This window comes from Hippoglossus stenolepis, chromosome 12 (genome assembly GCF_022539355.2).
Source record: "Hippoglossus stenolepis isolate QCI-W04-F060 chromosome 12, HSTE1.2, whole genome shotgun sequence".
Taxonomy (NCBI): Eukaryota; Metazoa; Chordata; class Actinopteri; order Pleuronectiformes; family Pleuronectidae; genus Hippoglossus; species Hippoglossus stenolepis.
The window spans coordinates 21,998,301-22,067,579 of NC_061494.1; the positions used below are offsets into that span (position 1 = coordinate 21,998,301).

Consider the following 69,279-nt stretch of genomic DNA (forward strand, 5'->3'; position numbering starts at 1 on the left):
CTGTTAATGTGAATTTGAGATCAATGACCTCTATTTGCCTAAAACTCATGAAATGTAATGAATGATACAATACATTCAAAACCAGACTTTTTAACAGGATGAACTAAACCACTCAGCGTGTCGTGTCACTCCAGAAGTGACTGGTGCCGGTGCAGTGAAGTGACACCAGCGAGTCACTGCTGGATGTCAGAGGGGTTAAGTATTTTGACAGAATTGTGCTCAGGGCTTCTTTATTCAGCGTGAAAAATTAGTCGAGGCTGTGTGATTTTTCCAGAGACCTTGTGATAGTGTCAAATGCACTCTGGTTTCCCTCCGGGCCGTTATCCGCCTGTGTGTGAGTTCCCCTCTATTAATCTGCTGCAGTGGTTACACCATGTGACACGTAAAAAAACATGGTGGCGAGCAGAGCTGCACGACCACGAGCGGCTTCACCTTCCACCGAATGGAAGAGAACCTGAGCTGAGCAGTTCTCGTCCGAGCTGGAACAGTGACGGTGAGTGAAACGAGGCGACGAGACGCCGTTCAGCTCCACTTCAGCAGGAAGTTGGTGGAGTAGAAGAAGTGTGCCGCACGCTGACGTCCTCTCAGATGTGAGCATAATGACTCGTCTGTGGATTCAACAGGGATAATAAAACTCTGGAGATGTTTCTCGGAGCGATAACTTATGATTTTGGTTGAAGGTTTTTTTTTGATTTTTGCAAACACATGACCTTCTCATCAAAGCTGAACTTTCACTCAGCGACTTGGGCTCCGCACAGAGTCTGCGTGACACCACAGAAGAAGTGGAACAAGGCTTCGGCTTGTTCCAAACTGCTCCAGGTGATGGGGGCTTGTGCCAAATCCTCCAACGCCATCACAACGGAAACCTTGTGTGGAGCTGTTTGGTGAATTTTTGGCGAATTTGAAAAAGATTTGATCCGTGAAAACTTTCTGACTTTAATTTTTGTATGTTTGCCGTTTGTGAACGTGCGGATTTAACAACATTTGTCGCATTTAGAATTGAAACCTTAGAACATCCAAAAACGATCAAAAGTGGGAGTCTGGTCCATTTGTGGAAGAGTTGCTTATCATTTAAATCAGTTTAGTGTCGTTCAGATCTTATCTCTCCAAAAGGAGGTTATATTTTCACCCCGTTGCCTCTTTGTATATTTGTTTGTCAGCAGTATTACACAAAACTAATGAACAGATTTCCACGAAACCTTAAGGAATATGAAGTTTAGGTCAGATTTGAACCTGTAAATAAATAGAGTGACGTTCTAATTAATTTACTGCACATTTCCACTATTTTTCTCATATTTCTCACATCACTAGGCCATTTGTATATATAATCTTTATACTTTTTATATATCCTTGACTTTAAAAGTTGCATGTTCACTTTACTGAAGTCTCTATTTGTCTTTGCTGCCGTAACACTGGAACTTTCCCAGTTGTGGGACCGATAAACGATTATCTTATCCGATCTTGATTCTGTTTCCCATTCGTGGTCGTAATTCGATTCTGATCCGTGACAAATCCTTTGGTTTGATTCTTGACATTCATTGATCCGTTATGACATTAGAACTAGTTAGAGAACCAACACACATCTGTTCAGCATCAGATTCTCTCTGTTTGGTTTTAATTCATTAGGAGGTTATGTCTCAATCGCTGTTTGTTCATCTGTCAGCAGATTTTCTCTAAAGTTACTGAACTGAGGATGAGGATGAGGATGTTTTTAGAGAAAAGGATTTGTCATATTGTGAGAATGATCTATTAAAAGTATTTTTTGTCACTATAAACTTTAGCGAATAAGAACTAAAATATTTATGTCTCTTACTGACTTGTATGTAATAGATGGATTTTGGTAAGATGAAATTCAAACAATAAACAATACATATATATATATATATATGTTCTATTAATGATTATAAGGTTGGCAAATGCCAGTAATGGTGTTATTGTTATTATCTAATAATGCAGTGATGAGTTTCTGTTCAACGCAGCTGAAAAAAGCCTCGTTGACAATGTTTGACGATTTCATGTGTTACATATCTGGAATAACTCATCATGGAGCTATGGGAGTTTCTTCATATACTATTAAAGTGTCATGGTTTTCAGACTCTGCCTCAGGGAGTCATTTTCATTAAAGTCTAATTTTACACTTAATTGTAAGTTTCACTTTCACATGTTGTTTATATATTTATATTTGTTTATATTTTATCATGATACTTTGTGCTGTGGGTTTTATCAGATTTTAAAACAACCAAATTATAAAGGAAACCATTTTATTCTCAATGATAATGCGCAAAACATAATGTAAACAATATTTCGAAGTATAATAAACTAGAAACTTGCCATCAGTGTGTACAGTGAGTCAGAGCACTGCTGTGTGGCAATGATAGTGGATCTTACAGGAATCACTCTGTGCCAGTACACAAACACACACACACACACACACACACACACACACACACTCCTATACTATGTGTGTGTGCAAAGAAAACAGCAAAGACAGATGTGCGATGCAGTAAATTCTGCAAATTACGACTGAATTCAAATCCAAAACACAACATTTTCATTCTCAGTCTGTGACCCTTGTTTTCAATCACTCAGTTTAAGAACTGAGGCATAAAGAGATCTCACGCTGTCATCACGTTGTCGTGTCATCACGTTGTCGTGTCATCACGTTGTCGTGTCATCACGTTGTCGTGTCATCACGTTGTCGTGTCATCTTGTGCTGTCAGTCGTGTGTCTTGTGATTGGCTGAGAGATGTAGAAACCTGTGACCTCCTGTGAAGCCACTTTCAGGTCAGATGTCTTTTGAGCCCGACAGTGAAGGTTGAATATTTGTGAACTTATTTATAAATCACATGAGCTGGTAAATTCCCACAGGACACATTATATATCAGCTGTAAAGCATCTTTACAGGAATTGAGAATAAACCAGTGTGTTGAAGTCACATGACATCAGATCCACAGCCCAACGCAAATTCCTCAAACACAAACAGAGACTCTTGGAACATTGTGTGGTAGATTCTAGTTTTCAGACTTTTTGCAAACTTTTGTTGTATGTTCAAATTTAAATGTCTAAAATAAGTCTACATGCAGTAAAACTAAATGACAATGTGAAAGAGATTTAATATGATGGTCAAGTGCATTGACTTTGCTTTAAATATCCTTGAAATGTGAAAAGAACTTGACTGGATGTGTGTGTGTGTGTGTGTGTGTGTGTGTGTGTGTGTGTGTGTGTGTGTGTGTGTGTGTGTGTGCGCTCGTGGAAATTGGCACATCAACACACACGCTCATGTGTTTTTACTTGTGACATGTTTATTTCAGGAGAGCGTGAGGTAGAGGAAGGAGTTGAGGAAGGAGCAGGAGAAGAAGGGACGACAGGGAAAAGTAATCGAATTACTCATTACTGTTCTTAAACCTTAATCACCTTGATTTTCTCATTACTTTAACAGAAAAGTAACTTTTAATTAGATTGTTTGTTTATTGTTTAATAAGATTTATATACAACAACAATAAATAAATAAATATATGGTTCAGTACAGGAGAACTTCATAATCACTGCAGTTCGCAGAAGTTACAAACAAGTCAGAAAACAATTTAATTTATCAGTTGGGTGATGACGACAAAGTAAAACTTCCCAAAACTTGATTGATTATTGATTGATTGGTCAAAATGACACGTCCAATCATCAATAAGGTCTCCACACAGGCTCATCGCCTCTAATTGAAAGACACGCCCCTTCGATGTAATTGGTCAGTGCTGCGACCACGTTCCTGTCCTCCCCCGCGCTTGGCAGCGGATGGTTGGGCCCGTAGCAGAACCCTCCAGGCTGGAACGCACCACTGTGGCTGAGCTGAGGGGGAGGAGGAGGAGGAGGAGGAGGAAGAGGAGCAGAGGACAGGTAGGAGCTGTACGGAGGAGGCTGGCTGGAGAAGTGGAGGCCAGGGAGGTGGTGCATTCTGGGAGTTGGGTTGAAGGAGGAGGTCAGAGAGGTCACATGGCCCAAGAACGACGGCTCATTGGTCCACAGAGCGGAGGAGAAGGATCTGCAGTCAGCTGGGAGAAGGAAACTTTATATTAATTCTCTGTTTATTTTAAATTCTTTTATTTGTTTAAACCTTTTCTGCACTCTGGTCAGTGGTGGTTGTTTTTAACTTGTTATATAAATAAACCTGACAGAGGATAATAAATCCTAATACAGAAAAATGAGTGTGTATTTTTGTTTTCAATTATATATTTTGTTGTGTTATTTTACATTGTATGCTCTTATCTTACCAAATATTTTATTTTAAAATGTTTTATTCTATTTAGTCTTCACTCTTTTCTCATCTGTAACATTTTTATCGTTACATTTGTCCTTAATGGTGTGTGATCTTCAAAATGTATTTTTTGGTTTTCTTTCAATTCTTTATTTTTAACTTGTAAAGCACCTTATAACTGTGTTTTGAAAGGTGCTTTATAAATACTTTACCAGAAGAAATACATCTTCTATTCAGCATAAAGTTTGAAAGCACTGTGGACATTTATACACAGTTTTGAATCCTGTAAGTGAAAGTTAATACTGATGTGGTTTGTTAAATAAATCCAGTGTTTAACATCTATCTTCACTTATGGATCATATCTTCCTCTCGTACCTGATGGAGCTGTGCTGCTGTGAGAAGACCTGAACGCCCCGGACCTCACCTCCTTCTGTCTCTGTCCTGAGAGAGAAGAAGAGCATGAGTCCGGCTGAAAGCTTGGAAAGAAAACAACACGACCTCTGGTGTGAACTCACGTCTCGGCAGTCGAGGCCCATCCACAGTGACCTTGATGGCTTTGTGCAGGGTGGCGATCTGAGGGGGCCACGTCAGCACGTTGATAGAGAGGTTGAAACTCTTACCTGGAAAGAAAAACACAAAAAATATAAAGGCTTTGACGTCGATTTAAAGTAAACAACAAATATTAGTTACAGTTTAATCGTCAAACAACTGATGTACAGCATCTGTCTCGTCTACCTCTCCCACTGCGGCCTATGAAGCGGAGGTCGTTGAATTGGGCACAGCCTTGCTTCATGGTCGCCGTGGCGTTGCGTAGCTCAGCGCTGGTGTTGTCGTTGTTGCCGGCCATCACCGTGACAACCACACCATCTGGCACGTCGTTGCCCAGGGCAACCACCTGGAGGATGGAGAAGCTTTTGGGTTAGTCCTTTAAGCGAAAGAGATTTGTTGGCCAGATGGATGGATGGACACGAGTGATTGATTACAGTGAAGGTTCTCGGCAGAGTCTTGTTACACCGCCAGTGCTGTGGCACGCCGCTGCAGAGGAAGTTAGGGCTGTCAGTCTGTACCAGGCCCCTAGGGGGCGCTGTGCTGTGCTGCTGGAGGAACCGCACCTCCTGGTCGTCCAGGTGGAGGCTGGTGGGCGATGGTGACGGCCGACGCTTCACCACTGGATCTGATGGAGGTCAAAAACACAAGGGAATATTTTTATACCTTTATTTCTTTGTTTCCTCTGAACAACATCAGTCTGTGATAGTGAGTGAAATCTTCTATATAAAGAGAATTAATTTAAGGATTCATCTACATTCACTACATTTATTTAAACTTTATCTTAAACATATAGACAAAGACGTATACAGACAAAATCCCAGAAATATCCATTATATTAAATAAGAATTGAATCTGAATAATAAGGTCCAGTGTAAAAAGACTGGGCCGAGCATTAATGTCATCTGCGAAATATGTTAAATTTGAAAACTGAAAACTGAAAACATGGTTATTGGTCTTTAAAGTTACTAAACTGGTTAAACTGTGATTCAAACATGAATATTTAAACAAATGGTGGAGAAGCTCCAGGAGAAAATAATCAACCGTCATTTCTCTTCTGTTTTAGATTTTACATCCAAATAAAACCTGAAGAATTTAGTTAAAAACGGCAGAAAAGCTGGTTCGAGCAGAAAAGTAAAGAAAACTACAAACCCCACAAGGCCGCGGGTCTGGGTTTAAACTACGTCATCAAATCGCGCGGGAAATCGAACAAAACGTGAAAAGTAGCGACGGTTGTTTTTCAGTGACGAGGGTGAGTTCGATTTATTTAAACTATTTCTCTGCGTCTGTCTCCTCTTCATCTTCCTCCTCTTCATCTTCCTCATCCTCCTCCTCCTCCTCCTCTTCCTCCTCTCTTCTTCTTTGTGTGTTATTCACCGCAGTGTTTGAATATTTTCATTCACATGTCACTACCGGAGCGGAAGTTACTGCGGTCACACCACCTGTGTGTGTGTGTGTGTGTGTGTGTGTGTTGTGTTTATGTTTATGTGTGGGGGTGTGTGTGTTGTGTTTATGTATGTATGTGTGTGTGTCGGTGTGTACTTGTGTGTTTGTTTGTGTATGTATGTGTGTGTATGTATGTGTGGGTGTGTCTGTGTGTGCATGTCTGTATATGTCTGTGTGTGTGTGTCTGTCTTTGTTTCTGTGTGTGTTGTATTTATGTGTGGGTGTGTATGTGTTTGTTTGTGTAGTATGTGTGTATGTATGTATGTATGTATGTATTGTTTTTATGTCAAAATGCACCAACCACACCAAGGCAATTTCCTGTATGTGTAAATATACTTGGCAATAATAGAATTCTGATTCTGATTCTGGTATGTGTGTGTGTGTCTGTTTCTGTTGGCGCAGCGTGTGTCTGTGTGCATGTCTGTATATGTCTGTGTGTGTGTGTTTGTCATTCTTTGTTTCTGTGTCTGTGTGTGTGTGTATGTCTGTATATGTCTGTCTGTGTGTGTGTATGTGTGTGTGTGTCTGTCTTTGTTTCTGTGTGTGTTTGTATGTCTGTATATGAGTGTGTGTGTGTCTGTCTTTGTTTCTGTGTGTGTGTTTGTATGTCTGTATATGTGTGTGTGTGTTGTGTGTCCTGCTCTCTTGTTATTTCAGCCTCTGATCTCAGCTCTAATGATCTTGTGTCACCATCTGTACACAGAAACAATTAACTCCATTTTATTGATTAATATCTATTGATTCTGTCTGGAAATGAAGATTATTACTTATTAACATGTGATGTTGAAGTGAAACAGTAAACGCAGCTTAATTAGTTTAATTTAGTTTTGTTCCCATCATCAGGTGCGAGTGGTTATGAGCAGTCCCATGGCCTCCAGCTCCAAAGACCGTCCATCTTCCAGGACCAGCTTCATCCCAGAACTACAGAGCATGATGTGAGACACACACAGACACACACGCAGACACACACACACGCAGACACACACGCAGACACACACACACAGACAGGGAAACTCACCCCAGTAGAGAATGGGGCTGCTGCTGCTGAACAGACTGTTTGAAGCCATAGAAACCTGTTGAACAAACGACAGAAGAGCCACAATAAAGAGACCGGGTGACGTGTTTTGACTAAAACCACAATAAGGATAATGGTAAAAGCCTCTTTACTCTGCAAAATATTAGCTTAAGTACGAATCATGTCTTCTGTGTTTAAAACATAAGAAAATAAAAAGAACAAAAGTGAAAACATTGCACCACGGGGGGGGGGGGTTTAACGGCAAATTGCAAACATCAATCAACATTTTGAGATTGACGCCTAATTAATAAAACATATGTTCAATAAAATCAGCATTAAAGTTTGTACAAATGCTTTAACAACAGATAAAAGGACTCTGTCGCAAAAAGGCAATTAACATTAAATTAATTACCACATTTTTAAAATTTCATTTGAGTCGTTCAACAGAGAATTACTCTGCATCTATTTGATGATAATCTATTAATCAGTCATGATCTTTTCACGCAGAGATGAACTCGTATTATATTATTCCAGTTCCTCAGTTAAGTGGATTTTGGGCGTTTCTTTGTCTCCCAGTATCTGTTTGGTCTGTTTGATCTGGACTGATGGTTGGAGGCAGTGGTCAACGTTTTCCACCTCTCGAAGACATTTTTCCAAATCCAATAGTGGATCGATTTATTCAGAAAGTAATAATAATAATCAGTCATGAAACTAAAACGTCAGCTCCTCTTTGCAATAGGAGAAATTAAAAATACTGAACGGTAATAACAGGAAATCAGTTTGCACGGAGTCGTCTTCAAACATTTTCATCAGAGGGGGGGAGGATTAGTCACGAATCCTCTTCAAAGGCAGCTGCAGAACATTTTGAAATATTAATGAAATGTGTATTTGTAACAGATTTGTTCATTTTTATCTGCACAGGCAAACAACTGTTTACTCGAGGAAATTAGTTACATTTAGATAGAGGCTGCGTGAATGCTGTGACGTATCGACAAATCTGTGTGTGTGTGTGTCTGTGCGTGCTTTGGGGTACTCACCTTGTGTTGTGTGTGGGCTGCAGAGAGGTGATGTCGGTGGTCAGAGAGGCTGAAACCAAACTAAACCCCAAAACCTAAAACCGACACTCAGCCTAAAGCCGACCTTCCCACAACCCCAAACCGAAGCCAGTCTCACCTGTGGGACCGACAGCCAATCCGCTGCTTCCGATGAGGGGGTTGTCAGGTGTGTGTATGGGACCGACAGAGAATGGGGGAGACGGAGAGAAAGAGACGGAATGAGAGAAGGAAAGAGCTTCAGGATGTGGCTTTAGGTTAGGTCGTCATCATGGAAGTGGCTTCTCTGGATGCAAATTGGGGTTTGACCAAATTGTGGTTTAAGTGTGTGTGGCCGGTCGACCTCAGTGTGTGTCCGTGTGTGTTTCTGTGTGTGTGTGTTTGTGTGCTTTTGTGTCTTGCCTGAGATATAACGCATTAGAGTTTTCAACATTGGCTTTAATTAAGTTCCATTAATCAGTTTAAAAGTAGATGTTCTCCTGTTTTGAGATGCTATGTTAATTTATTACAAACTGATCATATACTGGTGTGTATCAGGAATAAAGTAAAGCTGAAACAATACAAATATAAGAAATAAACTGTTGTATTTTAACCAAACACAATAGATTTCTTGTTCTTAATATTTGGACATTGTGTGTGTGTTGTGCAGGTTCGCTCTGGGAGACGCTCGCAGGCCTCTGCACGACACCGCCGCGCTGGTGGAGGACATCGTTCACACACAGCTCGTTACCATGGTAACGTACGCAGACACGATGGTGGTCATAATTATAATAATAATTTGAAAAATGCTTATAATATTTACTTGACACATTTTTTAAGTCAAGTCAAAGTTTATGTAAAAAGCAAGTTTAAAACAACCACAGTTGATCAAAGTGCTGAACTCCTAACTCCTAAATAATTGAAACTTTAAATATTATAGTATATGAATCTGCACGATCTAAACATGTGATGTTGTATCAACTGAAAGATCAAAATCTAGACCGTCATTGGGGTTGTTATAAGTTTTTAATATATTTATTTAGTCAATGAAATGATGTGATTGGTTCTTTCACCAGCTGCATCAGGCCAGCGAGGGGGCGTCTCATCGAGGGTCGAGGGTCATTTCTGCGGAGGACATCCTGTTCCTGATGAGGAGAGACAAGGTACACAAACAACTAACAACACAAAGTCAAATACATTCACAAAACTTCATGTTGTGATGGAATTTAAAATATCTGGAACCTCTTTGGTTTATAACTCAAATGTATTCCCCTTCTGTTCCTGCTCGTCCTTTCTGTCTCTCTCACAGAAGAAGGTGGCGAGGTTACTGAAATACCTTCAGTTCAGAGATTATAAATCCAAACTGCTCAAAGCTCTAGAGGACGACGACCCGCAGCAGGAAACAGGTTCATACTCTCTCACTCATACTCTACATTTACCTGCAGAGACACTAAAAAGATGATTTAACAACAGTTTTCATTCTGTTTGTTGGGACAATCGTTTTCCAACAACTCATTTTCTTAGCTTTTCATCTCTTAAACATTGTTCCTGTTACATTTTCTGACTTTATTTACACAAGAACCAAGATTGTGTGACACTCAAACATTTACACAATCGAAGGCTGTGGTGACAGTGGTTTTATTCATCTGCTGTGTTTGGAGATAAGGGAGGAGCCGCAGGCGGCGTTGCTGGTGGCAACCAGCGGAGGCAGCGATTGGCCCAGGACTTTCTGGTGTGGATGGATCAGACCGGTGAACTGCTGTCATTGGCCGAGAGACAAGAAGTGGACCCTGTCAAACAGGAGAGGATGGAGGTCAGAGGCTCTCTTCATGTTTTCAGTTCACTTTGTTCTTCATGGTTTTTTATGTCCAGGACAAATTGATTTTTAACTTGTGAAATCAGTGAATTAAAGAGTTTTCATGACGGCAACTGCAAAACGTTCAGTTGGACTCAAACATGAACTGATCAGCTGTTGGCCTTCGTTTAGATTGGGGAGGTCAAAGGTCAAGGTGACCTCACAAAGTAGGTTCATGTTTTTTTCTTGAACGTAATATTTAAGATCAGCTTGAGGGATTTTTTACACATTCACTTGAACTCATGGATGACTTGATAAGAATTTGAATCAAAGGTCAAAGGAATCATCCATGTCCACACAAAATACATTTAATATCTTCTTAATAAATGATGCTGGTCACAACAGATTATTATTAACAGTGTGTGTGTTGTGTCTTTGTATCTTCAGCGTTTGGAGCGTCAGACTCGATTGATGGACCAGACTCAGTACTCAGACTTCTGTGAGAGTCGACAGCTCAGCTTCGGTGAGATTTAAACGAATGTCCACTGACTCCTAGTTGCAGCACCGAGCTTCTTGCATTTTGAAATGTCCGATTCATAGATCAGTACGAGGAACATCGTACTTTATGGTTCTTATAACGTCTGACGCACTAACAGAGTTTAAACCACCCTGAGCTAATCCTGATGTCCTGCTCGTGTCTGTGTGTAAACCTGATCACAGCCAAGAAGGCCTCAAAGTTTCGGGACTGGCTCGACTGCAGCAGTTTGGAGCTGAAGCCGAACAACATCGCCATGGAGATCGTGTCATACCTGGCCTATGAGACGGTTGCCCAGGTAACATGTTCATTCATGTCGTCTTTCATGTCTGCGTTAAACCAGCTGCTTAAAAACTTCTCTTGTTTGGTTTCCTTCAGATCGTGGATTTGTCTCTGCTGGTAAAACAGGAAATGGCAACGAAGACGAATCCCATCAGTCATGTGATCTCTTCCAGTTACATTCACTACACCACACACACTGAGGTACACACACACAGACACACACTCTGCTGCACCATGTAACGTCTGTTTCGAACCAACAGTGACGTTTTAATTGACGTCTGTTTCTCCAGCAGGTCAAAAAGGATCCAGACTCACCTGAGGCCACTCCACCCTCCACTCCCGGCTCCTCCCACTCATCAAAACCCCTCCCACAGGGGAACGGCAGTGTGGACGGCCGAGCGAGACAAAGGAAACGCAAAAAGGTGCGTGAGCTGGCTCCCGTGGTTTTGTCTGTGTAGTGCTGGTTGTGTTCAGGTTTGACTTGAGGACTTTCTTTCCCTGTCATGTGTTTTTCAGGCTGTCGGATGATGATCATCACTTAAATACTTGATGTACTTTCCCTTGTGTTATTTAATGAATCCAGGATTGTGTGTTTCAGAGCTGTCCAGTTACAGTGGAGCCTCCTTGTGGAGCCATCCAGCCCTGTCACATCCGAGAGGCTATAAGAAGATACAACTACAGACACATAGTATGTACACACAGATCCTCAAAATGATTGTACATACACAACTTTCTATATTAATACTCGTGTGCATGTTAAGTGTTATTGGCAGCTGTCATTCTTATCTGTACTGACTTTGATGGGATCAAACCAACTGTCCTCATTCTGTCCAAAGTTTAGCTGAATATGAAAATGATATGAAGTTGGAATATTCCAAAGCTAACTTTCACTCTAACAGTCTCAAGCGGTGGAACGTTAATACCAATGAGCACCACCTGCTCCCGGCTAGAAACCTTCAGGACTTAAATTAGAAAAGTCTTTGTTCTGTCGAGTGACCTCCAAGCAACTATTTGTACCCAAAATAGTTCCTCTTTCAAACGTTACCCACATTAGTCTTCCCATTTACTTCAACTGAATGTTGAGCTGAATTATTCCAACAACCAGTAACTAAATGAGAAAGAACAGAACATCAGATCTGTGTATGAAACTATTTTAACACGAATCCATCTTTCCTTCAGAGTTCCTACAGGAGGAATGGGATGGCGTTCCTCGCCTGCTGAGGATCATCATCACACACGTTCCTGCTTCTACTTGTACAGATTGTTTTTGTTCCATTGCTTTAATAAAGAGTTTCCAGTCAACCCGTTTAGAAATGTATCAGCTCTTTGTTAAAATTCCCCAGATTGAAAAACATACTGCAGGCTCGTCATTGTTGAAAAGAAACTTTATTGGTCACTAATACAGAAACACAACAGACCACTGAGCATGCTCAGAACTCAGCTTGTGACATCATAGCAACATGGGCACATGTAGGCGGGGCTAATATGTGGAACTGCCATTATCTTTGAATCATTTGAAAATGACATGAGTTAATTACGATGACGACTCGTTGAGTGACAACTTGTTTGTGTTTCTCACAGCTGCTGTCACTTTGACATCAGTATTTGAATGTGTGTAGTTTGTATGAATGTATGTGTGTGTGTGTTTGTGTGATGCTCAGTACTTTTGAGCACTGTTGACCAGCGACTCTCTGTCCATCAGCAACTCTCCATATCTCTGCTGCAGCTCCCTCTCTCTCTCCATCTGCCGCTCCACGTCCTCCCGCAGAGCCTGAAACACAGTGAGATATAGATCAGTCCCTGGTCACGCTACAAAACACAATATTGCACCAAAAGACAATCTGACAGCATCATCCTGACATGTGTGTTAATTAGATTTTGTGTGAGTTCACACACATTTTAATCTTCTGATGTGTCTAATGATCATCAATGGTTTGAATGAAATCAGCCAAGACCAAGCTACAGATCTTTTGTCCGTTATGAGCCGAGAGGAAAACGTTTTTACGCGACGTGGTGCAGATCAAGATGCTCGAGGTCGTTTAGATATGAGAGAAGTTTTTCACCGCAGGAATTTGCTCCAGGAACTGGGAACCTTCATGCGTTTCCACCGCAGGGATCAGGGTCTAATTTAAGTGTCAGGGGATTTTTTTTTCCATCAGCACAAAAAGTCCCTGCTCGGGGGGGTGGGGGCAGAAGGCTGTGGGGTGGGGCCTACAGCGCCGATGATTGGTTTAACACTCCTGCATTTTATTTCAGCATTTTTAAACATCTGTAGCTGTGTAAACTAACATACTGTAAATCTGTGCATAATGCAGAAATACAGGAGCTCATAGGTGTAAAATGGTCACTGAACGGAGGAATTCCAGATTTTTCAGCCGCTGTCATGTATTTGTTTAAAAGGTCTTAAATGATTCATCGATAACTAATTGATTAGAATTCTGCAACTTTTTAGGCCAAACTATTCATTTGATTGGAGTAAACGATGTTGGAGATGAGAGCGGCTGTGACTGAGGGGGTAGAGTGTTCGTCCTCCAACGAGAAGGTCGGCGGTTCAATCCTCAGTCTTCCCCATCTGCATGCCGAAGTGTCCTTGGGCAAGATACTGAACCCCTAAATGGCTTCAGTATCTCATAGATGTTGAATACACGCTTTGGATAAAAGCGTCCGCCAAATGACATGTAAAAGTAAAGAGCGACTGAGTACTACACTCGTTCTGTGGTGTGTTACCTCTTTTCTCCTGGGGATGGCAGTGTCCTCTTGTTTCTTCAGCTGAGTGAAGGTCTGGAGCTCTGTAGCTGCTTGCTCCACCTAGTGGACACCACATGGGTAATTTTAATCACAGTATAAAAGTCACCACAATATCTTAAAAGTCTGCAAAGGGAACTGATCATTTTAAATAATTATTGACTCTTTTTGCTGAAAGAAGCATAATTGAAAAATGAAATTATTTATTTGTGTTTGTATGAGAGTCTCCTACTGCTGCGTCGTTCAGTACCTGTTCCCAGAGTTCATTGTGCTGCTTCAGGAGCCCCAGCGCTCGGGACTGAAACCCTCCCAGCAGGATCTTGAGTTTCTTCTCCAGCTTCGCCGCTCTCCTGGCCTCTGCTGTCATGTGACCACGGTTCATCTGGAAGGAGACGGACACACAGACTTTAGTGTTTCTAGCTCCTCTGTAGGATCTGATACAGGTTTTGGGCTGTGTTCTGCTCCTGGAGTGACACTGGTTGGAGTTTTAACAGATGAACAATGAACTCTGTGTGGTTCCTCACCTCTAGTTTCTTCTCAAAGCTTTCAATTCGGTCTTTCTTTGATGCCAGGTTAGCTCTGGTGTATCTGTTCTGACCAGGGAGATATAACACCTGCAGGAAGAGGGAGACACATGAATAAAAGGCTGATGACACGAGGAGGAAGGTAATTTATCTTTAGTCCACGTGTCTACGAGGTTGCAGTGAAAGAGCAACGGTTTGGATTCAGTCTCACCTGTCCGTAGCACTCCTCCCACACCTGGCTGTAGGCCTCCATGCTGAGGTCACCGTGGCCCATTCCCATCTTCACCACCTCCATTTCTGCAGCCAGTATCACTTTAGCCTGTTTGTTAACAGACCACACAGATTCACAGTGTCATTAACAAGCACCTCTAAAGTACAGACATCTACAGACACGCAGATTCATACAGATGCAGGGACATGATTGCATGTGCGTTACCTGGTCCATATCCTCGGTGCTGATTGGCTTGTAGGAGTGTGTTTCCAGGTAAGCGATGTGCGACGCGTTGTTGGACGTGGACGTGGGGCCTCTGGGTTTGCCGCGCTGCAGCTGGTTGGCTGCGTTGGTCGACGGGTGGTGCAGGCAGTCGTGGTGCAGCATGGTGATCATTTCCTGTTTGATCATCTCCTCAGCCAACTGGAGGTCGGAGAGCGGCTCAATGGAGGCGGGACGGAGGACGGACTCGTTCACCTGCGGAGACGAGTGGTGACATCTTAATTCTGAAGCTAATCAAAGGTCTCACAGTTTAAATACAACCACCCAGAATTATTAAACCATGAAAACAATCACAACAAAGGTGGCTTTTACATAAGAGCAGTCATGACACTCACTATATTTAGTCTCTTGTTATATTCAATCACATAAAAATACACTGAAACACAAAGTGTCCTTATTTTGTCAAAAGGTCACGGGTGTTAAATTGTCAGCTTGATGAAACCTTCAGGAAGTGTGTGTGTGTGTGTGTGTGTGTGTGTGTGTGTGTGTGTGTGTGTGTGTGTGTGTGTGTGTGTGTGTGTGTGTGTGTGTGTGTGTGTGTGTGTGTGTGTGTGTGTGTGTGTTACCTCAGTGGGTCTGGGGAGACTCCTCTGAACAGAAGTGTGTCGCAGCTTCAGCTCCTTCTCTCTCTCTGCATCCCGCACAGCCTGACACACACAAGAACACCAACGGTAAACTGTCGCGTTGCAAACTTTATTTAAACTACAGGAGCATAAATTTGATGTCATAGCGATACACTTCATATTATCCCCCCCAAAACCACTCCTGTGCTTGTTTACCTGTTTGCGGTACTCGATGTCCGCCGAGTCCTCTATGTAGCCGCTCTCCGTCTCCGTCTCTTCAAGTTCTTTCTCTGCGTTTTCTGGAAGAACGATCTCAAAGTCGTTCTTGGGAAGAGGAAGTGAGATCAGGCCCTGCCTCAGCTGCTGCAGGCTTTCCCTTAGCTGTGTGTGGAGGAGAACGACAACAGTTAGTTTGTAGTTCATATCAAACAAACTGTCTGGCATCAGAAAACAAACCATATATATTAACGAGTAAATGTGTGTTGTGTATTTACAGTATTACATGTGTGTAATGAGTTTACCATGTGTTTAGCGAATGCAGGGTCAGCCAGATTCTCCTCGCTGTTAATATTCAGGTTGTCTCTCAGAGGCGTACGAGCAGGGGTCGAACCCGGGGTCACGATCCCACGTGGAGTCATCACTCCTCCGGCTTGAGGGGTCATGCTCTCTGAGCCCTGACCTGGTGCGGGAGATCTGTTCGAGAGGACAAGTCCATGAACGTCAACATGTACTGAATCGGCTGGTTGATCATCTTCATGCGCGGTGCTGTATAAGAGCAACGTTCACCTGAATGGTGTACTGAGAACGGTGTTGGGCGTCTGATTCTGCTGCCGCTGAGGCGTCACTCCACTGAAGTCGCTCTCGTGCAGCGGCGTGTTGAGGCCTCCCTTCAGAGGAGTGTCGATGTTGGTCAGAGCCATCAGGTTCTGGGCTTCCTGCAAACAAACAGAGGAACAGAGAAAGGAGATCGATATCAAAAGCTGTGTATGGAAACTGTGCACGATGAAGATTTGACAGGACACAAGATTTCTACCCTTGCTAATATTTGTAAGGAAAACAAAAAGACACATTTGAGACAAAGACTTAAAATTATATACCTAACATTTTGGTTTTGCATTGTAAATACACTTGTCTTTCTTTTAATAAAGATTGAATAAATCAGTGACAGGTTGCCATAAAAATACCTTATTATGGAGTGAATAACAAAATATAAAACTGAAACCTCCCTGCTCACACATTTAGTGCGTGTGTGCGTGTGGATACTGTGCAGGTGTTGTGCGAATCTTCGTTACCTGTAGTATCCTGTCCTGGACAGTAGGGGTGCGCGGGGTACGCAGTCCCTGTGACATGTTATTGGCGAGACTGTACTCTGACAGGAGGGTGGACGAGGCAGAGTTTCCGCTTTCACTCTCCTCCGCAGCCTGACGGGCGACCTCACTGGCGACACCCAACTTCACCACCTCCTCCAACTCAGCATCACTGATCTATGAAAACAAGTTAGATATAAATCACTGTGTACTTTGACAGGACAAGTTTGAAGCATCTCCACGTGTCTGAGAGGGTAAAGTTCCCAGGGCTGTTACCTGTGGTGCAGGTAAAACCAGCTTGGAGCGTTTCTTGGTGAACTCGGCCACTCCGCTGGTTTGAAGGATGGCAGACGGCAGATCGCTTTCCTTCTTCTTCTTAATCTTCGCTTTGTCTTTCTTCCGGTCTCTTTCCTCACGATCACTACAAACAAACATGGTTTATGAATGAAGTTCATACATTTAAAGTAATGATGTGCAGCGTTTGTAATTGTGTGTGTATAAAACACAGAGAATCATGATACTGACTTGCGTAGTTCTCCGTCCAAGTGCTGTTGTCTGAGTCGTTTGAAGTTTGGCTCCAGAGCGTTGTACTCCTCCATGCTAGTATCATAGAAACCCTTCAAATCAAAAGTCACAATAAGTTAATAAGTTCAATTACAAAACAACAACAATTAGAAATATTAAATGATATAATATAGTAATAATATTAAGCTCTGGCTACCGGTGCAGGTTTCTTTTCAAAGGGGACTTCAGCATTGTAGTCCACACCTCTCTTCTTCTTCCTCTTCTTCTGAATGTCGATTCCTGCTGCTCTCAGCTCTCTGCGCTTCTGCAGAGCAGCCAACCGCCTGCAGCAGGATGTGAAGTAAACAGTTAATTGAGATCACTTTTACCACAGGTTAGTAGAAACTAAGAAAAGCCAAGAAAGTATTTTCAAACAAACAAAAGCGAATGGACTCAGTCTGACCTGGCTTCTTCCAGCTGTTTCTCTCTGGCCTTCCTCTTGGCTTTCTTGCCTTGGGTGTTGGCGAGTCGAGCTCTGGCCTCTGACAGCATCTCCAACTCATCTACAGACAAACAAACACAAGCATACACAATTGATTTAATTCTATAGACATGAGTGTTAAGTCTGTCTCAGTGATTGAATAACGTTTAAACGGAGCCATCTTGAAAGCTCAGTCTCTTCATCACCGTCTGTGACAACATGAAAAGTTACTGTACCTTCGTCCATATCCACGGGGTCAGGTCTGGCAGGTTTGGTTTCAGGGTTCGGGTCGATCTCCCCTGGTTTTAACTTCCTGGGGTCGTCTCCCACTTCCTCCTCATTGTCCCTTTGTGCTGCCTTGTCTCTAAACACGATCACACAATAAAAAATAAATTGTCAACTGCATTTGCAACTTTGCTACTGAACAAGACGTCAAACTGCTCTGCACACTGCTTAGCAAATTGCAAAGTGTCTGTGTGAAATACATCATGTTAACTTTAAGTATAACTGTTAATGTTAAGCATTTGTATAAATGTGTGTCAGGTCGTGTAGAAACGTACAGCAGGTATTCATAGTGCTCCAGACACTGGGCAGCAGTGCGTCCTATGATGGGAGCGATGGTCCTCCACTGAGTCGGCATCAGTTTTGCCAAATGAAGCAGTTTCTCCTCCTCTTCTCTGGACCATTCTGTTTTCTTAATGCTGGGGTCCAACCACTCGTACCTGCAGACACACACATCCAAGGTGAATCACCCTCATTGTGATCAAGTCATCTCATTGATCTTGTGTGCAAAGCAAACACACGTCTCTGTTTCGGACTCACCATCTGGCTTTACACTGTTTGGCAGACTTGCGGTGAAGCAGGGAAGCGATACGAGACCACTGGTTTTTCCCATATTTCATCACCGCCGCCTTGAGGATCTCATCCTGGAAAAGATTGTCAAATTTTAATAACGAGAAACACACACAACATGCATAAAGTCATGAGTACAATCTTCTGATCCAACCCTTCACATGTATCAACCTCTGAGGGCAAAGATTATTGTAATTTACTTCTTGTATATATTAGTCAGACAGAATAACTTGTGGCATCAGGACAGACAGACAACACAATAACTGCATTGTTAACTTTTACAATAAGGCCTTAGAATTTGAAATGACACATTTGCTCATGATACATCACATTTTGGAACTCGTATTCATATTGTAGACGATACCTGCCTACATACTTACAACAGTCTACATATGCATATGAGTTATGGATTATTTCAATATCTCATTTTACACAAACACTGTAAATATCCTCATGCAATTCTTCTGTCCTGCACTTTAAAGTATGTTTCTCTACAAATAGATTCTGTCTGTAGTGAATGATGCATATTATATATTATATATATATATGTTGCATATGATGTATTTCTATTTAACTCAATAGCCTGTTTTATATTTCCACGTGTTCTCCTGTCTGTTGCAGTAACAAGTGAGTGTGTGTGTGTGATCACTGAAGTTGATCTCATGTTATAAACTCATGGTTCTAGGGTCGAGTCCCTTTCTTGCCGAACCACAGATGATGTCGGACTTCAGATGTGTTTGTTTCTAACGTGGAGGAAACAGGAGATTCTCTAGTGGCCCCGAGTTCGATTTAAAATCCAGTTTTGACACAATCACACATTTCTGGCTCAGTCGTGTTCTCGTGTCCACCGAACTAAAGAAGTTAGCAGCGCCACCGTGGAGCCCAAACGATGCTAGCCTTAGCAGCTAGCCTCATGCTAGCTGCGACCCGTCGGTTTACAGTGCCGGGTTAGCCCCTGGGAGCTAACGCAGCTAGCCGTGCGAGCTCCGTACCTCGGTGTTGCGCCACACTCCTCCTTTGATCATGATGCGCGGCATGGTGGCGGCTGGTTCTGCTCTCGTTCCTCCGCGCGAAGAATCCGGTGAGAAACTGTTTCACGACAACAAAACAACAACTAAACAACTGACGGCATCAAGACAAGCGCGAGGGAGCAACGGACGTGCACAGGCGACTTCCGCCGGAAACCCGTGTCGCAAGAAGTCAGTCCGCCGAGGTGCGTTGTGGGTAATATACTGCGGGTGTTACGGCGAGATTCGTCCCCGCGTCGTTGAGTGCCGTCGTTTGAATTTAGCGAACTGGTAAAAAACCAATTAGTTGAATTAAAAATAAATATTTTAAATTGAACTGGTTTAAAATCAACCAGTTAACTTTCTGATAACAAACAAACAACGTACTCAGACATGGAGGAACCTAACCAGGGTAAACATAGATCCGAGGGGGGAACACATTTCCTCACAACACCTGAATCTATGAGTGGATTGTTGTCCCAAAATATTGAATATTTAATCATCTTTGAATAAGTTGTGCACACAGAGTTAATATCTGCAGAGTAAAGACACGACTGACGGATGCTTTCGAGACACTAAGTTGAGTTTATAGCTTTTTAATGTTTGTTAATTTCTTAAGTATTATGATTAAAACATCTTCTGTATCTTGTTTATATCATGACAACAATATTCACTCACATTTAACCCTCATTGACAATAGCGTCCTCTTGAGGTTGTGGAATATACTTGCACTCTTCTTGGTGAACCACATGAATAAATCAGTGATGAGCAGTTTAACATGAGGGTCGAGTCAAAGGACTTCAGCTGCTGTCGCAAATTTATTTGACCTGTGTATTAATAAAGACCCCCAAACAAAACAATACATGTGCACCTATCAGTTATTATAAGGAATAAAAGAAAAGGTCCTTCGTGGACAAAGATCTTAAAGCTTCACATGTTGTTTACATTCATCAATCTTCAGTTACAGGGACGATTCAAGGTTTTGATCAATTAATGAATTGTGTATTTAAGTGGCAATAAGCTTAAAATCTGTATTTTCAAGATGTTTAAAGCTGCAAATGATGAAATATACTATGTATGTCAGTGTTGCTAAATTAGTTGATTTATTTCAAATTAATACTGATTTCATGGAGATTTATTGGAGTCATTTGTGCAGACATGATGTGACTATAGCTTTGCAAATAGTCACTTTTATTAACCAGTCAGCACATCAGCTAAGAGAAGAACTAATATTACTGACGTCACTGAAAAGTCCCCAAAACCAAATTAAAAATAACCTTTAAACCAAGATGTTCTGTGTCCATGTTGAAAATAAATAAAAGTCAGACATCTGGAGCGATGGTGTTTTTAATTTCAACTCGGTATCTGAGGTACATATTTACTGAGTTCACGCAAATGATACCAGGCTACATGTATGTTCTTCACACGTCAGCACGATACACGGAGAACACTAAAATCCACATGACAACAGACATGCACAAACAAGGCAGTGACGGGGCGTCAGCGCTGGTGGCGAACCGCACCGACCAACCGCCGGCCTCAACACAAAGAACCACGAATGGGTGATATCACTGATCTGATGGGGCCGAGGGGGTGAGGAGAGGAACGAGGGAAGACGGAGGAAGAAGAGGAGCAAGGAGGAGAGCAAGTAAAGGGGAAGAGAAGAGGAGAGCAGAGGGGCTAATACCTAACATATTAAGACAAATCGTAACACTGAGCACCATAATATACAATAAACAATATTTTCAGTATTGACAATAAATATCAATTATCTCATAAATAACATTATTATCCCTTTATCAATTACATATATATCCATAAATCTCACACTTTGCCGACAAATACTTTCTCTCTCACACGCACACACTCTTTTTTTTAAATTTACCATTCTTTCTTACGTACATTTCTGTCCAGTGTTACGAGAGCAATACTGCAGGGGGACGGGGAACAAGGTGGTTTTAAAGGTGATGCTCACATGCAGACTCATATCTACAACTGTAAACTCCCTCAGTCACACCGTCCCTCCTTTATACCTTTATATTCATCTTTCCTTCTCCTTGCACGTCTTTCCTTACCCACACTTCTCCCTTCCTTCTCTTTAATCAACAACCCCCCCCTTTGCCATAATCTTCTGTCTGTCTGTCTTCCCTCCCTCCCTCCTTCACCCCTCCTTAAATGTGTCTATTTCAGGTCCCCGGCGTCTCCCTGGATGGTCTTTTTGATGCGGAGCAGCATCGTGGTCAGCCACTGGTCCAGACGAGACACCGAGTCGAAGTCCTTGACGGCCTCCGTGAACGCCTCGCAGTTCTGCTCCTCGTGGGCTTCTAGGAGTTTCTGATGCAACGGAATGTAAAGATTAATATTTTCTACCAACACAGAGGAGTGAGAGAGTTTTTTTTCTCAGAAGAAGCAGATGACCTCGATAAGGTCGATGACGTTTGACTCAAAAACATTTTTTAAATGTTTTTTTCATGGCAACAAAGACAGTGACTGTTTTGGAATTCTTTAAAAACCTTTTCCCAACTTCTTTTAATCATCAGTTTTCAGCTTTTAAAACTTGTGTGTTATGCATGTGTGTGTCTGTTTTGTATTCAGGTTTCTTTATTTAACATGCATGTTTCTTATTTCCTTATATAAATCACTGTCTAATTTATCAAGCATTATAAAAGTAAACATTATATTTTAATGATACAGTAGCAGAAATAATCCCTCACACAATATTCATGCAGAATTGGAAGTTATATAAAAATAAGCCCTGTTTTTGTGATTAAAGGTTTTATGAGGATTTCAATGAATCAAAAACCTTCCCTGTATATATTGAAGTGGAGATTTGAACTGAGCGTGTTTGTGTTTAGAAAGTGAGAAATGAAGAGAAACAGATAAATAAGGTGGAGCAGCTCAGTGAAGCTAAATTTCATAATGATCCATCCAGTAGATTTTCAGAAAGGTGTTTTCAGCCTGGACCTGAGAGACAGATTGAACATGATGACAGCAGATCTGAAACAACAGGTACCTTTAACAGTTTGAGCTCTCTTGAGTCTGAGAAAGCTGGAAACATCTCCTCGTATTTCTCAATGGCCAACTGAAACACACAAGAGCACAAGGACTCAGTCACAGATAAACTCCACGTTCTCGTTAGGATGCAGGTCTGATACGTACATTTATCACAGTACAACATATCAATGCGTGTGTGTGTGTGTGTGTGTGTGTGTGTGTGTGTGTGTGTGTGTGTGTTACCTTGGCGTTCAGTTCGTCCACTATGAAGTGACACAGCGAGGCCTTGAAGAAATACTCTTTAGCGTTGTACTTCAACAAAGGATTGTCCATGGTGCTCATAGCAACCTGAAACACACACACACACACACACACACACACACACACACACACACACACACACACACACACACACACACACACACACACACACACACCCACAATTATGTTAATGATCGACTGAATTATGGTGATGCACCATATATCTGCAGATGTTACATGTTTGAACTGCATCTTTTTATAGAACTGTGTGTGTCTGTGTGTGTCTGCTTGTGCATGTGTACATTTTATTGTTGTTTTAATGTGTGTCATTGTTTTGCACGTTCTAGCCACGCCTTCACATAAACTCTACTATAAATAACAGTTTATACAATAATGATTATTGTTATTACTATAACTACACCACAAAGTATAATATAAGTATATATACAATAACTGAATATTACAGGAGTGATATTAACGGGGGCTGCAGCTGTTACCTGTTCGTAGATTTCGATAGCTTTCGGGTACTGCTCCAGCTGAGCCTGTAGTGTCCGACCTTCAGGAGACATTTGTTGGCTGAGCTGAAACAAACACAGACAAAGAAACACAAGGTTCAACAAGTTGGTTTCTATCGTCGAAACATTTACCTCTTCCAGGCCGAGGTGACGTACAAATGTATTTATCAGTTTTAGATGATGTGATGGTGACATCATCTAAACACAGGTATCAGACTGTCCTCTTTGGATTTTATTTTGAATGTTGCTGTGATTTAAACTTCTTAACCACATTTACCTCTTTAAAATAAAGAGGTGTTTATATGCACCTTATTTCTTATCTTTTAAGTCATTCATCCTCCTGTTTGCCTCTTGAAATCACTCTCTCCTGTTTCTAATAGTTTCCTGATCACATCTTCTTGAGGAATAATCTTGTATTTCCTTTACAAAATGCGTCATTCAACAGAGTCAGAATCATCTGGAAGATAAATTTAATTTGGAAACTGCTGAATAAACAGCTGAGTCAACGTTCGCTGCCATTTTGTCCGTGTCTCGCTTGTAAAATAGAACCGGTTGCGGTGGTTGTGGTTTTACAACATGTGTCTATTGTGTGTGTTTTAATTATGAACACAATTTACCTGTTAGATTCTTCTCCCTTGTAGTAATCTGCTGCCTGCTCATAGTGAGCAATGCCCTGAAAACACACACACACACACACAAGAGTGTAACGCACAGTGTGAAACAGTAAAAGATGTTTTAAAAAATATATATATTTTGAGCTTCACTTTACCTTTTCAATATCAACCAGCTCAGATTCGTAAACCTCCGCTATAGTGATGTGATGTTTGGCTGCGATGGTGAAACGACCCTGTAAAACACACACACACACACACACACACACACACACACACACACACACACACACACACACACACACACACACACACACGTGGGATAAGGTGAGAATGGCAGAGTCAGAGGTCAGAGGTCGGAGGCAGCAGCTGGACGCTGGAGGCTGAACTCACCATGTCGGTGTAGATGTCGATGGCCTGGTTTAAACAGTTGATGGCCTCTGGAAACAGAAGATAAGACGTTTGAAACTGAGAATAAAACTCGTCTGAGCTGAAGCCGTCTGGGTTCACTGAGTCAAATTAAAAGTCTTCACTCTCAGCTCTCCCCTGTGAGAGTTTCATTAACCTCGTCACGGGGGAGGCAGCAGATCCGATGAAACATAACCCACATGTTAATTTTCCTCCAGCAAATCAGAGACTCAGTTTAATCCCTGAAAGAAACACCACCTCTGGGTCCCGACTCTGTCTGAGGAGCTTTCACCTCGTGTGAGAATTAAAAAGAACTGCACTGACTCAGACAGTAGAAAAACCTGGACTCAGCGTTTCTGAGTGCACAGTGTGTGTGTCAGTAATACACTGGAGGTACGACTCATCAATAATCTGATGGATCGATGCGTCCAAAGATGACGAGGCAGGAATCACCACTGTGGTGATTTGCCAACTTTCAGATTCTCTCACACAATTTATTCTGTGTCCAGTGGGGAAAAGTCACTAAGTTCATACTGTTTACTCAGATACTTGTACTTTAACTTGTGTACTTCTATTTTATGCTGTGTAATAAGTCTACCCCATAAAATTTCAGAGGGAAATAAACTTTTTAAGTCCGACACATTTGTTTTACCTGCAGTGCTCACTCACCCTGGGGATCGGCCTTCTTGTAGGCGTTGCCAGCATCGACGAAGCTGGTGGCAGAGTCCAGTTTGTTCTGGAGCTGCATGTGGAGCCGGGCGGCCTGACAGAACGCATTGCCTGCAGCTACACACACACAGACACACACAGACACACACACATACGCTTTAACAAATGCAAATCAAATCCAAATTCTGTCTCTAGCTGCTCTACATCTACCTTTGACCACAGATTTTTTATTTTTCACTCTCAGAACATCGTGACTGTTTTTCACGATTCAACAGCAGAAACCTGTCAACACACACATCTGGAAACATGATCACAGATAGGCGATGCTCAGTGTGAGCTATTATTGGCACAGCTGGATCACTCGCTGGTTCCTGCAGCCGTCGGTGTGTCACTTCGTTTTTAAAGTCACTGTGTGTTTCTAAAGCTCTGACTGCTGAACATGGTCATAAAATATTCCCCGTGAGCTGGTGAATCATTTATTTTCTGATAAGTGTGTGTGTGTGTGTGTGTGTGTGTGTGTGTGTGTGTGTGTGTGTGTGTGTGTGTGTGTGTGTGTGTGTGTGTGTGTGTGTGTGTGTGTGTGTGTGTGTGTGTGTGTGTGTGTCACCTACCACTCCAGTTCTTTGCCATCTTAAACATGTTGGCTGCTCTGGCGTACATTTCACAAGCATCTTCCACCTTATGGTTCCCCCTGTAACACACAATAACATAATTTGTATCTATGACATCACAGACCAACACCCACCGAGCCACTGAATGACCCTGAATGAATTTAGTTCATCACTTAACTTGAGGCGGAGGCTCATTAAAAAAACATGGTGGTGAAAACGTGTGGTGAAAAACAGATGTGACCCATTTTGGGTTTGAGGACATTCCCTGCTTATGGAAAACGTGCGTGTGTATAATCTATAACATGGAAGTTTATATGATGAGGATTTCAAGATGTGGGAAAAGACGACATGAGAGGAAGAAGAAGATTTTACATCTGATCATATTTCATAATATTAAAGTTCTGAGATTTGAAGCATTAGTCAGCATTACTCAAGTATCAATTAAGGTTCAAAGTAATAGATGTAACTTCTGTGTGCTTGTTATATAATCATCACAGCTTCTTTAATATATCATTAAATAGACTCTTGTATGAGTTTATAAATTCATTTATAAATGATTTAGATTTTATATCTATCTATCTATCCTAATTTGTTTCCAAACATCCCCCTCCCACGCACACACACACACACGCACACACACACACACACGCGCACACACACGCACGCAGCCCCCGCATCACCAGTGACTGTTTTCTTCGCACCGCCTCTGACTGCGCTGCGCTGCCCGCCTCCCCGCAGCCCTGGCGCGGCCTCACGCTGCAGCTCAGCCCCGCTCACATCCCGCAGGATCCCGCAGGATCCCGCATCACCACGTTTACATTTTGTGTTGCGTGACAGGCCACGACACGCAACCATATATTCTGATTTATCGGTCACAGGCAGAATGACGATCCTGAGAACAATCTTCAGAAGGACATAATGTCACCGCACATATATAATAAATATAATACAAATATAAAAATTCTAGCAAAGCAACATTTGAACCGTGCAGCTCGTCGCTGGATGCTGCAGACACATGATGAGGATTTCTGTGTTTTAGTCGGTGCAGAGAAGCCGGAGCCGAGTGACGGGCCCTGCAGGAATCCCTCCCCCACCAGAGAGAGGCAGAGGCGGGTAAACACAGACAGAATGACAGCGTCCTTTACCCGAACATTCCTCCCAGGAACGATCCGGACGCTTTGACCTTCTTGTCGGCTTCAGCCATCAGCTGCATGGCCTCCTTCTCTTTGCCGGAGTTGTCCATGACGAGCCGGGGTCTGCCGCTGGAGGAGGTCCGGGAGATAACAGGCCGAGGATCCGCAGTGGAGAGAGGAGAGAGGAGAGAGGAGAGAGGAGGAGGAGGAGGAGGAGGAGGAAGAGGAGGATGATGATGATGTCTGGTGCTGATGCTGAGAGGCTGCGGCTCTTCTTCTACAGAGAGAGAGGGAGGGAGGGAGCTCATCTGCAGCTCGATGTCTCCATGTGCTGGACAGGAGAGGGAAGTGCAGGTAAAGAATAAATACAAACTAAATCAAGATTAAAGGGATAATTCACCCAAACATGTACAGTCACTCATTATGTCCTCACCACAGGATGGAGGGTGGTGAAGTGTTTGAGTCCTCAAAACACTTCTGGAGTCTCAGGGGTAAACTCAGGGGTAACAATTAAAGTTGATTGATTCTTCAAACTTCTAAGGCGTTTCTTTCTCACTTATTAGTAATATGACACCTAAGCTCCAGGCTGTGTGTTTAGTCAACAGGACTAAATCTATTTGTTATAGTTTCATGCTGTTGATTGAATTTTAACTGATTTAAAAAAATGTGACACACCTTTAATATAATGTTTTAAATCAATATTATAGTTTCTTTATTTAAGATTTAAGCTTTTACATCTTAATATGAATAGTGACATTTCTATGAATAATGTAAAATGTATTATTCAGCTGTCCTTGTTTCATAACGTTTAAAGATGATGTGAGCAATCTGGTTTTCATGGTTTAAACTCGTTTGAGTTCATGTCTTTAGTCTGTTTTCTTTTTTTGTTTTAATCTGTCTGATGAGACTGTTTCCTAGAAGCTGGTTATGTTCTCATCCCAGTTTGTCACTGAGCAGATTTCCATGAAACTGAGTGACTGGACTAAGAAAGAAGCTGGTGCACATCTGGACAAAGAGCTGGATCCAGGAGTTTGTCTTCTGTCTTTAACATTGTGAGGTTTTCATTAATCTCTCGGAGAAGGATTCATGGATCATGATGAATAAAAGGCATATTTTTGGGACTGGTATTTATGATTCTGTGCAATTTGGTGAAGATCTAAATAAAAAATAAATAGTTTGACGCCCTTCAGGCAGAAAGTTCCTCCGACGGTTCCATTGTGTGTTTCACTGTAATAAGAGAAGCTGACAGCCGGAGAAGCCTCCTCCTCCACACTCCTCCTGCCTGACAGACACACTTCATTGTCTCTGTGTGAAAACCCACATCCTCCAAACACACAGCAAAGAGAACAAACTGTGGGGTCTTCACGATGAGGCTGACAACACTAATTACACGTTAGACTCAAACTCCCAGACTCCTCCTCTTCTCCTTTTACCTCACATCTTCCCACACCGAGCTCTAAAGACTTGGATCTTACAGGAACATCAAACTGATAACGTCTAATTCTTAGGTCAAATATTTTTAATAGTCGTTCAGTCGTTAAGTAGCATTCAGCAAAACCAAGAAACAGACAATGAAAGCATGCTCAGTTTAATCACTGAAGCTGGGGTGCGTTCAACAAGACGTTCTGCTGGAGAACCACACCAGCGTCTTCTAAACAGGCAATTTAGAGAATAATGAGGTTCTTTAACGTTAATATCAAGAGTTTTACAGCTGAGACTATGTGTTGTGGTGTAAGATAACTTTTTATACAAGGTCAGGTCCTGATAAATAAGGTTCTCTGAAAAAACATTGTTGAACGCAGCTCGAGCTTTAGGTGTTTGAGTCCAGACGGAAAAACAAAAACATGGAAAAAGTTCCAACAAGTAACTTTCTGGAAGATCACCGTACAAAGAGGGACGAGCTCCGTTCAATCCATTTGACAGTTTCTTACAAAAAAAGCCGACTCATTTCATTCTGAAACAGTTTTATAAATGATGCTCTCGTTGCTTAGTGATCATCAATATAACAATAAATAAACAAACATCCACCGGAGAGATAATTATGTGTAGAAACACCTTTCACATCAAAATGAATAAATCATGCAGAGGCTGCTTCACATCGAACACGTGTGAGAGCCAAGAGTCCGAGGGAACGTTTGGGATGTTGCTGCTACTGGTTGGAAAAGAAATAAAAAAATGTATTAATATGCAAAAAGAAACAAAAATATTTAGTCATGAAATCTGTGCAAATCCTCAAATTTCCCCTAAACATAATGGAAGTAAAAGTCTGATGATGCATTAATCCATAAAAGTCTAACTGGCATGCTATGATAAATAGAGATATATATATATAATTTCAATAACTTAACAGAATCTGCCATTGAGATCATTGTTCTTATCAAATCTCATCAATAAATAAATAAAGTGCATAATCAAACTAGCGAGGACATAATAAATGATCCTGGGGGTATTTGACCAGAAATCTTGAAAAATGAATCTTGTAAAATCTTTTAAATCTGGTAAATAACAGACTTCATCACATTAAACTCATTCAGATTTTTTCCTCCATCCAACACATAATTATTGTGAATATGACTCATTATGTGGATGTGAATGAATAATCAAACCCAAGGTAGAGTACAAAAAAAATCAAAATACAGAAAAAAATAAGTACAGGTCTGGATAATGTCGTTTTGAAATATTACATGACATTAGATTTATTGATGCAGCATGAAACCATGAAAATAAAATAAACAAATACATATAAAAATCTCCATTGAAAAACACTGTGTGTGTGTGTGTGGTGGAGTATTGTTATCATAAAATGTGCATAATTTCTAATATCTCTCATACAATTAACAGTATAAAGTATCCATATTATTTACGTGCAACAATATTTGAAATTGAACCTTATTTTCTCAGTTTTGAATGAGAGAGATGTGATGAATGAACGAGCAGCGCGTGCTCCTCCCTCACTACCGCTGCCGAGGTGCCGTTGAGCAAAACCACGGCTCCATCAGACTGTGGTTGTGCTGGGCGGCTTCCAAATAGAAAAAATGTGTGAGAACATTGCTAATAATCCTAAATAAATAAATAAATAATAATAACAATAGAATACAGCCGTGCTACTGATTTAGACGATTGTAGAACAGGTTGCCATGACGACCACGTCTTATTAGTGACTAATAATAAGATAAAACGTGTAGTTTGGATTATGTAGCGATTATTTAACATGTTTTTATATGTAAACAAAAAAAGAGGGAGACAGGAAGGATGTTTGCTCACTGATCCTAGAATGTAGGTAGATAGACAGACACAGAAAGATAGAAAGATAGATAGATAGATAGATAGATAGATAGATAGAGAGATAGATAGAGAGAGAGATAGATAGATAGATAGATAGATAGATAGATAGATAGATAGATAGATAGATAGATAGATAGATAGATAGATAGATAGATAGATAGATAGATAGATAGACAGAACAGAAAGATAGATAGATAGATAGATAGATAGATAGATAGATAGATAGATAGATAGATAGATAGATAGATAGACACAGAAAGATAGATAGATAGATAGATAGATAGATAGATAGATAGATAGATAGATAGATAGATAGATAGATAGATAGATAGATAGATAGATAGATAGATAGATAGATAGATAGATAGATAGATAGATAGATAGATAGATAGATAGATAGATAGATAGATAGATAGATAGATAGATAGATAGATAGATAGATAGATAGATAGATAGATAGATAGATAGATAGATAGATAAATAGATAGATAGATAGATAGATAGATAGATAGATAGATAGATATGGTTGTCATGCAGTACAAACCATTGGATTTCAGTTGTCTATCAAAATAAGACTAAATGGATTCTGATTAGAAGCAGACCGAGTGCATGCGAGGATGGAAATAAAATAACGTCGAAGCATTCTTCCATGAAAAAGAAAAGTAACAGTCTTTTTCATCTGGATTCCTCCTCTTCTGTTTCCTCCCTCCCTCCCTCTGGTCATCCACTCCTCACGTTCCCTCCCTCCTCTTCAGTCCTCCTCTGACAGACCTTCGTGAGGGGTCGACGGCCGGGACTTGCTGTGACCTCTGACCTCCGTCTTCCTGTCCTGCAGGAAGTCTCGAATCTCTCCCGGCAAACGCTGGAACTTCTCCTGGAACTCCGACTCCACGTTGCCCTGCAGCTGGAGGAGAGAGAGAGACGAGAGGACGGTGCTAAATACAGGAGGAAGAATAAGAGAGGCTCCGGTGTGGCAGCCAGGGGGCGTTACATCATTCCAGCGCGCTGACGTCTGATGCTGAGCTGTGTGGGTGTGGAGCCACAAACAGCAGCAGCAGCAGCAGCAGCAGCAGCTCACAGCCGCGTGCAGAAGACGTTTCTTGCTGTGTAATGGAATTAAAGCGTGAACTATTCAGAGCAGTAGGTGGTTCAGGACGAGAAGTAAACTTCAGAAGCAGGGAATGATGGGAAGTTAGACACAGGACTTCCGTGTGTGTTGTACCTTGGGTTTGAGGTCTTGAATCTCCTGCAGCAGCTCGTTGTGTTGCTCCACCAGCTGATCGTGACGCTTGGTCTGAGTCTCCTCCAGCTGGAGACAGAAGAGGAGGACGGAAAACTATCAGGACCACTACTGATCGGATTTTGCATTTTGAGAATAAAATCAAAATGTCAATAATAAATAGGAAATTTCAAGATTATAGTTGAACTTTTAAGAATATATTAAATACTAATGTTTACAAATATGACTTGAAGACTTTAATCTGTACATTTCGACTTTATCCATTTTCCTTCAATGTCAAATTTATTCTCGGAAATTTTGACTTTAGCCAAAAGTCAAAATCGTTTCTTCCTCTGATTTAGTTGGATTTGACATTTCTACTTAATTCTCAGCTTGCAGAAAATAAACATCCTCTCTTTTCCCCCGTTTGCCTCTAGACTCTAATTCTCCTCCGTACATGAAACATTTTATCGTTGCAGAGAGACGCAGCTACAGGGAGACAGGGAGATGGGGTTATATCCATAAAATCTTAATTAGGCCTCTGTGGTTTTCAGTGTATAGAATAAAAGCCCATAAAGAATTAGTTTAACCCAGATCCATCCCCCTCCGCTCACCCGCTTTATGTTCTGGACGACTTCATTGACGTAGGACTTATTGATCTCCATCTTCTCCCTGGGAAAACAGACAGAAGAGTGCAGCTCCGTTAAGATTCGACTGAATCTGATTAAAGCAGCTGCATGAATCTGTGAAGTAGATTCTGGAGTCGGGGGTGAAGGTGGATAAATATCTGTGTGTTTATGGATCGTACTCCTCGGCCAGATGTTTCTCTTTGGTCTTCGCCTGGTTGATCTTCTCTGTTCTCCTTCGATCCATCTGTCGCTTCAGCTCCTTTTTCTCCCTGAAGCAGCAGGAGAAACGTTACAGCTCAAGATGGAGGAGAACGACCCGCGATCAAGTTAAATATAAAGTTGCCGGAACTGAACAATATAGAAAAGATTCATTCAAGTTATATGTATTTGGTTGTAGGTTTGTTTTCCTTTATTAAGATTTACTTATTTATAATAAACTGTGAAATATCAAAGCTTGATAACGTTTCTTTGTCATAAGGGTTTTATAACAACATCTTATGAATCATTGATAATTCTAAACACTCAAATCATCTGAAATGTTTGTTGTACACTGATCATATTTTATTAATCTTAAAAGTATTTAAGTCAAGTTAAAAGTACAGTATTGTTTGGGATTTCACTTTGAATTATTATGCAGCAGAAGTGTAAAGTGATATTTTTGTGATTCCCCACAAACTTCAGTCACAGACGTTTTTCTTACTTGTCACAGATGTCTTTGAGTTTCTTCATCTGGCCGTTGTGACTCTCCTCGGCCAAACTGCTGAGTCGCTCCGTCAGCTGGAGGAAACACAAACAGTCAGACTTTTATATGCAGAGAAAAACGTGTGTTACTACTAAATACTAAAGTTATCTTTCAAAAGAGAGCAGGGATTTGACTGTAATCAAGAGGGTTGAAGAGAGTTTATTTGCTGCACCTTGTTCTTGTGGTAACAGGTTAAGTTATTTGTTATAATCTGTTGATTAGTGATTAGGGAGAAACCAATGAGCTGCGGTCAGGGCGGGTGGTCACACGGATGCTTTACTGAGACGTTACCGTTTTGATGTGTTCCCTCTGCAGGTACTTCTGACTGTAGTACTGTTCCTGCCTCAGAGCCAGAAGCTGCTGCTGCTGCTCGTCTCTCAGCTGCTGCAGACGCTCGTCTTTCTCGCTGTCCGAACCCGAACCCCTGATGAATACAGAAACACCCAATGACACACAGGGAAAAGTACGGATCTCCTCCTGAATTGAAATCACACAATGACATTGGATGTGTCCCTGTGAGTTTCAAAGTGAAACGGCGACGCACCGGCTCTTGCTGCACTGTCGGGCTGTTTTCTTGTACTTGTTGTTGAACTCTCGCAGCAGCTCGGACGTTTTCTTCTGGTGTCTCCTCACCAACTCCTTCAGCTCTTTAAACTGACGTCTCTGCTCCTTCTGATAAACTTTGGACTGCTGCAGACTGTCGACGGTGCACACTGGGACGTCTGCAACCACAAGTGTGCAAACAGAATATTAATAGACTAGTATTTTTAGAATTACTTTAAACTGGCGTCTTCCACTGGAGTTTTTTCATTACTTCTGTAACCGAGAGGTTTATTAATGTCGTTTATTCTTACATTATTAAGTTTTACGTTGTTGAAAGCCTACCTGGCAATAAATGCATTTCTGATTCTAATGATTTTATAACATCATTTAAAACAGTGTTCAATATTCCAGGAATAACCGATTGATCAACTTCATATAAGTAAATTAATAAAAAGCATAATGCTAATTGCTGACCTATCAAAACACTGGAAACCAGGTCTTCACTCTTGGCTGCTGGTTTTGCTGCATCTGAAATACAGAGAGGAATAAAACATTAAAAGTCAAAAACTTTCAGACTTAACTTCAGTAATCTATGAATTCACTTCATGTAAGTGTCCGTGTTCGAACACGTGGATGCTACCCGAAGTAGCTGCTTGCTGATGTGCTGAGGAAGCTTTGGGCGTCATGGCAACGGGGGTGTGTCCAGCAGGACCAGAGGCGGGGCTGAGTCCATTTTCCAGTGGAGCTGATTTCAAATCGTTTTTTCGCTCGGTGCAGGCGTCAGCTTCGTCCTGATGAACGAGACCAACGTAAACATTATAACCACATGTTCTGATTTTAAAGGTTCAGTGTGTAGAATGTAGTGACATCTAGTGGTGGAGTTGCATGTTGCAGCTGAACACCCCTCCCCTCACCCTCCCCCTCCCAACATGAGAGACAACCTGTGGTAGCTTCAGTTGTCATAGAAACTCAAAAGGTTTAGTTTGTCCAGTTTGAGCTACTGTAAAAAACATGGCTGCCTCCATAGAGAGGACCTGATGTAAATATAAAGTATTTAAATATAAAGTATTTAAATATAAAGGGCCCATTCTAGGGTAAAGAAAACAACAATTTGTACAATTTAGATGAAACACACTAGCGAAAACATCACTAGGATTATTTTATATTCAATTACTGCCTAGATCCCTTTCACTTAAATCTTACACACTGGAGCTTTAACACAGAGTCGAGAAACAGCAGAAACAGCAGAAACAGCAGAAACAGCAGAACCAGTAGAACCAGTAGAACCAATAGAACCAGTGGTGACCTCGGTCTGTGTGTCCTCCTCCTCGTCCTCCAGCGTCAGAGCCGCCAGCTGCTTGGACCTCTGCTCCAGGAGGTTGACGTATCGGATGGGGTTGGACAGAGCCTCGATCACATCTGGACAAGAAATATGAAAAAACACACGTACATACAAAATTCCTCCAACAATCCAGAAATGAAGCCAAAATATCCTGGAGAGTTTTTTTTTGGACCAACATTCGTACCTGCAAAAGTGTCTGGGACGTAGTCTTTGACTTCGATGTAGACGAACACAGCCGGTAGAATCAGAGACTGACTCTTCTCGTTCCTCAAGCCGATGTAACGATAACCTGAAAGAAACATGAACACAGTCCGGACGTGACCTTCGTTTGAATTACTCAGGGTCAACAGTGACCTTCAGGAAAATGACAGGAGAGGAGGAGGAGGCGGTTCACAGCAAACATCTCTCAAGAACATCATGTAATTACCAGTTATTCCATTCAAAGTGGTGAATGACATTTCTTGAAAGCAGCAGTGTGTCAGCAAGCTGTGTGAAATGGGTTTCTCACGTCGGTGGGAGACAGGAGGCGTCTCCCCGGAGGTGAGCGGAGGAAAGACGGTGATTCACTGAATAATGTGACGGATTCATCAGTCGACGCCGGAAAAGAAACACGAACATGTTCATCTTTCAAGTTCAGGGATTAAAGTAATAATGAGGAACGTTTTTTTTATGAAAGAAAAAAATCTATTGTTCATCTCTGTTCTACTTTTTGACGTCATGCAATGATAGTTTGTCTCAGTGGGAAAGTTTGAATAGTTTCTAGGGAAATAAATGAAAATGCAAAACATCCTTTTTCACATTGTGAGAGAAAGTGGAAGAATTAAATCCTGGATCTGTCCCCTGATCTGGATCCAGACCAAAATATTTAACGAGTTCTTCGCTGACCTGATTTAAATCCTTATTTTTGTAATCTTGCTTTCAAACCAACAAACCAACAAACCAACCAATAAACAAATGGACAGAGGTGAAAAGAACTGTCTTCTGCACTTTTCTATGAGTTGCTATCATTTATTTTTTGAAAGGTGCTATGGAAATAGGGTTTATTGTTATTATTCAAATTTAAAGCACTTAAAAGATTGGGATCAAATAAACTAAAGTACCTGGTCTAATCGCCGACGCTGGAATAATCCGATGACCGATAAACTTTCCTCCCTCCTCAAAAGCAGCGATTCTCAGCGAGGCCAGAGTGGGAAGAATCACCTGTGAGCGAGTTGAGGTCACAAAGTTAAAACACAGATTAGATTTGTGTCTCTACTTGTTTCCTCCCTCGCGTTTCCCCGTGTCACCTTCTTGAAGACGATCGGCTCCTCGTCCCACACCGGGTTGATGGCGTTGTTGTTCTGGGAGGTTTTGGTCTTCAGCGCCTTCCTCCTGGTGTCGGCGGGAAGTCCGAACATCTCCACCTCCACGTACACACCCACCCGCCGCTCCGTCAGGAACTGGCCTGAGATCACCTACAGGACAAGCAGAGACGTGGACGAAGACAAAGTTCAAATACACACATATTCACTACAATAGGGACGGTTCACAGTTTTTACACTGTTTACATATAAATTGTTTCTATTTCTTACATTTCCTCCTGTTTATATTGTGTGTTTACTGATTTCTAACTTTTTAAATTGATGTTTTCAGGCATATTCACCCACAGTGGAACGAATACTGGATTATCTCATATTAACGTGCAGGGCTCTGACAACAGGGCTCTGACAACAGGGCTCTGCTGCTCTTGTACCTTCACAGAGAGCGTGTTGGCCACGATGCCGTCCACCGTGTTTTCTGTGAAGGGGTCAAAGTGTTTGTCCGGCCGTCTCATGAACTCCGGCTTCAGTCTGTAGCCGCTGCGCCCGTTGTACTCGAACATGAAGAGGTTCAGCTGCGTGGACAAATCTGGAAGAGAAAGCACGAGAATATTAGAAATATTAATGTTAATTGAATTATCCAGGACATTTTAATTGTTTTGTATTAAAAGCACATTTCAGCAGGAAAGACTCCTGCAGTGTTTTACCGATGGTTTGGTAGTTGAGCGCCACCAGTTGACATCCAGCGTTCCAGAAGAGCTGAGGCATAAAGTTGGACGAGTCCACTCTGGTTCCTTTGGGGTAAATGCGACTGAGCTGCGATTTATTATATCTGGTTAGTATAAAGTTAAGGACATTTGGTTTGGGTTAGTTCAAACATTTCCAGTCACTCATTATAAGAACATCATTTTATGTCAGGGAACATGTGCTTATTTGTGTGTAGATGTGTTAAACCGCTTCACACTAGAGGGTTTCAGAGATAACGATGCTGTTACGTGAATTAAAATTCATACTGGAAGTTGCTTAGTGACTGAGATTTCCGAAGGTTTGGGCAGAAGAAAACATCAAAAGGCAGAAAAGAAGAGAAAGTATGGAGGCAGTTGCCATGGGATGGAGTAGCTGTGGTAACCGTTGCCAAGGATACTCCACAAACTCCACTGGTGACTTTGTGAGATGCTCCAAAGCTTTGGTCTCCACAAAAGACGACATGTGGTAACAGCGGGCTGCCTCTGCACACACAGATACACACACACACACACACACACACACACACACACACACACACAAACAGACACACACACACACACACATTTCTGAGTAATTATTTCTGTTACGACATGACTCCTGCTCCTACTCGAGACATTAATTTCTCCCGTTCAGATAATTTCCTCATTTTCAAACTCTCTGCGCCTCGTGCTACAACATGTCCAAACATTTTTTCTCATCATCTTTTCAGCTCTATCATTACAGCTCTTCATTATTATCCTGAAGATGAAATGTGGAGGCCTGCACAGACGGAGCTGAGGCCGGACATGACGACGAGGGATCTGCTGCCGCTACAACAAGAACCTGTTTGCAGGGAAAAGGAAACAGACGCAGCGAGGAAAGCAATGGAGCACTGAGGCTGTGCATCCGTGTGTCAACGTGTCGGGTTCTGATCTGCTTCACTTACTCTTGGATGCTTCGAAGGAGTTGAACTTGGTCGGCTGGACATAGTTTACCAGAGTTGACATTTCCTCCGTGGCCACTGCCTCGCGCTCTGCTGAGCCCTGAAATAGACGACGGCAGGAATGAAGTCTGAGCTCAGAGATTCCTTCACGGTCAGCGTGTCATGGAGTCACGGACGCATCGTTTCCACATCGAAATGAACTGGGTGAACGTTTGAGTCACAGAAGATTCACCAGACGAACATGTTTCATTGTCTTGGGCCTGAAATCCAACGTATTGAAGCCAAGAGTTTTCAGCACAAACATGAAATAGTAAAACAGATGAGTACACAGCAACCCAGTTCTAACAAGACACACACACACACACACACACACACACACACACACACACACACACACACACACACACACACACACACACACACACACACACACACACACACACACACACACCTGTGAACACAAACACGCTCTAACCGACTCTCACATCAGAGGTTCCTGTTCAGTTTCTTTATAATTATTTATTAGTTATTATAATTCATTCTCTTCTGTCTGACTATCAGCCGGATTCCTCAAAAATGCTAAAATCAATGTCCATTAAATGTTGTGGTTGGGTTTGACCCAAGAAGTAACCCATTAACTTTTGGTGCAGATCCAGTATCTTATTTTTTCACTTTCTTTAACATTGTGAGAAAATGTCCCTCAGAACAATTCATGCATTTAGACAAAAGATGCAGTTTGATTTAATTTGAAGTTGTCTGTTCGATATCTGTTTATGTTTCCTTGTTCTTCTTTATGTGCGTTGACACACTTTCATTAACTGGTTGGGTTTTTACCAGATGTTTTCTCCTCCTCCAAACCTCCCACTGTATTTATATTGTAAAGATGAACTTAATAAAAACCCAGTGACTCAAGCTGTAGTCATGACGATCACTAAAGAAAAAGACAACAAAGCAGAACAGTTCACATTAATAACAAACAACAACAATGACAACACTGCAGAGGTAACAGCAAAAATAAAACTCATGTGACAACAACGACAACATTCAGAGTAAATAACAAGATCGACGATGGCGTGAAGAACAAACAATGAAAATAAACGTCATAGACAAACGTCAACAAATGGCGACGAGCGGTGAGAGTGCGGCCACAACCCCCCGGCTCCGTGTGATGTCACCACTGACCTTTTTACCCTCATCATCTTCGTCATCATCGTCTTCCTCACTCTCAGCCTCCATCTCTGTTAAAATTAAAGTTACACACGTCTTCATCCTGCTCGACTCTTCATCGCCTCATCTGATTCCCAGCAAAATGTCAAAGACCAGAAACAAAAAACACTCGGAGAAGAGTCAATGAGCCTCATTCACCAAATATCTCAAAGAAATTAATATAAACTGAAACAGTTTTCTGCAAATAAAACACTTTAGTAAATTTAAATGCAAGTAAAACCTTTTTTATTTACATTTACTTTCAGGAAATGTGCTCTAGAAATGCATGGAACTGTCGACCAGTGAAATCTAAACCTGAGTAACACGACACAGACTCACATTTGTGCAGCAGTTGTTATTCAGCGAGCAGAAACCTGTGGTTTTTGTAAACAAGCCGCTGCTTTAACTTCTCTGCAGGTGATTATTCAGCCCACTCAGGGATCCACAGTCTGTGTGTGTGTGCGTGTGCACGTCAGAGCAGCTGCCAGTCTGATCTTTGTGTTTGAGGCCAGGCTCTGAGTCCCAGACCTGTTTTCCAGGATTTGCACGTCAGGCATGTCAATAAGGATTCTCTAATTTCCCCCTGCACTGCCGTGTAATTGCTGTTCTTAGCTGTCAACCTCTTCTGGGATGTCCTGCTCATTACTGACACGTCCCCGATGAGGGGGCAGACGACGGCACAGCAAAATCCAGCGTGAGCAGATCTGACACCGCGGCCGAAGTCAGGATGCACACACACACACACACACACACACACACATTCAAACTAGATAAACAAGAGGTGGTGGACGGAGGAGACGGAAATCAGAAGATGAGAAGTGATGATGCTTCCAGAAACTTATTTATTTTACCTCCCAGGTGCGTAACAAGAAACGCCACCTGGGCGGTAAAACAAGTTTATGGGAGCATGAACTTGTGCGTGGACATTCTTCTAAAATTATATTTGCGTGTTTGAAAAGGTTTTGATGCTCTAATGTTCAGAAAACATCACTTTCCTCAAACTGTCCGTTGCTGCAGCTCCTCTTTTCTTTCGGTCTTGTTTATATCAAATAATCTCAATTTCCTGTATCTGTATAATCTCTGTAATCTGTCTTCCTCATCGACTACACGTGTAAACACTTTGGAAAACTCGATCTTTCTGTAATTCGGAGGCCGAACGTTCTTCTGCGTTGACACTCTGCAGCCATGTGGAGCCTCGTCTGAGGCAGGCAGAATTATTTATTGTCTGTTCTGTGTTTTGGTACAAAGTGTCGCAGCCGAACACATTTCACATGGATTTCTAGACTGAAAAAAAAAGAGAAAGAAGTCCTCTTTGTCTTTGTGTCTTACCTCCCGTGTTGTTGCTAGGAGACGCAGGCTCGATGCTCTGATTGGCAGGTTGGTCCGTCAGTCTCTTGGTGTCCGTGTTGTTGGGGGGTTTGTGCGATTTCTTGTTTTTGATGAGAATTTTTCCCATGAGCTCCTGAGGACTGGGCAGAGGGAGGCCAGACTCCAGCTACACAAATGCACACACACACACACAATGGACATGGCAGCATTTGGTACATTAGTTTTATTCAACTTGCAAATGTCCAGCAGATACAGCAATGTTTAATATATACACATATATACTGTATATTTGTGTGTGTGTGTGTGTGTGTGTGTGTGTGTGTGTGTGTGTGTGTGTGTGTGTGTGTGTGTGTGTGTGTCCTCACAGGGTACTTGTCCAGAGGGTCGATCAACAGCCTGTCTCCGAAGATGGACCGACAGTACTCAGCCATCTTGGCCTGCTGCTTCAAACTGACAGACGGACAAACAGTCAGTTCAACATCTCCCATCGGATCCGTTCACACTGATGAATGAAGAGATCGTTTAACGACAGAGATGCTCACGAGTCAACGTGGTTTTCAAAGGAGAGGATGACGGGGAAAGGTGACGTCTTGAAGGCGCACTCTGCGATGGCTTCTATCACCTCCTGGAGGATCAGAGACAACACCACCATTAACCAGACCAGTGGACGACATGTGACCCTCGGTGGAGCTCAGATCAGAACCTGGTAACGGTCTGTGTTCACCTTAAAAGGGATTTCTGACGTCATGGTGAACCCGTGTGTGATGACCGGCTCCTCCTCAGCGGTTCGTCCCTTCCACACGTCCAGCTCCACGCAGCGGCAGCCGGCCAGGAGGACCTGCCTGTACATCTCCACGGAGGAGCTGCCCGCCAGCTGGCCCGCTGACACGCACAGACACACAAAAATAATGTGTTTACAGGCTAAAATACCAACAGCTTGTCTGCTCTGACAGTGAATGTATTTGTTTCGTGAACGGTGGTGAAGAAAATCAACAACACTGTGGATTCATGTTAAGTTCTTCTTTTGTGTGTTTCCTCAGAATCAGAGTTGTGTTGATGTGGTGTGTGTGTGTGTGTGCGTGTGTGTGTGTGTGTGTACCTGTCAGGTATGTGTTGTGCGACGAGTTGATGAAGTAGTGCGACAGGGGGAAGCTCATGTCTTCAGACTGATCCAGTTTCTCTGGTGGAATGACTCCGTTGTCATCGCAGGACAGATAACTGGAGAAGGCCTGCAGAGAAATCACACCTGTGCAAAACAGACACACAAAACATCACACAAAACATCACACAGAGACAAAAGTTTTTATGATTCCTTAACATCCCTTTGGACTTTTACTTAATATCATGACAGTTTTTAACCATTAAAAGCAGAAAATACAAATATTAATATCTTTTATTGATCATTATTAATCAGTGTGTGAAAATTATTGCATCTTACACAACATGAATTGTTCATTCAGGTTATTTCACGTTCTTCACACCAACAACACACAATACTGTGTTCATATTGTGGAGAATACATAGATCATAGAAAGTATTCTATTTGAAATTACAGTTGTTTACCAGTTACCAATGATTATAACATACAATTATTATAATATAATAATATAAAGCTATGATTATCTTTGTTACTAGTTCGCATGATTTTATCACAGTTAAATAAAAACAAGAAAAGATTCCTGAAAGAGAAGCTTCTGTCAGGATCCGACACAGACGTGACGACCTTGAGTTCTTATTTTAGCTGAATAGGTTGGAAAAATAGCATTAGTGTGTGTGTGTGTGTGTGTGTGTGTGTGTGTGTGTGTGTGTGTGTGTGTGTGTGTGTGTGTGTGTGTGTTCGTGCACCTTGTTTCAGCTGAGCCTGGTCTTGTTGGTACCTCTCCATCACAGTGTGTGTCTGCGCAGGACGGAGCGGGGGGTAGAGGATCTCGTTCAGCCTCGGGTCTCTTTGCTTGTTGTTGATGAAGTCTGTCATCTGATCGACGGACAAACTGCCGTCATCCCCCCCTCTGCAGGACCGAGCAGGAGGTCAGGGTCAGAGGTCAGGGTCAGAGGTCAGAGTCAGAGGTCAGGGTCAGAGTCAGGGTCAGAGGTCAGGGTCAGAGGTCAGGGTCAGAGGGAGGATTCAACAATGCAAAACTGCTTGTGTCTCATATCAAACGCTCAGGGGTCCAGACCTGATTTGTTAAAGCATCACTATGTGACTTTAACTGAGCTACAGCGCCCCCTGCAGGCACACGTGGGGGTTAATTCTGTTCACTACCGTACGCTGGATATTACCCATAATCCTCTGCTTCCTGACCCAGAAGAAACATATCCACCAAACTCTGTTTAGAACTCTTCACATTTTAAGGTTTACATGTCAGCAATTAGTAATTTTTCATGCTGGAAAGTCCGACAAGTCGAAGTTAGTACCATTAGATGTTTTTTTAAATGCACTGGTATCGGTGCTGGAAGGGAAAAATGGTTTCGGAATATATTTGGTGAGAAGTGGGAATTAAATCGGCACAATTATCTGTAGTCAGTGAACCATCGACTAATTTTCAAACTGCAATTTAAAGTGCAAAGTGTAGCTTGAAGTCAAATAACATAAAACTGCTGTTTTCCGAATGAAAATAAAAAAACATTAATCAATTTATTTAATTACCACAGTGCAAAAAACTCAGCTTTTCAAATTAAAGCTGAAACAATGAATCACTTAGTCGACGGTCGATTCATCAATTTCAGTAAAAACAACCGTCGTCTTTTAAAAAAATGTTTTTGAGACAGAAATGATGAAGTAGAATACGACAAATTAATCTGTTAGACCTCGTGATAGCGATTTGTCTCTTTTTGTCCGACTAATTAATTAAAAAATAAAGCATTAATTAATCAACAGCCCGACTTTGAATTTGTTAAACATAATAGAGTCAAGACTTTGATTAACACTTTAACGCACTAACAGCTTCTCCCTTTAATCCTCCGCTGTGCACAAGTGGGACAGCGAGGAATCGTCCTCCTTCATCATTCTTCACATATCAAAGAAAGTGGCCTGAAGCAAATAACAACACACTTAGGAAGAAAACTAACCGTGCCGAGCAGAATCTTTAACAGTAATAAGTCTTTGAGTTCATCAGATGTTCAGCGAGTGAAGCCGTGAACCAGGTGAAGGACTTTTTATTAAAACACTCACTGCAGTTTGAAGATGTTGCCGAGTTCAGGACGAGGACACAAACTGTCCAGAAAACTCCTGTAGACCTCGAATGTGAAGTCCTCCAGTTTGATGCTTTCCCCCTGTCCAATACACATAAAGACATATGTATCAATAAAGACATTTAAAGGATTTATTGATTCCCTCGATCACAATTAAATGAAAATATCGTGAATTTGATGGTATATTGTCTAAAGGAAGTAATTCATCTCTCCCGACTCAGATGCAGGGATGGTTTTTAGATGAAAACACCTGGATAAACATCTGTGAGAGACATTTTCTTTTAGAAGGAAGAAGAAGAGGAAATCTCCAGTTTATTCACAATTTCTTGTTTTTCACTTGCAAAAAGATAATTCACCAAACTGTCCGAGATGTAAAACAGCAGAAGGAACATTTATGCATAATTTTTGTATGACTGAGAAAAAAAAGTAATATTACGAGAATACAAATATAAATAAAACATTAAAAAGTATTAATGAAAAAATTTAGTTTCCATCTACAGCTTTATTCTCTTGTTGTTAAATGTGCAGCTTTTTTCTTCTAGTATTCAAACTTTATTCTTATAAATATTACAACTTTACTCACCTTTAAGTGGCTTAAATTCTCCCTTAAATCATTTCTAGAGGTCGTTCCAAATATATAAACTTTGGCCTCTAGAGAGATCAAATCTTGAAAAACACAATTACGAAGATGAGTTTGAAGTGTTTGGTTCGTGTGCATGAATAAAAAAGAAAAAGAAAACTGTTAATAACTGAAGCTGCCAGTGTCAGAGACGTCCTCTGAACTCACAGCATCCAGCATCTCCTCTTTTATCCTCCTCCCACTTGCTGTTAAAAAAAAAGAAGTTTTAAAACTAAAAAAATCTCCTCTGTCAAAATAAAACTTTCTTTGCTCACAGGAATATTCGATGCAAGATTCAAGTCTTTGCATTTCTGCTTTCAACTGGTTGCTTCAAAAATTGATGACCCAGATATTTGAGCTGGTTTCACCCCTCGTTGCACCGTGACTCATTCGGAACAAAAAAAATAAAACACACACACACACCAGATAAAAGCCTGAATGGCAAATAGAAAATTAAGGAGATAAGAAGGATAAAGTTGAAAAAGACTGTGAGTGTGTCGTATATGAGTTTATCCAAAGGGAAGGTTTTCAAAGCATGGATCCATTTCATATTCTGACGTGTGTGTGTACTATTTACTGCTGCTGCTGATAAAACAACGTGTTTACCCGTCCGCAGGGCAGTCGGCAGTTCTCCAAGGCGTTCTCCACTTTCTTTCTGTCTGATGAAAACAGTCGCACGATGCTGCAACAGACGACGACACCACAACGTCATCAGCTCGTCCTGAGCCACACACACTCGCCAACACAAAACCTGCGCTCTCATGCCTCTGCTGCAGAGACAGGGTGGACGGGGGAATTAGGTTTTCATGAGCTGATTCGATTTGAGTGGGTGAAGGTCAAAGGTACAAGGTCGTGGTGACCTCATGTTCGTGTGAATGTGATATATCAGGAACAGCCACTGGGGATTTCTTCACATCTGGCACAAGCATGCACTTGGATTCAAGAATGACCTCATTAGAATTTGAAGGTCAAGGTCACGGTGACCCCACATAACCCTTGTTTTTAACCTTGTGAATGTGTGACCTTGAGAACACCTCGAGGGAATCCTCAAAGACTAACTGATTAGATTTGGGTGCTCAAGGGTCAAAGGTCAAGGTCACAGTGGCCTCACAAAATATGTTTCTAGCCTTTTGAATAGATATATGTCAAGTCTGACTTAGGGAATTTCTTCAAAATTTGACCAGTTGTCACTTGAACTCAAAGATGAACTGATAAGCTTTCAGAGGTCAAAGGTCACAACGACCTCATATGAGTCTGGGAAATAAATGTATGCAGACGGAAACTGCACTGGTTGGTGGAGGGATGCAGCCACAGGCCGGTAATTTTACCTCTTAAATTACCTCCCCAGTCAATTAACCATTCCCCCAAATGTCCCCCCATACCCTGACCTTTGACCTTGCAACAGTCAGATCCTCCCTGCATCCTGTGCCATCCTGTGCCTTCCCTTCTAACGCACTTCAACTGACCTTGATTCAGCTCCTGGTTTCCCTCTAAGAAACAGCTTTCCATCATAACTGAATTATCCGTCTCATGCTCCGGCAGTGGTTGATTACCAGGTCAGTGCTGAATTAAGCACCTTCGCGAATCCTGTCCCTGTTTTTTGCTTTCCCAAGTGCACATGGAATTAAGTTTATTTTAGGAAGCGAGGGACAGGAAAGAGTAAAGTTTAAGTTTGTGCGCGTCTCTGCAGATTTCGTTGGGCTATTTTCTCACATCCTCGGCCATCTACTGTAACACGTGGCTCAGAGTTAACTTTCAGACAGAGCCGCTGATTGAAAACGAGGAGGGGAATAGAAACCAGTTACTTACCTCTTGATAGGAATTCTCCCCTCTGCGTTGGGCTGGAGAGTCAACCTGACGTACCTGGAACACAAAGTGAAAAACAATGAGACGAATCTGGCAACAAATCCTTGTTTCCTCGATCAAACTCCAAAGATCTCAAGTGACTGTGTGAGAAAGATATATGGATCCAAATGTGGCAGTGCATTCTAAATAGAGACGCACAATTAGTAATCACCCCTGAGTGTAGGATGAGTCATCAAACTTTTGAACCAGTTTGCAGGAAGAGATTCAAACTAGGATGCGGTTTTATTGACGTATATTAGGTGAATAAAGGATTGAAACTGGAAACATGTATTCTTCATGTCATGTGGTGTGTGTGTGTGTGTGTGTGTGTGTGTGTGTGTGTGTGTGTGTGTGTGTGTGTGTACTCACGCTTTCAGCAGACTGCGGTCTCTATTCAGATTGTGGCTGAGCAGATTGGAAGACAGAGAAAACAGCTCCTCGCACCATACCTGCCAAAATCAGATCATCATCATCATCATCATCATCATCATCATCATCATCATCATCATCATCATCATCATCATCATCATCATCATCATCATCATCAGTTCCGTACCTTGGCCTCGTCCTCCTGCGAAGCGATGAAGTTGAGCTGGTTGACGTTTACAAGGTCTGAAGCCGTAACCACGGTAACCATGCGGTTCTCCAGACGGCCAACCAGGTTTCCCACATCCAGCAGCTCCCGCAGCTTGGCCTCCTATTGGACGACAGAGAGCGAAAGCTGACGGCCAGGAGACGCAGCCGCGCTGGAGGCCCGCGGAGAGGAGGCGCACGAGGGGAGAGGGGGACCGCTTGTTTCTCATTTATCAAAAGTTTATATCCTTTGTGCACATGTTGTATTTCTAACATGCAGCGTGTGGAGGGGGAAATGGGTGAACCCGGCTTAAAATGAGTTTAAATTATTAAAAAATTAATATATGAAGACCCTGACTGATAATATTGATAAAGACAGTCCCATAGATTTGTCCATTTGAACTCAGGCATCATCAGCTTTATGAATATACCACATGTTGTTCACCTTGCTAATGGTGCACGTAACATCTTGTGTCTTGACTGAAGAAGCTGTAGAGGGATTTGAAATTACTCCTGAAAACATCATTAAAAAGCCTTTTATAGATTCTCGTACCAGCACCATTTTATTACTTTATTATTATTGCTTTACTCCTGTATTTTAATGTTTGAGTCCTCAAATATTTGAATCCTGTTCCAACAATGTGAAGCTTGTTACTGGTTAGTTTTAGTGGCATTAGTCTTAACAGAAAATATGAATTCAGGCAGAAAAATCTAAATTGACAGTGTATCTATTTACTGAATCTATAATTACACCTGCTGACTAATTTGGAAACACAGAAAAATAAACATATGCACAGATAAAAAAAAGTGCTTTAAAAAGCCAAATCCACCGTAAAAGACCTTCACCTGCTACAGGAGATAAAACAAGAACAAACTAATACAACAGTGAAAACTAAACGTTAGTTCGTGTGCACACGAGGAGCCGCCATCAGTGAGAGGTCACGAGGTCACGGAGATGCAGCTGGCGAATAGATTAGTGTCTCTGAGTGGAGTGTGACTGCTGGAGGGAGATATCAGACTTTACACACCGGGGGGGGCACGTGCACAGAGGTGACGGTACCTTGGGTGTTTTGGTGCTTCGACCCGTTCTGACATCTTTTACGAGGGTCAGGTCCAGAAGCTCCGTGTCCTAATGGAAACAACAATACAATAACACACACACACACACACACACACACACACACACACACACACACACACACACACACACACACACACACACACACACACACACACACACACACACACACACACACTGTCAGTTGTTATCTAAACGCTCCATCCTGTTTCCAGCTACGGATTTAAACCCACCTGCAGAGAAAGATGCAAAGTGAGCTGGTGTGTTTGTGACATCTCCCCATTCAAAGTCATTAGACACATTCTAGATGCGTGTAAATGTTTGCAGTTAAATTCTCATATAAAACAATAAGTAAGAAAAAATTAAACAATGTTGAGATGGACTTGGACATTTCAACAACAAGACAATTTCAAGTGCTTTACATAAAATATTAAAAACATCAAGACAAATACAAAGAAGCTGTAAAAAAAAGAAATGATCGAGCTGCAGTACTTCCTTTACTAAGGAAACCGTTAAAATAAAGGTTAAATGAAAGACTGCCCTAAGTTACAGATGCTAACAGAACAGTTGCAAGCTATTACCTGGAGATTGGAAACATTGGTTGAACTGTTGATTAATGATGATGTCTTTGGAATATTCTCACAATATGTTAATAGTTGATTAAATGAGATTCAAATTGGAATTTGGCCTCCAGAGTTATTTAAAAATGGAGATTTACCTAGAATAAGAAGCTGCCCTCTTCAGGTGTCAGTTAATTGGGTAAAAGGTGCATAAATAAATTCATGTAATTAGTTTTGGACTGAGACATTATTCTAAATTAGATTCTATTCATGACGAGTTGACTACTGAGATCTGAGTCGAATGGGAAGCTGGTTCCTCGCCAGTAAACCAAACAGCAGATTGATATGTAGAGGTGATTCAGAACAGTGCTGGAGTTTGTGTCCACCTTGGTTTGGTCCGTCCAGTAGAGGTAGAATCCATGAGGATCCACGTGCAGAGTCACCGGAGTAACCGTGGACAGATCCTGAGGAGAGAGAAGTGGAACCAGTGAAAAACCACAAACCACAAACAACCCCCCAACTGACCACCGCATGATGGTTTCAGTATTTCCTCAGGTATCCAGGGATCAGATTTGGAGAAATGATGGATTGATTGATAGTTTTCTCTATGACAGTAAACTCAGTATCTTTGATACCATTTCTACGTGTTAATATGTTGTTTCTCGCTCTTCTTGACATTTTATGAGCTGAACAATCAGTTGATTGTCAAAGAAAACAATTGAGACTGAAAATAATAGATGAACTCATAGTTCTCCGATGTTGGACTGGAACCAGCTCGCTACAGGCCTTTCTGTGCGGAGTGACTCCACACAGAAAAATGGAAGCAATTTCATAAAGCACAACTTCAAGACAAATGAGTTCAATATAAACTAAAAGAATTAAGGTTGAGCCAAAAACCCACAGAGCCACAAGATGAAGGGTCGAAATAAAATTTTGGGATTAATGTGATTATGGAGAGACAGATAGTACGGAGGAAACCTTGGAGTCTTTGGGGCCCGGGGGGGAGGGGCCGGTTTTATGAACAGTCACGGAAACACGAACATTTGTTGGACCAGCTTTAGCATTTTATAATGTTTATTGTGGGAAAACAGTCGGTGCCTTTTTGGAATTTGTTTTGTGTTTGAAAAAGATTCTGTTGCCTGAGCTGCTTCCCTCTGACCAGCGTATCCCATGATGCACTGCAGGCTCGACACGGGAACACGGGGATAAGCCTTTCTCGAAACGCTCTGGGCTTAAACGTACATTCAGTAATCATCTGCAAATGTGCGCATCTTCTTTGGCTAACGTTAACGTCGTACTTATCCTGACTCCCAGTAGAATTTAAACGACAACATGCAAATACCACTGCTACATTAAACGTGCGACAATGGTCTTACGTGAAAAATTAGGGGCATAAATCACGAGTTAACCAACTTGTCGAGGCAGCGTCACAACAACCTACATTCACAGAATAAAAGCCTGGTTAACGCAATCCCTGGTTGTCACTTGTTGGCATGGCAACCAATTCTATATTTCATAAAGCTCAGCTCCACTGTAGACATTCAAATATCAGAACACACACACACACACACACACACACACACACACACACACACACACACACACACACACACACACACACACACACACACAAACTAGCTTGAACCGTGCTGACTGAATTCAACAGTAGTCAGATTCTTTTGCTCTGTAAGTATGATTCATGACATTATATGGCTAAATACTATAATAATGAATGAAACACACACACACACACACACACACACACACACACACACACACACACACACACACACACACACACACACATCCCCCACACACACACACACACACACACACACAGCCAAAGAAAAATCTGTTCTTTTGCACACATCAGATCTGTTTAGGTGGAGGTAACCATGCCAGTTACCATGGCAACCGGACAGCATGTTTCTCATTGTCAGGGCTCCGTACTTCGGCATACCAACACACACATGCAGCCTGTGCATGTACACACACACACACAGAACTCGGCAATAACCTACAATTATGCATCGGATGTGACACATGTATGGAACTGGAGGAGATGTGTGTGTCTTTGACGTTTGAAAAAACACACAAAATGCATTTGGATTCTGCACCAACAGGTGGCAATATGGAAACTGACCACAATGGCGTTTCATGACACACACACTCACTCACACACACACACACACACACACACACACACACACACACACACACACACACATGCATCTCCTCTGTGCCCGCTGTCTTGCTGGCGTCTGATCCACAGGTACTTCACTGACAAAGCTCAATCAACAGATGAATAGTAAACACGTCTGACAACATGGCACAATCTCTCCTCCTCCTCTTCCTCCTCCTCTTCGTCTCTCGCTCCAAATTCAACTGGACTCCAGTCAAATAAGCACGATGATGACAATTTCACCGTGTCGCCAAAATGTATGTATGGATTCCAAAAAAATAACAAAATCAATGATAGATGAAATAATAAAAGATGTTTGGCTTGTGCTCACTGGAGGAAAATCCGTGTCCTTACCTCGTCCCATTTAATGAAGTTGCTTCCGTTCCTCAGTGTGTGAGAGACAGAGGAGGTCTGGAGTTTCAATGCATGGACCCCCGGCTGAGCGCTTGCCATGGCTTCACACACACATCAACACACACACACACAAACACACACACTCTCTCTCTCTCTCACGTGCACAAACTGGAGATGCTCAGACACTTGGATGCTCCAACTCAGTCATGTCCAGCTCCAAACTCCAGCAGAAGTCAGGCAGAGATGCTCGGCTGCAGCATCATCCTCCCCCTCCTCTGTTCACTCTCTCTCTCTCTAATGTCAGTCCTGCTTCTCCTCTCTCCTCTTTCTCTCTGCTGTGTCTCCCTCCTCTTTCTTATCCCTCCCTCTTCCCTTCTTCCTCCCTCCCTCTGCTCATCTCCCCCTCGCTCCTCAGTTGGTGCTGCATCTCACAGAGAGACAGACTGAAACAGATGCCTTCGTGGGAGACAGGATGCATGTGTGTGTGTGTGTGTGTGTGCGTGCGTGCACTGCCTCTACAAATTGACTCATCGGCGACATGCGCACAATGGCAGCTTCCCACAGATGGGGGAGGGATAAGAGAGAAAAGAACGATGGGGAGAAGACACACACGGAGAGAAAGAAAGAAGAGAGTGGGAGAGATGGAGAGAGATGAGAAGTGAAGAAGAGGACAGAGGGAAAAGGAGAGAGAGAGAGAGAGGGAAAGAGTGAGTGGGAGGGAAAGGGAAAGCGAGTGGGCGATTTAGTGAAGGATGAATCAAACCAAACCAGGATTACGGTCAAATTAGGCCACTTTTTGAACAGACACTGCATTGCCGAAAGTATGTGGACACCAAACATTACACAACTCTGGTTATTCGCATCAATCTGCTGCTTTAGCCTCCTGGTTGAGAGCAAGTTGCAGATTTTCCATCAGATTGTATCGACGACGTGTCTGCAGCTCGACACCGAACAGGGACAGGAATCTGTGTGGGATTGTAGAGAAGAAATCACAGATAGCGTCTTGTTTCGAGTATTGATTTCTAGCATCAATACGATCCATCACATGGAAGTGAATCACGTCCTCTCAGTGCTCAGACTTGTTGCTTCTCTGCTGCGGTTCAGTGCATCAAACCCGTGTTCCTACAGAAAACCTGCTCAGCTAACCTGCATCGATTTAACTGTTTTAAATGTATTTAAATGTATTGAGAAGTAAACACCTCATGATAATTCATGATAAGCGACAGGTCCAGGATGAACCGCCCCTCGCCCGGTGGCCCCCCCCGTGACCCTTAACGAATAAGCGGTATAGATGATGGATGGATGACTCTCCCCGACATCATAACATTCAAAGACATTCCAGTCCCATTATGAAACCACGTTTAAATGATTTTTATTTGGATGATATAGAAACACACACATCAGTCCCCTAAATACGTTTGTTTAACATCAATGAAAATGTTGAAAAATCAAACAAATTCCTGGATCCAGATCTGCACCAACATTGAATTGGTTCTTCCCTGATCCACATCACATCCTCCCACCAAGTTCTGTCGTAAGTATGTTTGTGTAGTTTTTGCGTAATCCTGCTAACTAACAGAAAAAAACTAATTGTGGATTACTTTACGTTGGCGGAGGTAATAACCAGAATGGCTCTTGGTAGAGTGCACTAAATTTAACGGGTTGATTCCAGGACCAGGCACCGTTGAAACTACGAAACACGGGTGAAAAGAATAAAACATATAGGAAGTGGAGTCACGTTGAATTTGGTCCTGAACCCAAAGTTCATAATCATCATTATATCTTCTCCAAGCCGAAGCCCCAAAGTAAGAAAATCACGATTGTCCATCATATCATCGTGTGCCAATGAGATCTCTTCACACACATGAACAGGATTGTCCACATTTTAAAATATCCAGACTGGCATCGTTTCTTTTTATGTTTACAAACTGATTACAACAGAGGAAAGACGAGAGTGGGCGAGACAGTGGAGATTGAATAACTGGATATTGGAACAATATCGTAAAAGAACAAACACACACAGGAGGCTCTGAGCGATGTTTCTCTTATTGTGTGTGTGTCTGTGTGAAATGAATCAGAGGAACAAGATGCAGACACGTTCGAGGACATGACGCTGCGTGTTGTGTCTGACGATCAGATTTGAATCCAGCTGTTTTCTGTCAAATGTGTTGTTCAAGGTTTTCAGAGCAAAAAAGATACAATAAAAATACTCGATACCGATATTGACGTTTGCTGACGACTAAAAATTACACATTTTAGGTGTAAAATGATAATTTTATATCAAAGTAATAATAAGAAATCATAATTATGAGATAAAATCAAAATTCTTCTCTTAATATCTTATAAATTTGACTTTGGCTCTTGCTTGATAAAAAAATCAAACTGTCAATATCAACTAATTATTGTTCATTCTGACAAATCATTTCAGAACCATCTCGTCCTACAGTGATAGTTATTCAATTTCTTTTCGATAAGCAGAAGCAGCAATAAAGGATTTTACTTTCCTTTCTTTTGTCCTGTTTTTTGTTCACTTAAAGCGAATTGAAGTGTCAGTAGTGTTTTTGCAAAAAGACACAAAACACACACCACACTGTGAACCAACCACACAACTCTTTACGCTCCATGCAGCACAATAGATTTCCACATTTCTACTTTTTAAGACAGAAGAGCACACAGTATTCCACCAGCGCGACCCTGTGACCTTCTGCCTCACAGATGTAATGCTGCATATCTTTGATACACATTCTTTTAAAGGCCCCCGTCATCAGCCTCCTACACACTCTCACACTGTAGTGCACTAAAAGACCAGTGCAACTCATGTTGCCATGATACTGACGGTTCATCCCTGGCACTGTTAGTCGGAGCCAAATTCATCAAGTACCCAAATATAGTTCAATATCCAAAATGAGCATTTAATTAAAACCAAAAGGTGAAAGTGTGAGCGCTGTTATCTGTCTCGAAAAGGGAAAAAAACCCACAGGACAAACACAGCAGGTGCTTTGCTTCAGTAAACACCGGGGAAGGATTCTACGTCTCCGTGTCTGGCAGCGAAGCAACATCTCGTGTTCTCGGTGTTACGCTGAGATGAGTCGGAGGCAGCGAGCAGCTTCCACAGCAGGGTTCGGTCTCAGAGGGATTCACTTCACCCTCTTCCTCTGAGTTAGCGGAGGAAAGTCCACTGAACGGGGGAAACACAAAGTACCGACTGCCGAGGATTCGGGGCAAAGATTCCTCCGGATTTCTTTTCCACCTGAATAATTTAAGACTAATTTAATGAGTGAGAAGAAAAAATAAATATCACAATAACAACTAGGGTCGTATGTCTGTCTCAGGATGTCACACAGGTTGTGCATTAAGAATAAACAATACACTTTAATCATATAACCAAGTCCCTTGCTTGACACTTAAGGTTTTGTGTACTAGAAGCAGATCCTTTTTTTGTCTACAAACAAACACACAAACTGTTGTGTGTCTCGCAGCAAGAAGACAGAGGGTCACCGAAGTCAAGGCCAACGTGCAAACACACAACAGTTCAGACAACGATGCTGGAGACACAAAGGGAAGAATGAGGAGGAAAGGCAAGAAGCTGCTTCGATGCACAGCAGTCGCTCGGTGGAAGTAAGAGAAACACAAATGAGCTCAAATAAAACGTGGTTGTACAGGAAATAGTCATTTCTATCATGTGCTTTTACCTGAAAATTAAAAAATGCAGAACAATTCTCTTTTCCGAAATAAAAACCAAAAATGGGTCAAAATGCAAGATGCTAAAATGACTGTTACAGAGGTTTTTGGACGTGTGGCACTTTCTGTGTATTGTGTGTTTTTCCAATGCAATTATAAAGATATGATACATAGGCTATAGATAAATATCCATCCATCCATTCTAAACACAGCTTATTCTTCTGAGGGCGATGGGGGAGCCGATCAGCTGACATCAGAGAAAACCCACACGAACATGCAGAACATTCGCTTCCTCGAGTCGGGATCCGAACAGGGAACAGTCATGCTGTGAGGTGACAGAGCAAACCACTGCACCACCGTGCCGCCGTGGAACCTGTGAATGTGTTTCACTGATCAGCTCCATATTAACGACTCTCAACATACAATAAAAACTGGAGTTTTCCTCCAAGAGGCTGTGTTTTGGTTAATTTGCCGCGTACACTTCATTACCAGCAGGAACACAAATGTTTCCTCACATGCAAACGTACACGCTTACACACAAACACGCACGACTCAAGACACTCCCACTGCCCACACACTGGCACTCACACAGACAGAGGCGCTCGCGTGCACACACACACACACACACACACACAAGCGGGCACATGCACTCACACACACACAGTTGCACACACCCTAGTCTTCACCAGCAGATCGCCGTGCTGGGAGCCAGCTTATATAAGGGAGAGTGGGAGGCTGAGAGCTATTTCAGGACCAGAAAAGACGTGCGTGTGTGTGTGTGCATGGAGAGTGCACCCATATGGATTTGTATTGGTGCTGTGTGTGTGTAGGCCTGCTCTAAGGACTATAAGGACTGTGAATCAGTGGGTTTCATAACCAGTCAAGTTTAAAGTGAAGTTTGGCTCAGAACCTCTGGCAGCTCCGAGCGCCTCTGTGCCTACGACGAGTTCCGTCACACCCTCGTTTTAAAAGAGCTGCAACATGGGAAAAGCCCACGTGTTTACTCGCTGTAATGTCACCCCCACCCGGATGTTGTGGCAGCAGCGTCCGCCCCCCCCAAGCCCTGATGAGAGCCTTTCCAAACACTTTCTTTTAATTGCAGTTGTCTCCCCCCCAAAAAAAGCACCGTGAACTTCCTGTAAACATTTTAAACGGCTGGTTCACGTCTTCCTACTGAAGAGAAAGTGTCTGTTTCCAATGCTGCGGATTAAACAGAGGTTTTGTTAATATACTTGTTCAGAGCTGTGGATTCCACTGTTTTATTCCACTCTACTGGCAGAAATACACATTAGACAACCCTGATCAATTAATCAACAATTGTTCAACAAGACACATGAATTATTCCCTGAGAAATCCGTGGAAATGCCATGTGCTATCCCACAACATTAAAGAAAGTAGAAACAGAATCCCTGGATCCGCTCCTGTGTCGACACCTGTGCTAAAATTGTTCTTTCCACCTGGTTTTGTTGAAATCCTCTGAGTAGGATTTACGTAAGTGAACAGTCACACACACACGAGTGTAGCAGCGTCAAACCTCCAGTTCACCTTCAACCTGTGAGAGCGAGGAGGCGAAGGAACAGCGTTGGAGTTCAACTTTGGTGAACTTTGACCCCCGATATTCACAAAATCAAACAAACCAACCATCAAACGACAGAAACAAATGGACAGGGGTGACAACATAACCTAATTGGAGGAGGTAACCAGGTAACAGAGGTTCAAATTAGATTGGTTCAGGTTAATTGGGGAAACACAGAGTGAGCTGGAAAAAGAAAGGTAATAGAATCCATCACCTCATATAAAGCTCTGACCCTGGTTCTGCTGGTTCTGCCTCCTCAAAGTCAATCTAATTTCCTGATCAGTATCAAATAAGAAGAGTTTCTCCAAACAACGTGATGGAAGCAGGATCTTCTCTCTCTCGGTGCAGGACTGACTCTGCTGTCAGATACCGAGCTGGTCCTTGTTAGTGTGATTCAGCCGGTCTGTGGGTTCTGGAGAGACGGGCTCTGAAGTGTGAAGGCCCGGCTGCTCTCGCCTCCGACACTAAATCATCTGCATCACTGTATCACACGGATTCTTTCTACCGCTTGTTGCAGCAGCAGAAGAAGAACAACCGTGTTCTCGTCTCCTTCAAAACAAGGCTGGTCTCTGGGGTCTTTGTTTTGCAGGGTTGAAAATGGACACACACACAGTTTTAGGATACTAACACAACCAACAGTCACTGAAAGAAGAAACAAAAACACACACATTATGCAACATTGACTGTCAACGTCATTCACTGATATTCAGCAGATAATCAATACCTTTAAATACAGATGTTTTCAGGGGAAGTCATCAATCAAGGTTTCTGTGTCTAGAAAACAACTGTGTTCTGGTCATGGTGGAAAAAGACCAAACTAAAAGTATTTTTAAAAGTCTTAATCATTGGTTTTATTGCTCTATGTAGTAATAATACTATATTACAATATCAGTGTAATATCAAATAAACTGCAGATTGAATTGCTATTCTTCATCATGCATGATTAAATCAAATCATTGCTGCATATCACTTCATAGTACTTCTTGTTTGAGGTATTTACAGGTTCCCATGTTGTGCACTATGAATGCTAAGGACTGATGATCCTGGTCGGAGCTTATAGAAATGTGTCCGTTTTCCCTTCCACTTCATTTTCATTCAATTTACTGAAACGTGAAGAGGCGAGTGGGAGTCGTTTCCAGATCTGAGGACCCAGATTCCAGAGAAGAACATTAATACGAACAGACCTGTGTGGCCTGTGGTTTCCTAATCACTACAACGTAATGTGATGTGAGAGTATGGAAGAATTTTCTCCAGGAGCGAATGAGGAATTTCCACAGTTGTGGGTAACAGCAGCTTCGTATTTACCTCAGTGGAGATTATTTTGTTGGTTTGTTTATTGAAACAGGATTACGCAAAAACCACAGACTGGATTTCCACCGAACTCAGTGACAGGATGAGACTTGGGCCAAGAAAGAACTCCTTAATGTTTGGAGTGGATCCAGACTTTCTTTTTGGATATTTTCACCAATTTTTCCAGGGAATAATTCATGGATCTTGATGAAAATGAATCAGGCAAATTTAAGGGACTCATATCTACGAGAGTGTGGAGCTTGGTGCAGTTTGATTGAATTTAAAGAGACTGTTGGAATGAACTACTTCATTAAAAAAAGGGTTGTTTTTCTTTCATCTAAATACCACAAAAAATAATGAATCTTACTAATCCTGCCATAAACAAATTTGGGATATGTTCAAGATTCATCAGTTCTTTGTGGGTTTAGTTCCACTTGTCACCAGCTCACCACTGTGGGAGTGAAAAGAAGAAAGAGATTAGATTTAAAATTAAAGACCTTTTCCCCGAGCACATACAGGAACAGCCTGTGAGGCCTCATCCAGCACTTAAACACTTCCACTTTGCTTTATCAATTAATGGACTTAAGAAAAAAACTTATTTAAACAGTCGATTAATAAGCGTGCGTATCAATTTGTTCCCGATGAACGGGATCTCATTTCCAAATGAGACTCTTTAAATGATTCAGTGAGGAGATAATGAGCAGACGTCCCACACAAGGCCACGAAAACAACTCGCACAAAGCCTGGCAGTCATCGGCGCTCGGTCGCTAATGAAGCAGCATCGCCCAAGTGGTGCGGCAAATCGCTGGGAAATAAACGGAGGAGTTGAAAAGGTCACGCTGCCTCGTTTCCCCTCGTCGCAGTCGTTATCTTCAGGGGAAAAATAAGCAGCGGAGTCGGCGGTAGTTTCCGTTCACGTTCTCCCAAAAGTCTCCAGGTAACCTCTGGCTTATTGAGCTTATTGATCCTGAGGCTGGAGGAGCTCGGAAGAAGCATCGCAGCTCGTCAGCTTCTTTCAATAGTGAAAGAAGAAGAAGAAGATTCTCTTACCTGAGGGGGGAAACCATCAGCATCACTGAAACAATAAACTGATTAATACACAGATTAACTGACAGATTCACATTCATTTCATATTAATAGACTTATCACAGCAGAAATAGTTGGTAAACTCAGATGTTACTAATTCTTTTAGTTAACGCTCGACCTTTAAAGAACAGAACCTTCATTAATGTGCTGAGTAAAAACCTGTGTTGAACTCTTATGTGTCAACATGGCTGCTGTGAAAAAAGGTCAATCGGAGAATCTGGGTTTTATTGTTAGTTTCTGTTTGTTTGCAAACAAGATTCTGAAAGAACGACTGCACAGATCATCACAGCCTGGTGGCAGGAAGCAGGAGGTTCAGGACAGGACACATTCAATTATGGCACAGATCTGGATCTTTAAACATTAATAGTGATGGCAATATGAGACATTTTTCAGATTTCCCAGGGAATAATAAATAAAACAGGTTTATTTAGGGTACTGAGATTTTAAATTTAGTGCAGCATGACAGGATTGAAGAGGACGACCGGGCCTTGGCGGAGGTAACAGCTCTATTGGGCGCTATTCAAGTTAATGAGTGTCATTTAAATGTGGAAGATTTCGCTAAAAGGATCATTTTGAACTGTATTAGCATTCATTTTTTGAAGCCTTAACATTATTGTTGTGGAATCAGGAGGACGTGCTTGTCCCGTTTCGTCCTGGTCAGCTTTTCTTATCTCTACAAGCGTTATAATCCCCTGACTGATGATTACAAACGGATCTGCTGTCAGATTTGTGTCTCATAAGATAAACGATTGTGTCTCAATACAAAACTGTCACATGCATAAAAAAACCTCACAGAAACACAAACCAGAGATTATTATTATTATATTTTTTAATCATAGGTTTACAAAACTGACAATCATGTGACTCTGATGAAAACTGCAGCTCCCGATTGAGAAACCAAAATAAAAGCTCTTGCTGGATGAGCTGACGTGAACCATGTGGATGGTTGACGTCGGTCTCTGCTGGTTGTGTCTCGTGTCCACAGCCGCTCCAGTGGTGCTCCTGTAGTGTGTGTGTTGCAGTAAAACCGTCTCCAACCGTCGCTCGGTTTGCATGCGTCGTTCCCATGGCGACTCGTAAATGGTTGTCACAGCGACTTGGCTCCAGTGCTCCTGGCAGTCGTCCAGCTGTCTGTCCGACTTGTGCCACGGCCGATCAGAGTCTCTGCAGCGGCTGCTCGCTGCTTTTGTTCTGCCTCGTTCTGCCTCGTGGCCGTTTCCTGGCGCGGCCGTCACGGCGACCTGGTGTTCAGCACCTGGACGGTTTTGCGGCCGTAATGCCAGTAGCTGTAGCCCGACGCCGCTGTCGTCACCGCCGTCACGTACCTGCAATGCAAACACAAACTGTAGATAAAACAACAGCTTCATTCCAGGGTTCGTGCAGGTTTAAACAAGATAAGACGTTTAAAGACCATAATCAATCAAATCTGAAACCTGTGTCATGACAGACAGAAGGAACATCAGAGTCTTAATTGAAGACAAGATGAAGAATCAGAAGAAAATAACATTTAAATGTATCGTTATCTCAAACGACAGAGACAGTAGATTTCCCACAAGTGTTTGTAGACGATCAGTGATCAGATCCATGCTGGTCTTTGTTGTAGTTTTATTACAGCGTGTTAATATCCACAGAGACATTACAAACTATGCAGGCCGCATAAAAAGACATTTTTCATATTCTTAATTCAGGCTATTTAATGATGATGATTATTGACTTTTAAAAATCCAGCAGAAACCTCCACATTCAAACTGATTTGTCAAATGTGTTAACTGCTGAACTTTAAATTGTGCAATTTAAATATATATATGAAAAACGTTAAAATAATAATCAAGAACCGATTTCTCAGCAGCTTTGCAAAAAAGGTCAAATATTAAATGTTCTGAGATGTAATTTTGTAAATCTATTTTTTAAATTTCATTTCATTTATTCATCATCAAAAACAGGATTATAAAATAGTGTTTCCTTCCACGTTTAATGATGAATTTACTGCATTATTTAAATGGGAAGTTAACAAGCAGGCTTATATATGGTGTTTCACGTGTATAGATTTAATTCCAGTTATAATCAATGACTGAAAGCTTTTATCATTACCAAAGCAGAGAGAACTTCCACAATAAGAGCACACGTTGATGCACCACACTCAGCTTTTGCAGTTTTGTAATAAATTTCACCACCAAATGTGTCATAAAAGTGTGATTCTCACAGTAAAGAGGTTGAAAATCAGTTAAAATGTAGAAAAAAACCACAAACGTCAGTGGTGTCAGTGAGTTCAACAATCGGCTGAAGTGGATTTGTATAAAAATGTGTGTCACGGTGACATCGCAGAATGTTTGTCCCGACTGTGATTTGTACTTCAGCTCTGTGTGTGTGTGTCGTAGTCTGAAATGAGTCAGCGCACTTAACCTCAACACTCGGCTGGAACAAACAGTATTTATGTGCTTGGCTGAGATGAAGCCATTTGCATTTAAAAAACCCTCCACGTAATAAACATCTTCTTGTTGGAACCACCAGGACATTATGGATATTAAGGTCGGGGGAGGGGCTCCAGTGTGTGTGTGTGTCACAGACGGTGGTTTACCATAGGCACTGCAGCAGGACACAGTCTGTGTACTGGAAGACTGGAGCCGCCAGAGAAGATGCGACCAGGAAGAGCTGAATGGCTGTGTTCACCTGACACACACACACACACACACACACACACACACACACACAGTCAGAATAAAAGACTGGTTACACATGTACCAGGAGCTTTTTGCAGCTAAAACAAAAAATATTCTAAATAGTCAAATGCATCAAAATAGATTCTTGGAACCTTAAAGAAACATTTTTAACAGTGAGTTAGAAAGAAAGTATGTTCAAAGTTCACAGCACTGAGTGGTTCATTGTGTGTGTGTGTTTGTGTGTCTCTCACCTTGCTGAAAAGTGTGGGCTTGAGCTGTGCTGTTGTGTAGCAAGGGTTAAAGAATTTACCCAGTGTCACCTGTAAAAAAAAATATATATATATAAAACTTTGTAAAGAACTTTTAAAAAGTCTGGTACAAACAAATTCAATTAAAGAAACTTGTCCAAGTGAGTTAAGAGTGAAATTTCCCGCGTCTCACCGGCGGAGGAACAGTTTTGTATCTGATCCAGAAAACAGCAGCGATCAAACCGACGTCTCTGAGAATCACGAGAGCCGTCAATGGAGCTGAGACAAAAGAAAACGACAATTCATTTAGAATCGGTTATCATCACTGCAACTGCCAATGAAATGCAATAAGATAGAAAAACACAAAGTACAGCTACATACGAGTTATTAGGATCAGTATGACAGAATATTAACATGTATTTCACGTCCAATTTATTCACATTAAACTGAAAATGACTACACAGAACTGTACAAGCAAGTGTAACATGTGTGTGTGTGTGTGGAGACGATATTTTTTATTACAACACATTTACAGTGAGACTGAAGTTAACAAAACCTCATACGAGTGACTTCATAATGCAAAACTGTCAAACTTGTATTCAAGACCTTTTAAAAAAAAAGGCAGAAAAGTCAAACTATTGGATTTTACACTTCCAGGAACCTGTGATACCCTGTTTTTTGTATTTAATAAAGTAATAAGACAAGTAGTGAGTAAGAACAACAGACACTGAGTCCAGTACCTGGTATGAGGTCAGCGTAGGTGAGACTGACGTAGATAATACTGACGAGGATTTTGTCAGCCAATGGGTCGAGAGCGCTGCCCAACGCCGACTTCTGAGTGGGCCACGTTCTGGCAATGTAACCGTCCAACTAAAAGGTAGAGAGAGAGAGAGAGAATCACACAGATGAAAACAATTCAATAAGAAATATTGACTTGATTCTTATGTGGGCATATACATTTACACAGAATATTTTCTTAAAATAGAGTCACATCTATGTATTTGGCTGCTAAAGGGAAACCCGAGTCCAGACATGAGGCCTCGTGCTGGACCAGCCGTGTGTGTGTGTCTGTAAATATCTCACCAGGTCAGTCGCTCCCGCCAGCGTGAACAGAGCCAGACTGAGGTGGAAGTGCTGCTGGATGATCAGGTGACCCAGGTACGGCGCCAGCAGGATACGACACACACACAACAGGTTGGGGATCGTCCACGGGTTCTCGTACTGCAGGGAAATACACACGTGTGTTACTACAGATCCACACAAGCTCAGATAGAACACAACATGTGAACACTTGTTACTGGACTTTTCAGGAATATGGATATTTGTGAGTTAGAAAATGTTGATGATAGATCCGCTGGTTTTTATTAAATCAAAAACACAAGACACAGAAGTGAAAATCTAACGTGTCAGCGCTCTCCAGTGGACAAACTATGTAACAGCAGCTATTTCTGAATTCCCTCACATTTCTGTCTTGTTTTTTTACGAAGGGCTCATATCAGCTGATGAATCTACAAACTTATTTATTAACTTTACTCAAGTATATGAACTCCATGTTACTCTACATGCCTGCTTCCTTTCAGAATAAAGTGTTGACAGCAATACTTTACTTTTTAATGTTTACATACACTTGGATTGTTTGGGGGAGTCTGCAGTTTCCACCAAGTTTATTTATAGACTTTCATTTTCTCTTCATCAACACGTGGTTCACAGTCACATCAGCCAAAGTATGAACAATATCTATAATATCGCAAAACGATCATTTAACATCACCGGGACAAACGGCAGGAAATGGATGGTTTTATTTACTGAAAACTAATAATTTGATTTATTTAAAGTCTTCATCTGAAAAAGCCAGAGGTCTGGAACAAGCCAGTTCAAGCTAGAATTACTTTTACTTACTATTTTAGAAGTAATGATACTACCAACAGCAAACTAAACAATATCTAACCCATTTGTAGATTAAAAATATAACCAAATATTCCCAGTAGTTTGTATCAGCTTCATTAACATGGTTCAGGCTCCAGTAATAACAACCACACTATTATTTAACATTAGACTGAAGACAGGACTCAGCAATTAAACTGTTGATGCTTTCAGTTCATTCTAACTTTAAATTAAATTCATAATACGAAGCTTTAACTTGTAGCAGAGCTTATTTACTTTTATGTCCTGTTAAAAGTTCTTAAAGCTTCTTCTCAATTCAATATTGAAATCAATTTTAATTGTATACACGTGTGTGTGTGTCCAAATCATAACAAACATTATTAATAACATATAACATATAACATATAAATGATCTTGAATCCCAACAGGAACCCTTCCCTCATGGATATCCACATGAACCAGGACCAGCTGATTTACAGTGTGGTGCAGGTCCATCAGGGCTCCGGGACTCACCAGCTGTTTGAACTTGAACAGTCCTTGTCCCGGTACCGTGCTGGCCTCGGGCCGGTCCGCAGCGGGGGGGCTGCCCGGTGTCTCCTTCACGTTCCCGGTGCAGAGCCCCCGGGCTTCAGGAGGCGCCGAGCACCGGGAGATCAGCGCCGACCTCTGCTGACCTCCCCGGTAGAGCCCCGGGGCCCCGGGCCGGTACCGGACGCTCGGTGTTACCGGCTGCAGGAGCCCGGTCCAGCGGCTCGCGCGACTGTCCGTCCCGTGGAGCCTCACGAGCCACGCGCCGCTCACCTGAGGCCGCCTCGCGCACTCCGTGACAGGTGAGCGCGAGAGCCGCCATGACGCAGGTTCGAGTCCGAACACAACCGCACCGCGCGCGGACACCACGCAGCGGAAACCCGCGATCCCGCGACAACAAATCATCCTCACCGACACATGCACGAGCCTCCGTTACCGAGCCACCGGCCTCGCGCTGCCGGTGTCCGGTTCCATGGTGAAGGTAGAGAGGCGGTCAGAGGAGGGAGGATCACACCGCGGCACAGCCGGATGCCATGTTGCCGGAAACCGACACGGCAGGATGTCGTAAAACAGCCAACGAGGCTTCTCCTTCACAACAGCAACACAATGTGAGAGGACCTTTATTTTGAAGGATGTAATGTACGGTGGCCCAGACAGATCAACGCACTGAAAATTATAAAACACATGTAAATAGAAAACACGTGCAAATAGAAAAAATACATGCACATGAAAACAGCAATGTTTCCAGGGGACCAGAAAATGACATTACAGGATGATTATTGGTAAAATGCAGACCCACAAAATAATGTTTTACCTAAATATTTCATGTTTTGATGTGATTTTATTAAGTTTGTTAAATAAACTTTATAAACCACCAAACCCATTTTTTTAATATTGTAAAAAACAAAACAAAGCTGCTATTTACATCCAAATGAATGTATTTATTTAATAAATGTTTCATGTGAACTAATAAAGTGCATTTCATACAGAAAGTAATCAGAAAATACAGAGTCAGAGAAACTGTGAAGCAAGTATTGTACATGTGCATCTTCTTAGATCACCATCCTCAAGAAATACTGGATTCTTGAGACAGAATCAAAATGTCCGGAGAATACTTTAAATATATGTAAATACAGTTTATCTGCACGTCAGAGCAGGTGTGAAGTTTGAGTAGAGAAAGTAAAATTCACATTGTCTGTAACTTCCCGTTTAAATTACTGCTGCTGAGAAGTCATGTGAAAAACATATTGTGCCATCGTCCAGTGTTTGTGCTGGAATGAGAAACAACCTGCAGGTTAAGCTACTGAACTGGAAGTACCTGTTCCAAAAGATATTGATCTTTAGAAAGCTACTGAAAACCACAAGTATACACAACAACATACAATATAGTCATATATAAAAATAACAGCGACATATAAATAGTATATTACAACTGTATCCAAAAAGTCACCTGTGTGGAAAACATGTATAAAACTCTCAACAATGAAATAATCACCAGAATTTCTCTCATAAAAATGACGTCACATTGGAAATATTGCAAAAATAAGATTTAGCTGCAGATGAAACAGTTAACATGTACTGTTAAAATAACACAAGCTCTGTGTTCCTGTCTATCAGGATAAATGAGACTGTGATGCTTGATGCAGTCAAACCAAAACCCTCAAGCAAGATCTGTCGTACACGTGTTTACTTTAAAGCTTTTTGTGTGTAAAGAAATCTCAGTAACCAGGTAACAGATTCCCCATTGTTTGTTATTCCTTTTCATTGATCCCCACACTGACCTTGTAGTGGGTCTGCAGAGCGGACCAGGTACTCTGCCCCTGGTACAGTGGTCAGGGATCAGACTGTCAGGGATCAGACTGTCAGGGATCAGACTGTCTGCAGCTGGTACAGTTTGGCTCCTTTCTTCAGCAGGAAGCCTTGTTCATTCAGGGAACTCACCAGACCTTCAAAGTCCACCACCTGAAAAGGAAAAGATGTTTTTAATCAGTGTGGAACTTGGTGCAGATCCTTATCAAAATCTGGATCTAGTGAATTTAAATAAACTGTTGAGCCTCGGTGGAATTTTAATATTCTAGTTTTATTAAGTTGATGGTGATATCTCTCATTTGAACTGAGGCTCTGTTGATCTACACTTAATTTGGAAAAGTCCCTGTCCCCAACTGGGTAAATGAGGGTTTGTGTTTATTTTGTGTGTGTCAGTGAATCTAATTGCCGTCACCTTGATGTTCAGTTTGTCGGCCACACTTCGAAGCATCTGCATGTCGAACTGCTTCTGACCGGTCCTCTGTGCGTGAGCGTGCAGCGCATTGATCAGTCGCTTTGCCACGCTGCGCTGACTCATGCCCGACCCAAGTTGAGATCGCTCAAAGTCCAGATTGCCCAGACCGTCTGAATATGTATCAGCCATACTGAAAAACACACACACACGGAGACATTTTTTGTTCACATAAAAATGTCAAACTTTTCCTCGTTCCAGCTTCTGATAAAATCATTCGCTGCATTTCTTTCTCTCGTGTGATGGCAAAATGAAGATCATTAATTCATCTCAGGTTTTGGAAACTGCAGTAGACATTTTATGCTCCATATTTGTCAGAGACTCACCTGTGTTTCATGATCTCCACCACATCCTCAGCATCACTCTGGGAAGCCGTCTCTCTGAGGTCCAACCTGGCTCTTGCCTACACAAAATTCATTCAACCACATACTGTAAGCACTGGAACACCGGTGGAAAGTTTTTCTGATCACCTGAAACTACAGCATGAAAAGCAGATGCCATAGGCACACACCTACCTCAGTCAACCTAATTAAAGACTCCAGCTGCCGTGTGGTGATGGGCGTAGTGTCCGCAGTGTGTGCCTGAGCTCTCAGTGACAGGTAGAACACCTGGATTATCTTTGCTGCTTCAGGAGAGAGCACCGGACGGACGTACTGACGAGCATAGCTGATGTACTTCCTTAACAAGCAGACTGGAATGGGGTCCACAGTTTCACCTGCAGGGACCTTCAAACATACACATGTAAATACATAAATACAAAGGATTTTTTGACGGTTCCTAAATCTTTTGCTTGGATGATCTTTTTTTTTTTACCTGCAGACGTTCAGACAGGGGCATGTCTGAGTGTTCCAGGAGGATGGAGGTGTTCGGCCCGCTGTCGGCCCTGGTGACTGTGGCACTGCTGGTTCGGCCTTTTCCGGCTCTATTTGCCATGACGTGCTCCGACAGGCGCCGGTCATGTGACTCGTCTGGGATGTCCAGGAGGAGGAAGACAACGTCGAAGCGAGAGAGGATAGCTGAGCCCAATCTGAACACATGAATACTTAACTGTAAGTTTTACTTACATAGACATACAGTGTGTATACCTGCAGCAATACCAAAACAAAAATAAACTTTATTTACTGAGCAACTGCAGAGTGAACTTACTTCAGATTTTCAGAGACAGTCTTGCCTCTGTTGTAATGTCCTCCAACTGGGTTCGCTGCAGCTACGACTGACGTTCTGGCCGGAAGAGAGGAAACTATTCCAGCCTTCGCCAGACTGACAGACTGCTGCTCCATGGCTTCCAAGAGAGCATGCTGCTGGTGACCCAACTTATCAAACTCGTCAATGCAGCACAGACCTAAAGAGAACAGATAGAGAAAGAGAATAAAAAAAGGGAAATGATTATTCTGAAAAAAATATTAACAAACATCACAAAGGAGAAAAAGAGCAAGTATTTGCCACCAGCTGCAAAAACAAAATTTCTATAAAATCTTTTCAGAGTAGGGCACAATATTTGGGTTAAGATAACTTCAAACTAATATTTCTGAATCTTGAAATCACCTCAAAGCAACAATTAGTCAATATACAAGACTTATAGACAGACAAAGGGCACAAATAGACTTTCCACCAATCCTTGCACTGATGCTCTGTCCTACCTTGGTCAGCCAGCACCAAGGCTCCAGCCTCCAAAGCATAATCCCCTGTTCCTGAATCTCGGGATAAACTCACAGTTAAGCCTAAAAGAAAAAGTAAAAAAGAAAATATCATACTCCCGTCTTATATTGTTACAGATATAAATATCATAACATGTTCAGAGAGTGAGCTGACAGTTTACCTGTGGTGCTGGTACTGTTGCCACAAACGTAAATTCCCCTGGGAGCCACATTACACACTGCCTACACAGAAAAACACAAACACAGTGCATACATGCATATCTAAGTTTTGAGTTTGCCTTCACAGATGACCAACTGTTTGCTTTGCGTTCCCTCTGTTACCTGTAACATCTGACTCTTTCCCAGTCCAGGGTCTCCCACCATCAGGATGTGTGGGTCTCCTCGAACTGGAACACTGTTCTTGTCTGTGCGTTTCTGTCTGCCGCCAAACAACGTCAAGGACAGGGCAGCTTTCACCAGCTGAGAGACACAAGAGGACAGAACTGGATTTAGGATTCATTCAAGAGTATTAAAAAATCTGGTGTGAAGGACAAACCATGAGTCTGCCTTTGTGATAATAAGTTGTGACAAGTTTGTTAAAAGGAATATCGCATTGAACAACTCACGAGATGGCCGTAGATGACAGGACACAAAGAGCTGAAAGAGGAAAGAAGAGCAGAGTTTATTAAATCTAATAAATCTACAAGTTGAAAACGCTTTCACAGTAAACTGGTGATACTGCAGGTGATAAATATCTCACTGCACTATGAGTCTCAGCAGGTGAGGCTGCGACTGGATCTCCTCGATGGCGTACAGCTCCTTCAGGGTGAACTCATCCCCTGCAGAACGATCTTCAAGCGACCCTCTGGATCCCTGACCTGACTTGGACTGGTGACCTACACGTGAAGAAGACACTTCATTGCTCTGTTGCATTAAATATCAAACTCCAGAAAAATAGACATGCAACAGTACCTTTATTATTACTGACTGAAGTGGCTTCGAGGTAGAGGAGGAACATACACTGATCCTTATTCCCCCGGGAACTACCTGCAAACAATAAGGGAGTGATTTGTGACAGTGTCCTCCCCCTGAATGCCCATACGTCAGTACAAGTTAAGAGTTTATACCGGTACTTTCTACCAGTAGAAGGCAAAAGCTTACTCTAAACATAACCTCTCATGTGTGTGTTTTTACCATCGCTGGCAACTCGAACTATCCCAGCCACAGTGATGGCGTCTCCAGGGACGCAGCTGTCACAGAGGTCGGAGGTCAGGTGACACTCGACAGTACGAGGGATGCGTCCGGTCTCCCTTTGCTCTCCACTCATCAACTCCTGCACCCTGAAGCAGTGCAAAGAAGAAGAGGAAATGGTGACTAAGGGTTGGAGATGTGCTTTTACAACAGAAGATGTTTTGGTAAAAGCTAGGCCTCTCACAATGCTCCACTTCTAATTACCAGATAAATAAAAACAAAAGAGAAATGTGTCTAACGGTCAGAAACAGCAATTATAGACACATTTCCTTAGTTATGATTCTGTTTTTTCCAAAGCTTAAATATAAAATGGTGCCTCCTTATAAAGAATAACTTCAAAATGTCTTTTGTCTGATCACTGCTGGAGCTAAATAAGTTGGTTCTGTCCGACCTACACAAACAACTGCTGCTAGGATTTTATTTGGCCCATGTCTCACCATAGTTTTTCACTGGTGATTGTTTGATATACTCACTTGATGATCTGCCAGTCTACAGTGTGTGTAAGAGGAGAACTGCGACTGGGGGTGAAGGAGCGACTGCGACAGTCCGGCTGAATACACTTAATAAAATAAAAGATTTAAAAAATACACACAGATTAGTAAATTATCATAGTAGAAGATAATCATGTTGAAATTCTGAAACGAGATACTATGTGTGTTACAGTATCAAGTTTGTATAATAAGTTTTGTAAATATAGGAATAGAGAAAGATGCTGAAGCACAAACAAAGTGTGTGGATGTATACTTTGGTGGGTGTAGCGTATTTCCCGTGCTGCAGTGGCAGAGACATGGTTTGCATACAGCTCTGACACCTGAACGCCATCCTGGTGCAGAGAGGTCTGATGTTGCTAACTCTGACCACTGTTCCCTTCACGCACACCAGCCGTCCGAACACACTGGCACGCAACAGCCGCAGCGGAGT

At 42.0% G+C, this 69,279-nt stretch overlaps 7 protein-coding genes across 8 annotated transcripts in view; 1 reads left to right on the top strand and 6 right to left on the bottom strand.

Moving 5' to 3' along the window:
- Positions 1-3,606: 3,606 nt before the first annotated feature.
- On the bottom strand, positions 3,607-5,789 carry runx2a (RUNX family transcription factor 2a). The gene is made up of 6 exons (XM_047342404.1): positions 5,762-5,789; positions 5,230-5,420; positions 4,982-5,141; positions 4,762-4,866; positions 4,622-4,687; positions 3,607-4,043 (listed from the first exon to the last, which is right to left on the bottom strand). Exons 1-6 carry the CDS (start codon positions 5,787-5,789, stop codon positions 3,676-3,678), a joined length of 918 nt encoding a protein of 305 aa, XP_047198360.1. The 3' UTR covers positions 3,607-3,675.
- A 139-nt stretch (positions 5,790-5,928) lies between these two features.
- supt3h (SPT3 homolog, SAGA and STAGA complex component) lies at positions 5,929-12,198 on the top strand. Of its 2 annotated transcripts, none has more exons than XM_035173004.2 (12): positions 5,929-6,044; positions 7,082-7,173; positions 8,955-9,039; positions 9,361-9,447; positions 9,594-9,690; positions 9,946-10,097; positions 10,527-10,602; positions 10,800-10,912; positions 10,993-11,097; positions 11,187-11,318; positions 11,495-11,584; positions 12,076-12,198. In XM_035173004.2, the coding sequence occupies exons 2-12, from the start codon at positions 7,094-7,096 to the stop codon at positions 12,115-12,117; spliced, it is 1,059 nt and encodes a 352-aa protein (XP_035028895.1). In that variant the 5' UTR covers positions 5,929-6,044; positions 7,082-7,093; the 3' UTR covers positions 12,118-12,198. The 2 variants fall into 2 exon arrangements, with proteins under 2 accessions (XP_035028895.1, XP_035028896.1); XM_035173005.2 differs by having other exon boundaries at positions 11,190-11,318.
- Positions 12,199-12,263: 65 nt separating this feature from the next.
- On the bottom strand, positions 12,264-19,559 carry cdc5l (CDC5 cell division cycle 5-like (S. pombe)). The gene is made up of 19 exons (XM_035173003.2): positions 19,358-19,559; positions 18,336-18,439; positions 18,074-18,235; positions 17,750-17,877; positions 17,496-17,595; positions 17,250-17,376; positions 17,054-17,145; positions 16,805-16,949; positions 16,514-16,705; positions 16,008-16,156; positions 15,743-15,914; positions 15,438-15,602; positions 15,225-15,305; positions 14,602-14,853; positions 14,377-14,484; positions 14,166-14,255; positions 13,892-14,023; positions 13,624-13,704; positions 12,264-12,667 (listed from the first exon to the last, which is right to left on the bottom strand). Exons 1-19 carry the CDS (start codon positions 19,400-19,402, stop codon positions 12,554-12,556), a joined length of 2,439 nt encoding a protein of 812 aa, XP_035028894.1. The 5' UTR covers positions 19,403-19,559; the 3' UTR covers positions 12,264-12,553.
- A 1,776-nt stretch (positions 19,560-21,335) lies between these two features.
- Positions 21,336-26,839, bottom strand: napba (N-ethylmaleimide-sensitive factor attachment protein, beta a). The gene is given in 11 exon segments (XM_035171781.2): positions 21,336-21,706; positions 22,386-22,454; positions 22,610-22,714; positions 23,125-23,171; positions 23,174-23,208; positions 23,760-23,815; positions 23,912-23,989; positions 24,147-24,193; positions 24,831-24,947; positions 25,442-25,521; positions 26,587-26,839. Coding segments are annotated over 11 exon segments (885 nt in total). The 5' UTR covers positions 26,685-26,839; the 3' UTR covers positions 21,336-21,553.
- Positions 26,840-30,275: 3,436 nt separating this feature from the next.
- On the bottom strand, positions 30,276-50,599 carry LOC118119037 (1-phosphatidylinositol 4,5-bisphosphate phosphodiesterase beta-1-like). Its single transcript, XM_035172693.2, has 32 exons — positions 50,240-50,599; positions 48,090-48,167; positions 47,126-47,194; positions 46,049-46,189; positions 45,862-45,941; positions 45,457-45,510; positions 44,254-44,329; positions 43,009-43,109; positions 41,682-41,845; positions 40,936-41,082; positions 40,561-40,718; positions 40,379-40,461; positions 40,202-40,286; positions 39,837-40,002; positions 38,484-38,539; positions 37,305-37,401; positions 36,777-36,861; positions 36,340-36,464; positions 36,067-36,221; positions 35,621-35,788; positions 35,435-35,534; positions 34,519-34,623; positions 34,299-34,411; positions 33,633-33,783; positions 33,467-33,520; positions 32,994-33,171; positions 32,741-32,873; positions 32,408-32,484; positions 31,887-31,976; positions 31,693-31,750; positions 31,082-31,168; positions 30,276-30,763 (listed from the first exon to the last, which is right to left on the bottom strand). Exons 1-32 carry the CDS (start codon positions 50,336-50,338, stop codon positions 30,611-30,613), a joined length of 3,486 nt encoding a protein of 1,161 aa, XP_035028584.2. The 5' UTR covers positions 50,339-50,599; the 3' UTR covers positions 30,276-30,610.
- An 8,078-nt stretch (positions 50,600-58,677) lies between these two features.
- Positions 58,678-63,767, bottom strand: crls1 (cardiolipin synthase 1). Its single transcript, XM_035172976.2, has 7 exons — positions 63,178-63,767; positions 61,864-62,001; positions 61,521-61,650; positions 60,974-61,059; positions 60,784-60,852; positions 60,451-60,542; positions 58,678-59,197 (listed from the first exon to the last, which is right to left on the bottom strand). Exons 1-7 carry the CDS (start codon positions 63,595-63,597, stop codon positions 59,104-59,106), a joined length of 1,029 nt encoding a protein of 342 aa, XP_035028867.2. The 5' UTR covers positions 63,598-63,767; the 3' UTR covers positions 58,678-59,103.
- Positions 63,768-64,107: 340 nt separating this feature from the next.
- mcm8 (minichromosome maintenance 8 homologous recombination repair factor) overlaps positions 64,108-69,279 on the bottom strand; it is a 7,535-nt gene continuing 2,363 nt past the window's right edge. Inside the window, exons 8-22 of the mRNA XM_047342413.1 lie at positions 69,103-69,279; positions 68,832-68,917; positions 68,302-68,447; positions 68,080-68,154; positions 67,868-68,003; positions 67,734-67,764; positions 67,450-67,587; positions 67,290-67,350; positions 67,111-67,191; positions 66,617-66,812; positions 66,284-66,497; positions 65,986-66,195; positions 65,797-65,873; positions 65,414-65,603; positions 64,108-65,154 (exon numbers count right to left, since the gene is read on the bottom strand). The exon at positions 69,103-69,279 is cut by the window's right edge and continues 22 nt beyond it. Coding sequence (XP_047198369.1) covers positions 65,062-65,154; positions 65,414-65,603; positions 65,797-65,873; positions 65,986-66,195; positions 66,284-66,497; positions 66,617-66,812; positions 67,111-67,191; positions 67,290-67,350; positions 67,450-67,587; positions 67,734-67,764; positions 67,868-68,003; positions 68,080-68,154; positions 68,302-68,447; positions 68,832-68,917; positions 69,103-69,279 — 1,911 coding nt within the window. The 3' untranslated portion in view covers positions 64,108-65,061. The remainder of the gene's footprint in view (positions 65,155-65,413; positions 65,604-65,796; positions 65,874-65,985; positions 66,196-66,283; positions 66,498-66,616; positions 66,813-67,110; positions 67,192-67,289; positions 67,351-67,449; positions 67,588-67,733; positions 67,765-67,867; positions 68,004-68,079; positions 68,155-68,301; positions 68,448-68,831; positions 68,918-69,102) is intronic.

What these genes read in the sequence shown, in the direction of transcription:
- crls1 (XM_035172976.2), bottom strand. Translation starts at nt 63,597, where the DNA reads ATGATTTGTTGTCGCGGGATCGCGGGTTTCCGCTGCGTGGTGTCCGCG. An exon ending in TGGCGGGAGCGACTGACCTG is followed by an intron (nt 61,651 to 61,863) that starts GTGAGATATTTA and finishes TCTACCTTTTAG; the next exon opens with TTGGACGGTTACATTGCCAG. An exon ending in GTCCTGCTGCAGTGCCTATG is followed by an intron (nt 59,198 to 60,450) that starts GTAAACCACCGT and finishes TTTGCATTGCAG; the next exon opens with GTACGTGACGGCGGTGACGA.
- supt3h (XM_035173004.2), top strand. Translation starts at nt 7,094, where the DNA reads ATGAGCAGTCCCATGGCCTCCAGCTCCAAAGACCGTCCATCTTCCAGG. An exon ending in TCCTGATGAGGAGAGACAAG is followed by an intron (nt 9,448 to 9,593) that starts GTACACAAACAA and finishes TCTCTCTCACAG; the next exon opens with AAGAAGGTGGCGAGGTTACT. An exon ending in ACTACACCACACACACTGAG is followed by an intron (nt 11,098 to 11,186) that starts GTACACACACAC and finishes CTGTTTCTCCAG; the next exon opens with CAGGTCAAAAAGGATCCAGA.
- cdc5l (XM_035173003.2), bottom strand. Translation starts at nt 19,402, where the DNA reads ATGCCGCGCATCATGATCAAAGGAGGAGTGTGGCGCAACACCGAG. An exon ending in GTTCTCAGTACACCATTCAG is followed by an intron (nt 15,915 to 16,007) that starts GTGAACGTTGCT and finishes CCTCTCGAACAG; the next exon opens with ATCTCCCGCACCAGGTCAGG. An exon ending in ACATCGAGTACCGCAAACAG is followed by an intron (nt 15,306 to 15,437) that starts GTAAACAAGCAC and finishes TGTGTGTGTCAG; the next exon opens with GCTGTGCGGGATGCAGAGAG.
- LOC118119037 (XM_035172693.2), bottom strand. Translation starts at nt 50,338, where the DNA reads ATGGCAAGCGCTCAGCCGGGGGTCCATGCATTGAAACTCCAGACCTCC. An exon ending in GGGAGAATTCCTATCAAGAG is followed by an intron (nt 44,330 to 45,456) that starts GTAAGTAACTGG and finishes CGTCTGTTGCAG; the next exon opens with CATCGTGCGACTGTTTTCAT. An exon ending in TTTGAAAACCACGTTGACTC is followed by an intron (nt 40,287 to 40,378) that starts GTGAGCATCTCT and finishes TCCGTCTGTCAG; the next exon opens with TTTGAAGCAGCAGGCCAAGA.
- runx2a (XM_047342404.1), bottom strand. Translation starts at nt 5,789, where the DNA reads ATGTTTGAATCACAGTTTAACCAGTTTA. An exon ending in CTCTGCCGAGAACCTTCACT is followed by an intron (nt 5,142 to 5,229) that starts GTAATCAATCAC and finishes TCCATCCTCCAG; the next exon opens with GTGGTTGCCCTGGGCAACGA. An exon ending in CATAGGCCGCAGTGGGAGAG is followed by an intron (nt 4,867 to 4,981) that starts GTAGACGAGACA and finishes TTTTCTTTCCAG; the next exon opens with GTAAGAGTTTCAACCTCTCT.